Source organism: Numenius arquata, chromosome 8, assembly GCF_964106895.1.
Source record: "Numenius arquata chromosome 8, bNumArq3.hap1.1, whole genome shotgun sequence".
NCBI classification, from domain to species: Eukaryota; Metazoa; Chordata; class Aves; order Charadriiformes; family Scolopacidae; genus Numenius; species Numenius arquata.
Window position 1 is genome coordinate 42585988 of NC_133583.1, and position 72089 is coordinate 42658076.

Below are 72089 nucleotides of genomic sequence, written 5' to 3' on the forward strand. Positions count from 1 at the left end.
TCCACTCCCTGTAATTATGGCCCCAATCAACTGGGTGTTGCGTCGACAGCCACTAGTGATTATATATAAAACCGTGCGTTTAGACCCTTTTTCCCCTAACCTGAGTGGCAAACAAGAGTAGACAGACATTTGGAAAAAAAAAAAAAAAAAAAAGTCAATTTGGAACATCCATCTACGTCTTTTATACCATCATTTCCATGCCAGCCACTCTGCTCTCCCAGCTACTGCAACTGTAAGCGGTCCTAAAAGCACATACTCTAGAAGGCATTAAAGGACCGGTAGGAAGAGTCTGAGCATCACTGCAGTTGCCCATTTGGGGGTCACAAGACAAACACTAACGAGGACCCCATAACAACAGCTAAGTGTGGTGGCTAACCTACACAACACCAATCACCACCTTTCGGCACTGCTGTAGGACAGCTGCAGTGCCTGTATTTTCTGCCACAACAATGCTGAAAGCCCTAATGCAGCCAGAATGCTATTCCTACCAGCTACAACTGTTCTTAACCCAGTTAAATAGCTCTGATTTTTCAGACACCTAAGAAAGAAGCCATTATTTCTGTAGTAACAACTGTAAGCGTTATCACAATGGTAGAAGTTTTCCCAAAAGTGGTTTGTACAAAAATGGCAGAGAGAAAACAACATGAAAACCTGTAAAAATCACTCCAAATAAGCTGAAAAGCAAAAGTTTAAAGAAAACAGAAGGAGAAGCAACCCCTGTAATTGTGAAAAATTGTGATAGAGCATGGAGATGGTTTTCCTCAGTATACTCAAGTACAGCTAGTAAAAAAGTTTTCACCTTTTCTTTGGCCCAAAGCATGTGCTTTTTAAAGCTGGAATAAATTAACAATTTATGTCACAAATCAAAGCTGCCAAAATTTGCATGGTTGGTTCTAAGGTTACATTCAACATTTTCATGAGGTTTTGCTCTTTGGTTTTTGAAAATGAGCTAATGAATTCTCATTGATACATAAAACAAGCCTTTTCTAATTTGAAGAAAAAAACAATCAGACGAAAAATCTTTTCTATTGCTTTTAAGTATTTTAGAAGCAAGTTTTTCAAGGACTTACGGTCTAGCAGTGCTTTTTAAAGGCACTTGCATTTATCCTCCATGCATCAAACTGCTCTAAGTCAATTCCCTAAGACACTTAATCTTTTGGCAGATGGAAACTCATTTTGAAAGTCTACTAATGATCAATTAAAGCATTAGCTATCTCTATAGACAGGAGGTTTATGGGTTCACAGTCTTCAGAAGCTGGAGGCAAGAGCAGCAGCATGTTAGAAAAACAGCTAAAACTTTCTGTAGTTACCACAAAAGTGGCAAAACATCAGAAAACAGAAATCATGACTTCACAGGGGTTTTTTGCCATAATATGTTGAAAACAAATGTGATGGTTTCTATTTTATAAGAGAGGCCATTGTCCAAACTGAATGTCAGCAAAGGAAACTATTCTTTTAGAAATAAGTCCTAATAACCACCCCAATACTTCCAATAAATTTACATTATCTTTGAAAATTTGAATCACTCAGACTCCAGTCATAAAAACAGGTACCCATGCTGCAAATCTGCAGACATGTCTTGTGAGTAGCTGCCATTGGAACCAGTGGATCACTGGTAAATAATGCATCGTTTCACACACGCTGAAGGCCACACGTTTAAGTTGGGGTCAAGACTAGTACTCTGCCCACAATTTTCTATACAATTTGATGTACAAGTAGTAAGACCATTCATAAAAGGATTTAAGATACTTTCTCTAGGAGTTTGGCAAGCCATTTTTTCTTGAAGGAGATGCACATAAAAGTGATTAACCATCTAATGCAAGCTAAAAAGAATGCTTTTTACAAAATGACATATCTAGTATGACCACAGGTTCCTATTATTACTAACATTGCCAAGAGAACCAATACTTACTTGATTCACTGCATATAGACCTTTGCCTGGAATTTACGTTGTACAAAGGAAGACAGAATTATAAAAAAACCACGTTTTCTTTCAGTGACAGTAAAAACATATGAAGTTGCCTACTAAAAATTTGTAGAAAACTAGCAATGCTGTGTATTTTTAAAAAGAACATATGTAAGATACTTGTGGGTAGGGAAGGGTGTGATACTGAAGAGACGTAAGCACAGCTAGCACTATGAGTAGCATATTCTATCCTCAAAATAAGTTCAGTTTCCATATCAAGTACATCTGCTTGTGGAACACTACTACATGGATTTTCGTCCAGGCATAACCAAAGGGAAACCAAGGATTAAAGTGTCATTTAATTTAGTAAATGCTGGGGACAGACCTCTTTAAAAAGTAAAGGAGTGGTGTTTTTGAAAAGGGCATTTCTACTCTCTGTAAAACCACAACATTAGTCAGAGTCCAAAAATTAGGCAGTGCTCCTTAGTTTACCAGTTCCCTTCATTTTTAGCTGCTGAGCTATAGCAACCTTAGTATCTGTTGTTAGTATCTCCAGCTTTTGAGCTTTGGTACATTCACCATTATTCCCCCACACTTTGACACAAGAGTTGAACAAACAACATGGAAGTGCATAAGATGACAGGCTATTTACGATCATTGTCAGAGCACCGAGAGATCCTTTGCCACTCTCACACCTTTTGGAGGCAGAACAATGTTCATCATCCTATTTCAGACTTTAAATAATTATTTACACAGCACATTAAAGTCGTCATAGTAAATACATTATGTAAACATTAGACAGCATTGTTGTCCCATTTCACAGTAAACTAGCTTACCTCTTTCACATCATAATTCAAAAACAGTAATCCAGAACACTTTGCTTTGGCAGTAAAAAAATAGCAATAATCAACAATGGACACAAACACCTTCTTACCGGCAACACAGCCTCTTTCTTCTACAGCAAAGTAGGGAAGAAGTTCTAGGAATTTGCTGAAAAATTCTTAGAGATTGAAGCTAGGACCACTGGCATAATATGAAAAGGGGGAGCAACATTGTTTCTAGGGGAGAGGGGGATAAATAAATAAGTAAACAAAGGGTGGCAGAAGAGCTACAGCTCCCCCTTTCCAAACTGCCTGCTAGTACAATGCCAGGGCAAAATGCCATAGGATGTCTCAACACAGCCAGGAACTCCAGGCATCACAGAAGGACAAGCTTGTGAATTACTCCCTAATTACAGGGCTCTCATGTTGGCTGCAGATACTAACAGGATATGCCGCAGAAGAGCAGAGAGATGGGCCAGCGTTACTGAGAGGGAGGGTGCTGCAGGCACAGCAACCACACGCTCGGTGCCCCGCTAGACCGGCAGCATGGTGGCAAGCACCCTAACGGCAGGGCAGTCACTGGCTGCCTGAAGTGATGCAACAGCAAGAAGCCAAAACCACATCTCTGAATGTAGAACGGTTTCCTGTTCCAGGTAATAAGGATCAGTACCACTCTTGACTACGTATGTATGACCCAAGACCTGATTACAGTTGGAGTGCTTTGCCGGAGTCCTTTCCCATCAGTCAGTCACAGGGATTGCAGCTTCTGCGTGCTGCGACACCCTTGAAGAACGCATCTTCAGCTACCGACCAGGAGTGCTCTCCTAATTTAACTGCAAGAGTCAAACACAGTAGGTCAAGCAGGACTTCCCACACGGTAAAGCAGAACATAGGTGAACTTTAGATACCTAAATACACAGCTGATTTTAAAAATAGCCCTGCTTTACTGCCAGTGTCCACATTTTCCCTTTTCCATGTGCACAAGGTTAACCTGGTTTGACACGCTGGGTTCCAAAGTTCTGTTTCAGCCTCACTGGGAGCCTGATGCTGCTGCAGAATTCCCTGAAGGGCCTGACCAGGGTATTTCTTCACTTCTTGGAGCTTCATGAACCTTTCTATACTTACAAAGAAAGGGTATGAATGTATTTAGTTATGCATACACACACACACATTACCATTAATCTAGCCTAAATAAGTTCTACAGTTAAAACATCCTCCCAAAGGGTAAAAAACATCAATTTCAATCACTGTTTTTCAAGTTTGCATTAGAATTCTAATCACTCTGGCAGTTCACTATTTCTCAGAAGATGGGTGTCAACACCATGCATAAAGTAACCCAAACGTACAAGAGAAAATTCCATGTTTACTTCCTTAACTTTTACTCCTTGTGGAAGTTAATTATTTTCATTTACACTTCAAGGATTATTTTAAAACAAAACAAATTCCTTGCATTCCTCTCTTCAGAAGTCAGCCAGGCTCAGGATGAATATATTTGTTGTCAATTTGTTGTTATTCTGAGAGCTGCAGGTTTAGTTGGAAAACATTTGAATTTAATCCTTGGTTCTGTATTCACCTAAATAAATGAATAGTACATATTCAAAGATGTGATTAGTTGTAACACGCTATAATCTCATATGACACATGCAAGAACTCATCTTAATAATTCTTACAGCTAAAAACATGATCACCAAATACCAAAGTTAAGAAAAGTATATTTATTTGATTCTCCTTTTTGTTTGATGACAAAGTAGTACATTTCATTAACAGTAGCACAGAAAAGAACAATTTTGAATCTATGTGAGATGGAACATAACAGAAGACAGTAAACGCATGAAGTGGCAAGTGACACCTTTCATCAGATTTAGCAGCAATTACAACTTCCATAATGCGCTCAACATCACACTTCTGAAATCAACAAAGCAAACTCCTTCTTTTGAAGCTTCTGAAGCACTCCTTGCATTGGTTTACCTTTTCCATATTTAGTTGTGAGAAATACAGAACTGTGCATATACTAAGTTACCAAATGTATACATAAACCAATCAAAGAAAAAAAAAAACCACCCCAAAAAGCAGTAAGCCTGCTTTTACTGTTAGAACAGAAATAGCTCTTTGATTATCAATACAAGCCTACACATTTCTCATAGATCTCATACATATACAATGCCTACTCAGATGGAGATTTTTTTTTTTTTTTTGCCCCAAACTATTTTTCATTTATATATGAATCACCAAAAAAGTGAAAAAGGAATGAGGAGAGTGCAGAGGGGTAAGAGAGTGGTTTTCTCTTTAGGATTCTGGACTTTTGGGTACTATTTATTCTTACCATGCAGGACAGTTGCCTCTGAAGTGGGATCTGTTCATCTCTACTAGTACTTTAAAATATGAAAGCTTCCCTGAATATTTTTTTCCTAAGTGGAAAGTTACTTGACTGAAACATTGAGGGGCTTTCCCCTCAGACCAGAAAAAAAAGACAAAAAAAAAAAAAAAGCTTCCCATGTCAGTTAAAAATAACACTTTCAGAAAATGAACGTACAGCTGGTTCCTAGCTAACGTTGTGAAGTTTCATGAAAGAAGTTTCCCCTATTTGAGAAGCTACAGTCTGATACTCTCTTATTCCTTCCACTCCCAAGTGGTTTGCATGGAGGACTCATTCTCAAGAGTAATATATGCTGAAACGGAGGAATATTTAACTGAAACTTACCAAGCCATGCAGATTTAAAGCTATTACAGTGGAAGACTTAAAAAAAAAAAAGTTCGTTTCCCTTATTAAGCACAAACATTAATCAAATCTTTAAGCCACACAGCATTAACACGCATCACTCTTAGAAAAAACTCACATCAACCTTATTTCTTGGCACTTTTGATTCCCTTTTAGGCAAGTTATATGCACACCTGTAATATGCCTCACTATAATCACTATGCAGTAACGCCTATGACTGCACACTCATCCACCCTTGTGCGATTCTGTATTATAAGGAAAAAAAAACCCACCTGCTACAGTACAGCTGATGAACCCAAGATGCAAAATACAGATGCACTGCATGTTTCTTTGAATAAGGCTTATTTCTGTCCTGAAAGCATAACTGGAGACATGCCTTAGACACAAAAACACTAAAAGAATATAGTTTTCTTACATCAGAAACCTTTTAAATACTCAAATAAATAGCCATTAAATATCAATTTTATCTCCTTTTAGAAATGTTTTAAAACTGACTGACACTCATTCCCTGTTTCTAACATGTTCTTCTGTTCAAAGATAAATTGCAGATTAAGGCATGCATATATTCTCCTTATTTTCAACTTAACGTACCTTTAAAAATACTCATGCTACACTATACTTCCTTTGACAGAATAAACTTGACTGAAGTTTTCTGAGGAAGCATGTGTTTGAAAGGTAAAGTGTCCATGTGAAAACAAACACATGGTTTTATATACTTAATAAAACATGCCTTTTGAAACAGTCCAGATCTTTTACGCTTTATTCATCATCTGAAGTATCCAAAAGCTGTAACTATGTGGAATCATTTGAGAGATTTCCAGTTTTCACTATTTAAGTAATACTCAAAACTCCAGTCAGAATCAGAAACCTAATGTATTTGGTGCAGCTCTGGAGTCATGAAAAGGTGGCAAGCTTACGCAAAATCTGTGACAAAGCAAGAAAAGACTTCCCAGCTCTTAAGAAAGTTAAGATACGTTTTTGCTACTGTAACTTTATTATTTCATTTGAAACACCATAAAGCACCGGTGTACTTAATAACGGATTTCCCCATCCTCCCTTCCCATCCCCAAAGAACAAGTGGTGATGATGAAAATAATGATGTTTGCAGTGAACTTCTACTTCAAGTCCCAGTATTCACTTATCCTTAGTCTAGGAGAAAAGTGGTTTGCTTTCCGCCTACACACCAGAGGAGTAGTTATGAAGTCCACCGCCACCAAGCTACCTTCATTCTGTCCCACACAGCCGAGAGAGAGTCAAACGCAGGGCGAACATCCAGGATAGTGAACTGGTAGTTCTTATCTACTGCTCCACCGTCATAGTAATCAATGACATAGCGCACTTCTTTTCCACATCGGTCAACAATCCAATCATGTCTGTCAAAGGGAAGTTCGTATCTAGAAAGACAGATAATAGACCACATAGATATTTTAATGGATACGATGAACCTGGGAGAGGAAGTCCTATTTAAGATTTATTTATCCAGATACCAGCATAAGGTCCCCACTAGTCCTTCTATCTTCTGGTAATTTTAACTTGCAATTCCAGTTCTGAAAAATCTTAAAATTAATTCTACACCATGTTTTCAAACATGTCTGCCTACTCTCCCACCTCACTGTAAGACCTTCTTTCCTGTCCACATACCCCATCCATGAACGTATCCTGGCTCTTGGTGAATACTCCTTTGCTTTGCCTCCAAACCGCATCAATGATGGTCCACATGGACATTCCCTGTGCACAGCATCAAAAAAGAAAGTAATTTTTACCTTTTACAACAGTCTTATTTTAAGTGATTAAACCACCAATAATTTGCTTTAGTAATAGAAAAACCGAGTAAGAGCAACCATAAAAAAATTAATTACAAGTGATCTAAACCAGCTTTTTTTTTTTTTAAAAGGTTTGAAAAGTCCCCTAGTTTCTTACAGCAGTTACTGCTGGTATGATGAGGTACCTTTGATACGCTCCACAGCATTGTTTTAATTTATCAATAGAGCAGTTCTCAGCAAATCTAATCCACAGATCTAATGGATTAAAGAACAGAAAACTGTAATCCCAACTACTGTGCAACAAAGGTCGTGGAATTTCAGAGAACGATTTCTGCATACAGAATGCTTAACCAGTTTGTCTCTTCTAGGAACAGGGACTATATTGATCTAAAAAGCAAGAGTTTGTTTTACACCAGTCACTTTTAGTCTAAGTTTACATCTCATATCCTTTTCATAACATAAATATATCAATTAAATAATTCCCAAATAGATACAATAAGAAGTTAATTTCTCCAAATCCACACTATACACACACCACAAAAATACTCATCAGTTTTATCAACATAGTAATTATTCAGTTCCAGTTAAGCTCTTCTGGATAATCTTCCTCCATATTAATTAAAATGCAGGCTCCTACAAGATCTTAACTTTTGCGACATAGCAACACCAGAATATTTCTGCAAGAACTAAAGAGACTTTCTACATTCAAAGAATTATAAAAGCAAGGGCTAAACCAAAGGATTTGCTTTTCATTTCATATGTACGTACCCAGCATGAAGAGCTTCCCACTTCAAAATCTCCTTCCAAGCTTGCTCATTATTTTGGTTGTGAATCTTAATGATGTTAGTCATGTCTTCACCTGTTATGTCATCGTCTTTCCACCTCCACCTAAAAGAGTAATTTGGAAACAGTTCATAAGCATTACGGCATAACTATTTCACCTTCCTCAGTTTACCTGATGGGTTTTTGAATCAAGAGATTTAAGGTTTTATGCAAAGACATAAAGCAAGCATGGAAACTTCTGGCTCATCTGCTTAAGCATCTTGAGAACCACTTTGTTTTCTGTGTAGGAGTGTAATCAAAGTTATCATCCTAGAGATCCACAAATTCTAGTTAGCTAAATTAACAGCTTAACTGGATCAGAAAATTATCTGAGTATGCAAACATCAGCACATCCACGGTATTTGTAAAAATGCTTAGGAAAAATCCCACTTGCGTTCCTAATGCACAGAAGTCCTATATTGAATACATTTTGCATACATTTAGAAACGTCTTTCATCTCTCTGACCCTGCACTATGACTACACACATGCTCCCTTTTCAACAGGCACAACATGGAACACAGTCAGGTGTTTACAGGATCACAACTACTGTGTTCAATATGGACTGTTTATGACATATTGTCTTAAGAACAATATTGACATGTAGAAAAAGAACTACTGTTGTTTTAACAGTAATTGCCTTAAAAGTTTATTTGTTTGAGAATGACAAATACTTGCAAAAGAACAAGGAAACAGCAGCACAGGGGGGGGGGTTAGGCCACAGGAAACATTTATCATTCAGTTAGATCTTGCCTAAACTGAATTTTTGTAAAGACTGAAAACTCCTACTTGCCAAACAATTCTCACATTTTTAGCAATTTTGTAAAGTTGTTAGATGTTCCCACAATCATAGAGCTTTTACTATCAGTTTACAGGTTTAGCATGAAGCTGACTGAGTTTGAAAGCTGGCAATCATGCAGCATTTGTCTCTGCCCATACACTAACTTTTAAAAGAATTTTCTGAGCTAGTGGCAGTTGCCTGACATTCCCTACCATCTTGCTGATCACTAGAGGAGACATGGCTTTTGAGACCACCTCATCCTTTAAAACAAAGCTGTTTATAAAAATAATAATTTTTAAAAAGCTAGTTAATTATTTACTGCTTAGAGTCCACAAACTCTTAAATAATATCAATGAATAATAACTAATGATATCACTTCATGAATTTCAGACTCTCAGGCTCCATTTGATAATTCAGTGTATTTACCCTTTTCTTAGCATAGCATTCCAGAACATTTGTTCTGAAGGGTAGACCCATTTCTTGTCAGAATGTGCTCTAGGAATGGAAGATTCTTCTCTAACAGTTGACAATGGGAACGGTTGACCTGGGGATGGCTGCTGATTAGGAGGTGGCATCTAGAAAACAAGGAGAATCAACAACAAACAAGCAGGAATTATTATGTTACAGTGTTTGAGAAGAATCAAAGCATAATTAACCAGCTGCTACAAAGATCAAGTTCAGCCTTTATAGAAATCCATTAAAATTATCTTTCTCTTTTGCAGTAAAACTCTTCGCACAACTTTGTCATCTGAAAACTAACATCCCTTTTGCCTAAACTTCAACTTTCAAAATAGCAGCACTTTTTGTAAATCAGAGGAAATCTTGGAGATTTGAATCAGAATTTACCCATATCACTATTACACAGAACCTAGAAACCACTAATATAGCATAAAAACCATAGGCGTAGCTAACAAATAGAAATAGACAGCAAAAGATATTTACAAACTGAAAAAACATCTTTTACCAAAAAGATGTAAATCTGAAGAAAAGAATGTTAAATAACATGTAATGTGGCTTTATACAAATATTTGCATACAAAATGAGAAAAAGCAGTCTTAAAAAAACTAAAAAATAATGTTAATTGATGGACTTTCCACCTTACTATCACTATTTACATTTTGGGGATAGTATTTCAAGAGAAACAAGACTGAAAAAAACACCTGGACTAAGCGAAAATTACCATATTGCTAGGATCTATGTCATCTTTCATTTGAGATGTCACTGGACATGCTACAAATTCATACGCTCTATGCTGATGTGCAGGAACATCATCTGTGTTCTCAGTTCTATGATCAGGAGTCTTCATGTGCATTGGACAACCTAAATAACAGAAAAAAATAGCGTATGTTACGCTACAAAATGATAACATGGCAGGAAATGGGAAACAGTTCATTGAATGTTCATGTAAATGCAAACTGGTATTTTGCTTTTTTTTCTGAGCTTTGCAACAGTTTTAACTATTCTCTGCCCTGACTATTTCAGGACCGAGCACCATGGCAAGATCTAAAATACTTATGTAGTCCTTGAATGCTCATTCCCCACCCCTATACTGAGCTATCTGTAGCTAAGACTTCCACGGCAATATTAATCCAACATGTATTGATTATGTCAACAGAAGAGATAAAGTCCTCCTTCTCCAGACATTCATCTTTCCCATCCTTCTGCTGCCCTTTCCCAGATGTGTGTTCTCTAGCAAAAACCACCTGCTCCCAGTTACCACCTCTGCAGGGGCCCCTGCACCTCCCTGACCCTTTGTGCATGTACCACTTGATGGGAACAGATCTGCCGGACCCCTGTGAAACGTGACAACCCACGTGTCCTACAGCAAGCACCTACGCTCTCTACAAACAAAAGAGCTTGCATGCTCTTCTGGTGAACATCTGACTCCTTTTCATGAAAAGTTACTTGAGAGCTATTTTTGCTAAAAGAAAAACTCGAGTTTTTACTTGTAGAATAATATTTTTTTCCAGATATTTGTCAATCTGTTTTCCATGTAAAGAGTTTATTTCATTTAAGTTTCAAGAATAATTACCACTCGTTTTTTCCTGATGCATTGGGCATTCTGAAGGCGGGGACACTGTCGGATGTTGCTTGGGTGCATTCGGCGGCTGACCTGCAGCTGCCGGGGAGGACGCGGACAGACCCATGGCTCCCGGGTCTCTTTAGATCAAGCTTCTGAAGAAAAAATAAGCAAATAACCGTAAAACAAAACTACACTGGTACGGTACGTTGCTGCATCACAAATTGAGAAGTTAAATAAAATATGACTTTAAGTAATAAATACCCAGGATAAATAAGACTCTACAGCCCGAGCGCGTACCAGGGCTGACAAGAAACGAGCCGCCGTGGGACAGGAGCCGCAGGGACTCCCCACGGCGACACCACGCTCAGGCCGCCAGCCCCCGGCCCAGCTCGCCTCCTCACGCCTACCGCCGGCGCGGCAAGGCCGCGGGGGCTCTGCCCGCACCCCGAAACCCGCCGCGGCCCCGCACCGGGCCGCGACACCCCGCCGCGGGCAGCAAGCACCTCACATAACGCGAGGCCGCCGCACCGTTACACACGCCGTGACCGACGGCGGCCGTGGGCAAGGTCAGGCCCGCCCCCGGTGCGCAGTCGACCCGCCCCGGTCCGCCCCGGCGCCGCGCGCCCTCCCGCAGCACCCGCCTCCCGCCGCCACCGTGTCCCGTACCCCCAAGAGCCTCCTCCACCGCCTCACCTCAGCCTGGCCCGCGACACCGTCGTCGGCCCCGCGCCCAGCCCGACGCCCCGCGCCCCACCTCGCGAGAACGCGGTGCCGCCGCCACCACGCTCCGCGCCTGCGCAGCGCCCACCGCCGGCGGGAGGGACGGGGAGGGGCCTGAGGCGGTACCGCCCCGCTGGGCCGGGCCTCCCCGGGCGTCAGGGCAGCCGCCGGGGAGGGCGTCACCGGCGGTGTGGCGGTACGGGGACGGCTCCGTGTGGGCGCCGCGGGAAGCGGTCCCGGCCTGCAAGGGCAGGGCAGCTGCGGGCTGCGGCCTTCGGGGGGGATGCGTCTGCTTCCGCGCACGGTTAACGACTCCCCGAAACGGGAACGGACGGAGGGCGCCCGAGGGCGGCGGGGTTTTACTTACCAAGCTGGCCAACAGCAGCGAGTTTGATGTAGCGAGGCTGAGGTTTAATCCCCCTACAGCTGTGTTGGCCCGAGCTACGTGTGACCTTAAATCACGCTGTGGTGTTGTTTGTGAACTGCAAATATATATTACTATTTTTAAAGAATAGAAAATTTACTAGCAGCATGAATCAATGCTGTAAAGGTGTATCCTTCCTCAAATCTGGAAGAGGGATGGGGTGTCTTGCACCCTCTGTATATATTTTGGTCTAAAGAAAGGACTGATTCTCTTCTGTTTCTTCTGAAAAAAATCAGAAAGTTTAATAAAGACAAATTCTAAACTACACTGAAGCAGTTCTAAGAGCACTATTTCAAATTCTGTAACTACCTGAATTTAAAAACTAATTTTACACATTCCTCTCGAGTGCTTTTAAGAACATGTTCACATACCATCTTTCAAAATAAGATCTTTCTTATTAACGAGGATGTTGCAATTCGGTGCGAACACGAAATAAAAATACAAGTACAAAGCAGTATCAAACATCCACCCTTTCACTCTTTTTTGCCCTTTCATAGTCTTTATTACATTAGAGGAAATTGTTGCCTACCTTTTCTGCATGCGGCGATTATTAGCACAGCGTATTGAGAACCTGGAGTTAGGAAAGTGGCACCACGTCAGTAATTGAGTGTCTATTGTATGCCTTAGAAAACATCATGATTGCCTCCATCGTTGCCCAAGTTTTAGGCATATTTGGCTTTGCTGAAACGCCTAAGAGTGCGTTTACAGTAACAGCTTCGTAAGCGGCACTAAACGAGATACAGTCATTTCAGTCATAACTTGCTGCACTTGACAGCGCAGTTTAATCGTAAGAGCCTCCTGTGGACCCACTGACATCTCTGCTTCCAGATGTTTCAAGTCAGTGGCAGAATGACTCCAAGGTAAAACACATTTTCTCTCTCTGATGTTCTCAAACAGGGAACTAGTTGTGCGCCCTCCTCTCAAAATACTGGATGTTGTTGATGTCAGTGTGCTGTCTCCCTGCTTTCCACCACCACACTCCGCCTGAAGCAATAATTGCGCTACTTATTAGTCACTGTACAGATAATAATTTTCACCCTTTAAAAGATAAGCCAAGTAGCAAATACTTTCTCCTCAATGTAAAGCATTACAGAGAACAGCAAGGTCACAATCTCAACGAAGCACACAGTGTGTATCAATTACACTGTGAACTCCAGGAAAGCAGAGCAAAATAAGAAGATACAACAGCAGTCCACCATCTAAAAAATGACAGATATCCACTGTGAAGATTAAATAAACGAAACAAACAAACAAAAAAAAACTTAATGCAGAATTATCACACCAATACAAGTATAGAAAACAAAGTTTTCAGCAAAAACATGAAGAGAATTAAAAAAAAAAAAAATTGGGAGAAAGCGAAGAGCAACTGCACCAGAACATGACAAAAAAAGTGGATATACAGAATACTTTCTGTATTTTACATTTTAGGGAGAGGTATGTTTTTCACATTTTAAGCAAGATTTGTTGAATTCGTCAGGTTCAGAACAGCTCACTGAAAGGCGTCCCTTGTTCCCAGCCATGCTTAGTCCTTCCTTTCCACCATTCAGTGCTAAAAACTGCCCAGTGCCAGTACGGAAGCCTCCCACCAAGCCCCCATTGTCCTTCCACAAGCAGTTGGAAATCTGACCTATAAAGCATCTGACCCCAAATAACGTTTCCAGACATTCCCAGTCTGAGCCACTTCCAGACGGACTGACTAGTTAATGAGTAGCTTTCTACACTAACAGTGTAAAATTAGCACCCTAAGAGTATCAGTGACAAATGAAACTAAATACCCCTGAAAAGATGAGCTGAGAAAAGTAAAAAACACTGGAATGCTTCGTGTTTTCTTCTAGTAATTTAACCACTGCATAATACAAAAGAAAACTCAAAGAAACGAGCAGTTCCTGAGCTTGGAAGCCAATGGTTCGGATACAAAACAGCAGCAACTTCCTCTGAGGATGCTCATAAAAACCTCCGAGTTTTACCACTCAATTCATGCTTCCTAGACGTACCTTCACTGCACATATAGAATCTAGGAATCGCCATATTAAGGAACTTAATTGCCCATCTCAGTATTCAGCAAGGGACTGTGCAGTGCCTCACATTTACAATACGCTGCCAACAGCAGCTCTTTATTCCTAGAGCCTTGACAACTGTCCAGCCTAACCTGAAACATGGTATTACAATACAATGCAATATAATTATACTATCCGATAGAAATGTAAGTTCTTCCTCAATACATAACAAAATTTATAGTTTGTTACATTCCTGGCCCCAGTAATGTCATAAGTAGAATTTCAGCCTTTAAAAGTCCAGCCACTTGAACGCCACTGTGGCTCAGACTGAGAAAGTCCCCCCTTTTTTTTTAATAAAAAAAAGATAGAGCACGAAAGTTCAAGATACCATATAATCCAGTTGTTTCTGAACTGATCCCAAAGGAAATTGTTCTTCCACAATAAATTCATTACGGGTACACAACCTATTACCATATCAAGAAAGAAGAATTCACAAAACAAGAAACTGTGTTCCTTTCCTTTATTACGAAGTACCAATACCTTGCATACAACATGCAATTTATTGCTTATTGACATTATTGCATATATCAATGGGGAAAAAAAAAAAAAAAAAAAATCAGCCAATATCATTTTATGCAAGCTCCTAAACTGTTCAAATAAAATATAGAAATGCTTTAAATGCTTTACAATATCACTGAAATGCAAACAAATAATTCAGATTCTTTTTAATAGTGAAAAGTAAATTTAAACCCATAATACTTAATCACTTGCCTTACTATGACTGATTACTTTTATCATCGATCTGAAGAATTGTTATACTGCATTTTTAAGTTCTTGTGCCGTGACAAAGATTGTTACTACAATCAGGCCACATTACTATTTGAATTTCATAATGCGATCCTGACATTTTGTGACAGTATTAGTATTTACTGCAAACCAGATTGTCAAGATTTACCAGAAATCAGTCTAGCAGAATTTACAGTTTTTGTCCTTGCTCTGCACATAAGTTAGATATATTTATCAAGTTTCTTCTTAAACAGAAGATTATATAAACAATTTTGAATTTCAGGCTCCATTACACCTCACTCATAACTCATTTGTTCCCAATATTTTTGTAATTTGGTTTTATATCAGGTTAGCTGTGCTTACATGTTAAATTATTCTACATATACATAAGTATCTGTTGATATTAAAGAAAACACTGTTTGGTATATGCATGCTAGAAACGAATCCAGGATATTTGGATGTGTGCATATTAAGTGTGCAAATTATATAGCTGAGCTCATGATTAGCCCTTTTCCTCCTTTCCCCCAATCATATGATGAATTTCTCTTGTGAAACGGGAATAGGGTTACAATAAACAAAACCAATGTAACCCGCGTTGCATTCAAAATGTTATGTTCTGTATCACAGCTTAGTATTAATAATTAAATGTTGCTTTCAAACTTAGCAAATTTTTAAAAGTACCAAAATTTAAAAACAGAAGACAATTTACATGCAACATGTTCCACTTGGGTGCAGATTCTCATATACTTAAATATTTATAGGCTCATAAAAGCATGTCCTGTCCACAAGACAAGTACAATGTTTGACATCCCACACATAGGTTAAAAATAAAGATACACTACAGAATATTTTATTTGCTTTTATATTTTCAATTTCAGTAAGTAGGGAGTTATAAATAGCACACTGAATCATTATATGGTTGATACCAAGCCATGCTGAACTCTTCCTAATTCACTCTCTTAAAGACATTTCCTTTACATTACAACTAGGTTAAAAATTTATATAATTGTTATAATCAGATGCCCTCTTAGTGCAGGACATCACACAATGAAACTGATCTCAGAAGAAATTTTGCCAAAATATTTCCTATACCGAACAATACAATTTATTCTTCATAGCTACCTTCCATTCTTTACTGAGCTATAAAGTGCTTGGTTATTATAAATAGAGCAAGAATGTCAAAGGAGGTAGCTAGTAGAGATTTGTAATGGATAAGAAACCGTACCAAGTGTTACCACCTAAAAATATGATTTGATGCTTAATCCCAGATCTCTAAACATCCCAAGCAGCACATCTTTCATCCCCTCTACCATAGAAAGAACTTTCAAGTTGCTTTCAGAAAATCCTAAGACCTTCACTTGTCCAACAAAGAGATTTTACCCGGGTTTGGACGAATGTTAACGTTCATAAATATTGATCACTATTTCCATTTAACTGCTGTCAGGATCTCAGCAATGAAGCACTGTTCTTTTACCAGCTGTCAAATATATTCCATAGACAGAGAAACTCCACCAGGAACAAATCCTTCCTCGTGAAGTTCCTTGTAGCCAGATAATGATGCTGTACAGTAGGCTATGAAAAATATGAAAGAGGGCTGCCCATACTTTACAAAGTTTTCTACACTTGTAGTTTTTCATCTTAAGGTTCTAGTCCCTTTCCATTTGCTTTATTGATGGATTTCACCGGCAGCCAACACTGCAGCAGATCCTGAGCTGGAGTAATTGTCAAGCAGCCCTTTATTTTCCTCGGAATGGCTCAGCAGAAGCATCACAAAACAATTTTACAAACTTTTCTATTAAATGATCTTTTATGGAAAGCTTGTGTGTACGTATACTTACACACAAGTCCACGAGAAAAAGTCCTCTTCGTACAGCAATCAACAACTGATAACCCATTTTATACAGATAGAAAATTTTAAAGAATAAATTTTCATTTTGCACTGTGAACAGAGATACAGAAATACCTAAACCTTTCTGCTATGTATCAGTCTGTTGTTGTCCCAACCACAGCAATAGGAAGACATCTGCATCTCTATACTTGTGTTCTCAAATTCTCCTCCACCTCTCCCTCTTTAAACCTGCTTGAACGCATTTGCTCACTTGTTTAAGCTTTTACTCTTAGGTTAACGTTAGTTCTGCAGTATGAGTAATCTTCTCCCATAATTTTCCAAGTAAAGATGGAAGCAATTCTCTTCCAAACACTGTAATTAATTTATTTTTTAATAAATGCTAATATAAAATTTGGAATTGTTAAGAATTTTATATATAAAGTCAGCTCCCCTCTTTTTCCTGTGCATAGGATATATTTCATTATTCAATAGCTTCTATTTTTTAAGCAATTAAGTTATTAAATTATTGAGCTCACTCCAGATAGCATGTATTTATAGAGGTAGAGTAGGTTTCAGAGATGTAATTCTCACCAGTGAAGAATGCGCAGAGATAACCCATAAAGCATCTCTGTAGTGTAAGGCTCTCGACTTCATTGAAATCCACTGGAACACTCACTGAGAAAATGAGTATTTGAAGTACATTTCCTCTCTGCAAGAACTGTATCCACAAATCAATTACAAAAGCAAAACTTGACCTACCATTCTCTTGTAGCTGTTCTGAAAGTGGTATTTACTCATCTTTTGATGAAAAAGTAAAGCCATAAAAAAGAGAAATTTGCATTCCTACATACAGCCTTACCAGTACAAATAGACTCTTCCACACTCATTGTGCTAATTTTATGTCACCTGGTACTGAAGAATGTAAAAGAAAAGACAAACAAGATATCTGAGCATTTTTTACAAGGTTATCTCCTTCCACTTGTTATGTCCATGGCAGAGACACCTGGTGACATACCAAGAGTCTGCTTTGACACTAGACAATGCATCTGTTAAAAATAGAAGTTTTAAGCCACTAATAAGATATTATTACATTCTAAAGGTAGCATTTATTATGATGCTACTGATCATGCATTTACTTTTTTGCATAAAAAAGCAAAAGACACAAGCTTGCAACATTAAATGTCATCAATATTTCACCACAGTTTTTAAATTAATAAAGTGCAATTGAAAAATGGGTGCCACAGCTATCTAATTTGCTGTATTATAAGCTTTTAATGGCAGGTAAAAAGTGACCTATACTAACGTATTCAGTACATCACAACTTTGCAGCCTGTTTACTACAGTCCTTGCCAAATACACAAGTGTTAATAATTTTTTTCATTAGAAAGTTGTCTTCTGACACATAGTAGATGCATCAGGACATAACTGTAATACATTTTTAAAAAAAACAAATTAGAAAATTTAAACCTAATGCATTTCAAAATATTGTTTTAATTACACTAATTTTGTACAGAAATCCAAAATATTACATGTTTTAAAATAATTATCCCACTGCCCTTCCATTCTGGATTGGTGCCAAAAGTGTATTATGCAGGGGTTTGGGTTTGTTTTTGGTTTTTTTCCCCTTTCAATCTAGTTTTAACATGATTTATTACAGCTTGACTTTTTTTTCCCCCATCAGACAGAAGTCTATCTAGAAGTGAAGGAAATGGACCATTTTAATCAATGTTCTCCACTGAAAGCAAAAAATTTAAAATACTGAAATATTAAAGATGCATGTTAAGAAGGGATGAATTTCAAAAAGTTTTCATGAGTTATGACCTCAAGAGTTGCTCCAAGTAATCTTCCTTATCAATTTTTTTTCATCCTCCTTCCTAAATAACATAAGCAGACTTCTACTTACACACATACTCTCCAAAATGTTTGAATTTACTCTATTTAAAACTTATTTTGGAAAGGAACAAGGTATTATAAAATGATTCCCTGATCTAGTGACTTAAAAAGCAAAAGAAGAAAGTATTTCATGTACACCTTTAAATCATAAAGGTGATAGAAACATAGAGCCTTTGTACGTAGCCTAGATTTTGCATTAGACACAATGAAATCACTATTTTAAAAGATACAGGTTCTGCAAATTAGTATAAAGGGGAGTCTGTTTCTTTCAGCAAAGCAGGTCACAGGATCAACTCTCAAAGACTGTGGATTTACTGGTACCCAAGTAAGGTGCTGCGCTCACTCAAATCATCCAGCTAAATAGATTAATTGCTAACTTCCCCAAGGCATAGAGAGATCTTTTGTCTACAGGCTTCTGAAGTATTAATAAGCAAAAAACCAGAAGTATTAACAATCCTTGATATCTCACTTAACAAGGTGGGATTGGGAAACAGTTTTGGAAAAAAGCCTGCCCAGCTAAAGAGTGGAACTAGGTTTATAAAAGTGTGTGTTACGCTACCCCAAACAATACTGCCTGACATCATTTCAGCCGGGGAACTAAACTCATCGCAGCCACCTTGGTTATATGGCATTTCAGCCCGGGCAGCCCTCGTGGCGTCTTACAGATCCGATTCCTGGAAGACGGGAACGCTGCGTCCCTCAGCTGGGAGCATAGTACTGGGGCACTCACACCTCCAACCACCGAGGGGAGGGTTCGCGTCACCCAGCTTTGTTAGAGGGAACAGGACAAGAGGAAAACCAATTATCCTACACAGGGTAAATATTTTATCTTTTTGTTTAAAAATAAATTGCCCAAACAGTCTGCTTTGCACAATAATCGAGATGTGCACTAAAGTACTGAGTGAAAATGGATACTTGTAGCACACCTTACCAGAAGGTATAACAAATAACAAGCAATGTCAAAAACAAACACAAAAAAAACCAACCAAAAAACCCCACCCCCCACGGGAAAAAACAGAAGTTAATCAGTCTTAATTCAGATATGGTTTAAAGTAAGCAAAACAAAACCAAACTACACACAAATACAGCTCTGAAAACCATTTAAAGAAAAAACAAACAAACAAACAAACAAACAGGAATTTCCTGAACTGTATTATAAATTAGATTCTAGATTATTCCTAGATGCCCTTTCTGATGCCCTCCAAATCTTTATAGTTTGCAGAAGAAGGAACAGAGTACCTAATGACAAATATGTGGTTTAAAAAAAATAAAAAGTTGTGCCTACAGAAGTGAACTGTCATTCTAAAGAACTATCGTACAGCTTTACACAAGTTTGGCACAGTTAATTGAAGAATGTTTTTAGTCAACACCTCAGATTTCTGATGTGACTAACAAGGAAAATGAGTAAAAAAACCTCAACACTTCATATCAAATGGGTCATTTCTGTGATAAAAGGAAAAAAGTATTACTGTAAATTACACATATATACAGAAGAATTTTATCTCTTTACAATTAAAACTTCGCATTCAGATAGGCAATGGTTAAAAATACTCTGAGGAGAGTTGCAGCACTTCTCAAAGGTAGTAGCAGCAAAGGGAAAAGCACTCCAGTAAGAATTATGCTGTTTCCACACATCATTTACCATGCTAACTTACAAAAAAAATTCCACGGGCAATTTAGAAGATGTACTATTGCATGTTAACTACCACAGCAAAAGTTAATCCTTCCCATCAAAATCAGGTAATTTTAACAATTTTTAAGATATTCTGTAGTCTTATAATACAGCATTTTAGATAAAATTATTTCATAAATTTCCCAAAATGGTTTGCATTCATATAAGGCAGAACAAAAAGCAGTAAAAGACTCCATAGAATCAAAGCTAATTTTTCAGATTTTCTTTCAAAAATTAAAAAGTTGTCAAGAATGAAATCTTGATTGTTATTCCTAGAAGGAAACATAGAAACGTGCCAGGAAAATTGCACCATATGAGGAGTTTGGGGAGTTTTTTTGTCTTCTAAAAAAAGAGACATGTCAGTATTCACTGGATTTATAAAACACATTAATCTGAGAAACCTGAGTGAAACACTTCAAACACACTGGTGGACAACAAGCAAGTAACCAGTCTGCTCCTTTCTAATTTCAGTAGTTTATAACTGCTTAGAACAGAGACGTGGAACTCATTTGTGTGAGCTTTTGCTTTTATTCCTCACCAGACAGGATCCATAAAGCGTGGCCCTGGGTGTGCAGGCAGTGTGGCTAGGGAAAGAGTAAGGTCAGTACAGAGGTAATACCTTGTTTCCTTAAGAGGAGCATTCCATGGCAGAAATGTGCACTGTTTCAGTGAAACCAAATTATTTTCATAGCAGAAATTTCATTTTATGCATATGCTTTCTAGTCAGATTTTCCATTTCTATGAGTTTTGGCTTCCTCCTGTCCGATAAGACAAATGACTTTGTAGCATCCTTTTGCAATTTTGACCATCCACATCACATTCATAACATCCAAGACAACACTTGAGATAATCCAGGCGCTCTGGGCTGCAAATCCTAATCTCTGGAAAGCTTCTGTTCCAAATGAAGAAATTACATGGCTGTAGTATATAGGCATGACAGCAATCCTCACCACGAAGAACACAACTGTCATCAGCACGCCGTTGATAATGTTGGCCTTTGAAGATTTGGGATATCCCAGTACTTCAAAAAACCACCTGCAAAAGAAGGGTTCACAGATACCAGGGAGACTTGAAGCCATCTCATTAAAAATGGATTTAATGGGTTTTTTTAATTAATCATTTAATTTATTAACTGCTTCTACCCTTATCATTTCTAAATTATTGCACTGTGTCTTGGCTTAGTTGCAAATTTTCTGCTTGGCTGCATTTTCTTCCCCCATTTAAACACTGTGTGATATCCAGTACATTGCAAAATAACATGTAAAAAATCTTGATTTGAATTGTACACCATTTGACAACCAGTGTGTTCAGTGACTATTGTGTAATGCACTATAATTCAAATTATCTTTTTTAATGATAAATACAAATTTATTACTAGTTACTATAGCTTGCACCAATGGGCAACTAAAATTCTAAACTAAACTAAACTGTTTCTCTGAAAGCAATTCTAGCATTGTATTTGGATATCGTAACATAGATAAAGCTCTAATTTCCAATTTCTTGGATTTGGGGTTTTTTGACCGCTTCTGTTGAGCCCAAAACCAGAACTTCAAAACCAGACAATGTAAATGGCACCAGATCATGTCACAGGTACGTATGTTATGTAATGAAACAGATAAATCTAAAATCCCCTTTCCCACTACTACCACTGGGTCATAAGTGGTCTTTAAAAAAAAAAAAAACTTCTTGCATATTAATTCCTTAGTCAACGGGCCTAACTTATCTATTGCCTAGCACACAGAACCTGCAAGTCAAATTCCTACAAAAAGGGACAACAAACTCCACTAGTTCTTTATTTTTCACACTTAAACCAGAATAAACATAAGGAAAATTTGTGCAACAACGGCAGGTTAAAGATGGGACCAGAGGAAATCACTTCAATCACTGTATTGATGATGGGGCATGGGGAGTGGAAGTGGAAAAATCAGTTTATTTCTAAGAAGATATGAGGGTAAAACTATTTTTTAAAAATAACAGTTTAGAACTGTTTTTAAAGGTAATTTTTAATTTCATTACCTACAGATTACAACCTAGGTAATTATACTAAAAAGATTTTCCAGACATCCAGCTCTAACAGAAATACTCCAGGAATTCATTAAGAGTACAACTGAGGCAATTAAAATCCAGGCACTCAAGGTGGCAGTTCAGCCTGGAAGTAGGATACCTCACCACAGAAACACTCACCGGGACAATAAAGAGACAGACCTGATATATTTGGTCAGACTAACAATCAGAGCCTGTACTTACGTTGATATATACAACACAGATTCCAAAAGCAACAGAAAAAATGTTTTAAAATATACTGCAATGTGCCAATATAGATAACTGGACATCTGCTTCCCTCTCACAGCAAATTAAAAAAAAAAAAAAAAAGTCAGTAAATCACAGATATCATTACAATTTTACCTACCACAGTTCATAATTAATTACATAAACACTGATACTAACATTAAAAGATTTAAATGTTTGGCATGGAGACAATCTCCAATTAGACATTCCTAACACAGACAGGAAATACAAAGAAAATACTACAGTTCTGAGATTAGAATATAATAGCTCTTTTGGTAATACTAAGAATGCAAACAAGAAACATAATGTAGTCATTATCATTATCCACTACTTACTGTCTTAAGGTCTGGTTCTCCTCAAAATTTAACAAAAAAAAAAATAAAATTCATGCACTAATGAGATGACATCCCTTAGTGCAAGGGACTTCATTATCTCCTACAGTGATTTCCGTTTTTCTGAGAAAGCAGTAAATCATAGAATCATAGAATTGCCTAGGTTGGAAGGGACCTTTAAGATCATCTACTCCAACCATCAACCGAACCCAGATAAAAAACCATCACTAAGCCATGTCACTAAGCACTATGTCAACCTGTCTCACCTCCAGAGATGGTGCCTCAACCACTTCCCTGGGCAGCCTATTCCAATGCTTAATAACCCTTTCAGTGTAAAATTTTTTTCTAATATCCATCCTAAACCTCCCCTGGCGCAACTTGAGGCCATTTCCTCTTGTCCTGTCACTGGTTACTTGGGAGAAGAGACCAGCCCCCGCCTCTTCAGGTAGTTGTAGAGAGTGATAAGGTCTCCCCTCAGCCTCCTTTTCTCCAGGCTGAACAACCCCAGCTCCCTCAGCCTCTCCTCTTAAGACTTATTCTCCAGACCCCTCACCAGCTTCGTTGCCCTTCTCCAGACCTGCTCCAGCACCTCAATGTCTTTTCAAAGACACATGATCTCACTATAGGCATTTTAAAAGTATAACTTATATTACTTTTAGTAGCCAGATGTATCATGGTACTTCCTAATGCCACAGTCTGAAAGGTACAAGGTACAAGTACCACTTAAAGCCAGGACGAAATCATATCATGGTAGAAATCAATTGGGAGAATGGCCATTCACTAGGACATGAATTTTAATATAGAAACCTAGAATATAATATCACCTTTTTTTTTTTTTTAATTTTCTTACTCTCCTCTTCTTTGTATTACTAAAATAAGTTTAAAGAAGTGTTTATTTACTCCTCTGTTTCTCTGTGCACACAGAGCACAGACTGCATTAGGCTATAATCTCCTACTCAACTGTGCTTGGGCAAATGAAAGCAACCTCTGGAGAGCTCTACTATCTCACTCTGTCTTTCTGCAAGTTGAATTTGCCAAGCTAATGTTCAAGTGGGATCTCAGCACTGTTTTTTTTTTATTCCTAGAGATCTGAGGAATGCTACACTCTCATAAAATATTTCAGAGTTTACAGTCACAATGCAGTAATGGGTAATACTCAGATACCCTGTTTTCAGGAGGATTTCAGTTCCTATTTGCCTTAGAAACCTTACTCTTTGTCTACCAGACACCTGGAAAAGTAAACAGATGCCACACATGTAGGATCAAAGTCGAAATATACTACAAAAAGTATGGGTGAGGAATGGGCATGATACACTGCAAAATCTGATCCTACAATGCAAAAAAAATGGGAGGAAGAGGACTGCAGCACTGCCCTACACCAGAACTCCCCTCCTGAGGTGGTCTTCCTGGGGCAAATCCCTGTCCCCGGCTGGGTCATGGCGGCAAAGGAACAAGGAGAGAGGCCATCCTCCCCAGAGGGCCAGGAAACTCAATTAACCACTTTCCTCTCCCTGCAGTACGTGGCATCATCATGCTCCTTTTGTGATACTCACAGCAGCAATTCTGTTAGCAATACTACAACCAGAAGCCATGGCAGGCTTCTGCTTCCACTGAGCTCTGCAAAAGAGCCTCCTACCACTTTGTTCTCTGGTCACAAGTGTGAAGATTAACCATTCCAGACATATTTAGGTGCTTTACTATTTCCCTAATTTACATGCTCAAAATAATTTCCAGAACTATTATTGAAAGTAAATGAAGAATGCACATTTATATTATTCTAGGTATTAATTTGCATCTATTAATATTGATCTATATATGCGCAGTATCGCAAAATAAACTTCAGATTACCTAGGGCAGTGCAATTCCATTATAGGATTCTGTTATAAATGTTACATTGCTTCTTTGCCCAGTCCATGATACTAGAAAAAAATCCCTATTGAAAATGGCTTTATTATAATAATTAAACAAACATACAAAGGCTAACAAACAATATTATCTTTATGAACTTTTTTGTTCAATAGTTTCATAAAAGTTTGGTATTTCATACAAAGGCTGGTCTACTCTAAAAAGAAACCCGGGGGGTGAATACATTAGTTGTAACATTGTAGCTATAGCAGCAAAAAGTTTTCATAGCGAAAAAGGTTTCCACATAGTAATCCTTAGTTCAATATATAGAAATTCCCTTTTCAGCAGACAATCAGCAACAAAAAAAAAATTCTTAAGTGACAAATAATACAAATTTAAATTTAAAAGAACTACGCAAAAATTCCCTAACCACTTACCGCTGATTGACAAAAGGAGTGGAGAACTCTGCAAGCAGACGGAAGTTTCCGAAATAAGCCAGCAGACCTTTGCTCTGGTTAGCAAAACAAAATAGACATATAAAAATCAACAATATAGATGTGAAATCTTGATTAAAGCCTTCAAGTATACACAGAATGATAAGTCTCAACTCCTTTAATAAAATGGATAGTAAGCGAGTTTGCCAGCTGTGGCCAACTTCCTTACAATTTCAAAATGAGATTTATTACAAAACCTGCAATTGTCCTTCAGGTATCTCAAATCAGTAGTTTCTTACTTTAAATAAACCTTTAAAAGACTTACAGTTAAGTGGCCAAGGAAAGCTAGCTAGAGAAGACTGGCACAAGTAGTCATAGGTTATAATTATAATGATACTATTACTGTCTAAGAGAATTATAAATATTTTTGATTTCTCAATGTTTAGACAAGCAGAAACACTGTACAGAAACACTGTAAGCTAAAGAAAAATGTCCCTGCATTATTTTAGGAACATAATTCGCCAAAGTGAAGATGAATTCCCAGCTCTTATTTGGCCACAGAAGGGGCACAAAAAACCTAATCTTCTCTCATCCCTGCTGCCAATGAACCCTTCCGCCCAGCTCTGGGGCAGTCCAGTCTGCTGGAAGAAGAGCCACATCTTCTCCGTGCCGGTACCCCGATAACCGCATGGCACATTTACACCGACACACATTGTAACTGGGCACTTTCCTCCAAGTGCTGAAGTACAGCATATTCTCTGCTTTATCATTTGGTTGTGTTGACAATAGTATCCCATTAAACAATGGCTGGGTAAGCAACAGTTTGCAGACGTAGAGATAAAAAGATTTTTTTTAAAAAAATTTCAGTAGGTCTCCTGAACAACCTATGGAGTGCATGTCATGATTCTTCTTTCTCCCACCAGCCGTGCTAATTCCCACGACTTCTGGCATTTCATGTCAGTTCACACTACACTAAACAGAAAATCTGCGTTCTTAATCAAATTCTCTATCTTCAAGAGCAATTTTTGAAATAAGATACTTACGAGCAACTTCCTCTGAAGATAAGAGAATGAGAGTAACACACAGACATCCAAGGGCAGAGCTATATCCAAATAATAAGAACTGCTTTAAAAGAAGCTCCCGCTGACACTACGCTTTCGATTTACTCCAGAAACAACTAATGAATTTTCTGCATCAGGGATTAGCCTTGGTAGTGGTATTTTCATTTCTCTAATATTCAGCTCTAATTCACTTTCATCTGTGATAATATTAGTAGATCTAATTATTTTCAACCCAAAACAGAGCGTTTGCTTGTCGGTGTACTTCATCCCCTTTCAAACCATTACATGGTAAATCTGACAGTAATCTGGCATCCCATCACTTTTAATATTGTAAGCCTGGGATTCACACAGTAAGCAGGGAAAGATGTGGTAAATGTATTAAGTTGTATTTATAAGATTTCTTTATTTACCGAATGAGCTTTTCAGAAGAAATTCAGGAGCATTATTCTGGAGGTCAATGGGATTTCTACCAAGTCACATGGGCATCTTTGAGAAATTCCCACAGCAGCAAAGAGTAGCTAAGTTAGTCTTTACCTAGAACAGTATCCTTCTCTTCCCCTTTTCCCTTGAATGTATGTACACCACCGATATTTATAGATATATACAATTAATCATCCATTGTTTCCCCACCAAAGTGACCTTAAACAAGAAGTCTCAGAGGATCAGTTTGTGTCATAAAAGATTTAATTAAAAAAAAAAAGGAAAAATAAAAAACCCCATCCTGTAAAAATTGTAGTACATTCACCAGAGTTAGGGATCACTGAACTCTGGCCTTGCAAATACAATCACAAACAGAATATAACCACTTGAAACCATTTCCTTCCATTTTTCCAACTAAATATTTAGACTTGTGATCTTATTTGAAACCCTTTTCTATAACAATGTGAAAAGCCCCTCCGTCAAAGTCCCTCTAGAGCAAAAACTGGGAAGAGTTTTAATTTCAGCAGTTAAATAAGTTATACATTTTTGTTGAAGGACTGTAACATCAAAGAGGCATGCGTTTACCACAAACAACTGATAAAACCGTTTAGAAAGTAATGATGATTGAAAATATAAATATGCCTTTCACAAAGCTAATACACCAACCAGAATTGGTGTATTAAAAAAAGAATTTTTTTAAACACTAAGCAAATGAGATCTATAAAAGCATTGTGTTAAATCTCATCTGCTTGTTACATTACTGGAAAATACAGCACTCACCAGTACAAAATAGTAAGCGTACAGAGCTGCCAAGTGATGTATTACAAAAAATATGTCACCAATTGCCTTCCAGTAGTAAATAATAAGCAATAAGTCTACAAGAGAAAAGAAATAATGATAAAGAACAAATTATTATACTACCATTGCCTTCAGAATAGTGTTTCTCTAAGTTTTAGAGGTATAAATGCCTACATATGGCATCAGTAGAAATTTTCTGAATTAATTATCTCTGAAGAGAAATCTTTATCCTAAAGACTACTTTATTCAAAGCATTAAGCAACAGTATTCTTCCAACAGTTGCCATAAATTACTATTTTCCACATCAATGGAAGTACAGATGCAACAGCTTTAGCTGAAATATTTTGGAAAGGAAAAGGGGACCCTGAATCTCATAGCAAGACTTCACACTTACGAACCCAAAAATCTGGAACAAGTGACACCAGAAAAATCAAGGAGGGGGGGAAGATGGGCTACCAGGAGCATAGCCAATATACAAATACATGCAATAAATGCAGGGATCTATTATGGGGGACTTCTGAATCAAAAAGTAGTTATATTAGTAAACAGGGAACCATTTACCAAAAATATTTTTGCAAGGGGCACTTGGAATGAGAAGCATGTTTGCTTTATTTAATCAGAATTTTCCAATTACTGCAAAAGTGATACAGTGGACCTGAATTACTGTCATAAGGAAACCTTTGACAGAAAAGTACTTTCGTCTCCCATGATGGTCTGATATCTCAGAAGATATTTTTTTTTCTGTACTGGAACAAGCAATTTCTGCCCCTACTTTCTCCAAATGAGTACTTTGGACTAGAATATTAGTGACCAAGGTTCCAAATCAAAGGCTTTACCCCTGTGCCTTTTGTATGTCCACTGAGTACCTTGATCTCTTTTATATTAGCTATCCTCAGGCAGGACTCTATATCATCTGACATAGACACTCCACTTCCTATTAATAATTAAACATTAACTATATAAGGAAGTGAGGGAGAATGAGTGGCCAGGTTCAGGTCTCTGTTCAAAGGCATTCATTAATTCATAGTGAAAGTCTAACGCATAATTATTCAAAAATAGATTCCAATGAATTTAAACATATGAGCTGAAGTTCTTATGGAAAAAACAGAGACTTAAACTAACCCACAGTTTAACTGAGCATGCTGATCACCAGATTATCAGTTCCACTAGGCTTAGAAATCTAGCCTGAGAGATAATCAAGCTCACCGCCCAGTCTCTGACCAAAGACGCCATCCTAACATGAGAAGTTTTCCCATAAAATAGTCCAAGTCACAACATGTTTTTCCTTTGATAAGTCAGTGTTATCCCCACACAACAATGAAAGTGCCAAAGCATTTTGTAGTAAAATTCCCATGCCACTTTTAGTTGACAGTAAATAATTAAGAACGCAAAACATATGCAGGGGTAAATGCCATACCAAAACAATAATTTTAAGTTTCCATGTTTTATATATGACTAAATTTTGGCTTAAAGTGAGACTAAAAGGTGGGTGGGCAGGATTCTATGGTATCATTTGTCTTAGCTTGTACTGAGGGTTACTAAAATTCTTCTGCCAGCATTCTGAGGTGACAGGAAGAAACATATGATAAAAGAGCTATGAGTTGTAGACACCCTGAAAGGAGTGAAGGGCACTGCTTTAACACCTTCTCAATTGGCTGAAGGAAAAAACTGAGTTGCAGTTGGTGGTTGTGTATCAAACCATCATAAAGACACAGTGCCATTTCCTCAGTGCTTGGGGAGATACCTTTCCATCTTTCACGTCTGCTGGCAAGATCCTGTGATTTCACCACAACCCACAATTACATTAGCAATTTTAAAAGCCACAGTAGAAACTGTGTTGTAAACATATATCACATCTTCAGCATAGTGGCTCAGTAGAAATATATAGGCACAGTGACTCAATATAAACATACAGGTTGTATGTGCTATATACACATTGCATAGTTACCAGAAATGAGGTAGCCTGTGGTAATAGCAATATTCAGTTTCACAATTGAAGGGTCACCCCTGTAAACACACCAAAAATACACAGTTACAGCCTTTATAACACGGTAATTTGCAAAGGGCATACAGATATCAAACATAACGTCCATCAGGTCACCTTATTCTTTGCCCACCAGTAACATATTACAAGATTTGGTTAAGAAAGATCCTAGTCATGAAAATGGATCCCTTTTCCACCCAGATAAAAGATACCTACTAATTACCCTAATCAGGATTACCCCCTGCCTTGGAGTAGAGACTGCCCAAGATCTTTGCTAGAAACTAGAACTGAAACCCCGAGATGGCTTCTCTGGAAACAGATAGTAAAAGAGAACAGCCCAGGCAGTGTCTCTTAGAACTTCAACACTCTGTGTCTCCATTTTTGTTCTTCTGACAGTGTTAAAACTTTGTTAAGGATGACAAAAATATCTTGCTCAGATGGTGCTTTCCATATTCATAAGAGGATGGATGCTGATAGGGATAAACAGTAGAAGTAGACATGAAAGGAAAAAAAAAGCATCTAATCTAGGTAGTATGTTTTATGTAAGCATGAACTGAGCTTCAAGTGACAGGTCTAAAGATTTATAAAATGTAGACTGTTCAAGACAAGCTCTGAAAGCAGTTTTTGTTGTAAACCTTTCTAGAAAGAAGGAACATAACTGTGCTTACAGCCACCTCCAATACAAAGTCCACCTCACCTAGAAAGCAGTAAAATACTATTATTTAGCTATTATTTTTTAATCCTATTGAAGCAGTGGAAGAGATTTCCTGTATTATCACAATCTGTTTGCTGAATTTTAACCTTTCATAGATCTAAAACTAACTGCTTCCCTGAGCAAGAGGGTAGCTTACAGGAAAACAAAAGGACTCACAAAACCAGAATTCTGCAATTAGGTGAGGAAAAACATTACAAGGAGACCCTGGAGCTCACTCCATCTCTTAAGATTGGCCATAGAGGCTCTCTACAACTTGAGACAGAACATTTTCCCATGGCTTTCCCATAGCTTCAAAAACACAGTTTCATGAGCTACGTAGGCTGTGGGCTGAGTGCTTCTTTAAGTATAGCTCTTGACTCTGAAAGTCATAGCTGACACAGAGAATAGACAGATGTGCTCTCACAACAGAAACTCTTTAAATAGTTACAGTCACCCCGCTAGAGCTCCCAGCTGCAGCAGCAGCAACTTCATAACCAAACTTATAAGTGCTTCTAAGACACTTCAGCAAATCACCACCAAGATTGAGGCTGAGCTCAAGAACCTTCATATTCTTCTCCACACAAGATGCAAAGGACTGAGTATATGAAATTGCTTCCTTGACATTGGTAAACATGACTTAAGTGGATGAGAGAGGGAATGATTTACTTCCCTTCGTTCTTTCCATGAAAATGGTCACCTCGCAACAAACCTTCTCTAGACTTTCTAAACCAACACTTCAACAACATATATGGCCATCTGTCACCTCCATTCAAGAGCCCATGTTAGAATCCCAAATTAATCTCAATTAATGGAAAATTTAGAATTTAGTCTAAAATCTCCTAGGTTTCCTGACCTGTCTCCTTGAACGAGAAGTGCAATGGAGCTTATAAGCCCTGATGTTTGCAGCCTAGTTTTGATGGAAGCAAGAGCCAAAAGTGACAAACAGGGAGTGACTTGAATAAGCAAAAGGGAAGAGCTATCTCTTTTGTGATTGCTAAGGAGGTATGTGTGGCAAATTAATTACACATGAACATGCACAGGCAGATATAACAAACAAAAGTCCACCTGACAAACTTCCTTCAAACTTCTTTGCAGATACAGAGTCATATAAAATGCTAATCAAACATCAGACTTCAAAAAGTGTAATGACTGCAAAGTGGACAGTCATGTGAAAAAGCCTGCTCTTCTGTGAAGCTATAACTTAATTCACTTATTTACATCTTCTCCCTCTCCTTATCTGATCTCTACCACCTCCACATTTTCTACCATGTTATTCTCACCACCTCAAAAACAATTTCTACATCGTCTATGTTAGCCAGTCGGTATTACATATAGAAAAAAAGGCAAAGTGTTATGAGATGTCAGAGACCATCAAAAAAGTTGTAAGTACACTACACTGATGCTTCTCTGTAACTTACCAGTGCTCCAGTCTTTATTATCCTTTGTTAGGATCTATTGTATCTAGTTTCAGGCACTACCCAACAGTAATGCCACATCCTCTCTCCACTGAACCCAAACCCTTAGCAGGAGTCCTGATCCCTTTCAATACACATGGGTATCACCATTACCACGCTTTGTGTGAACCCAGAAGTTAGGCTGACATACATCGAGGCTCAGAAGCTGCATGAAGGATTCCTGGACATTCACTTACAGATGTTTCTTGTATTGTTAATAAGAGACTCCTACAGGAAGGCTTATGCATCCTTCATATCTATAAATGATCAAGTCCCACAGCTTACACCAGCATTTCAAAAGGGCATTAGATTTCCAGACTGAGCAGCCTTGCAACAGTCCATCTGGCATTTCCTGTATAATTTGATTTTTTTCCCTTCAGTCTTATTCAATTAAAATCAAGACTACGCATTCAGCTACGAATCAATGTAAAAATGATAAACTACTTAAGATTTAATGTACTGATAAATCATAAAACAGACTGAAAAAAAAAAAAGGTTACATCTCTACACGGTCAGCCAAGGCTTTAATTACTGTGTACCAGGAACTACTACGACATATAGAATGGGGGAATGCATAGACTAATGCTAGCCATCTCATTTTTAAGAGTAATGTAAAAGTCAGCCTTAGAAGAAAATGTACATCTGCAAATTCTGAGGAAACTGTGCTACAGTTCTGGCTTGACTGGCAGAATAAAGTCTAATATAAAGTTGGATTTTACTCACAGGCTGCATATAAGTACTTGTAAAGCCATGGGCAATACTACGTTCAGTCTTCTTTTGCACTTAATCACTTGCATGAACATGAATTCAAATCATTGTATTTGCTTTATATACACTAAATGATACTTTGCACATTTTAAAATGATTAGTTTAATAACTATAAATACTAATTTCCACATTTAGAGTGTGTTCTATACACTTTAATTGACAAACTCCTGAAATCACTAAGATAATTTTGACCAAGAAACAATTTACAGAAACACTGCCATGAAATGAACCCATAGCTTTGATTTAAAACACACAGGTTAGATATATTCCCACTAGATTTTTAAATACATGAAGTTTTCCTTAATCTACCAAATATAAATAAAACCACTGATAGCAATCATTGTAAAAGTATCCAAACAGAAGAAACTGTTCAGAAGCAATAGCAGAAATACAGAAAAAAATTGCCCCAAAGGTAGATGGATTTTGTCTTTTAAGATTTAATGTTTTTACATAATCTAGAATGCTAAGACTCTGTAAGTAAAATTACACAAAAGTATCTAACATAACTTCTCTCAAACTTACCAAGAAGAAAAAAGTGGTTCGATTTCTGCTTAATTTGAATTTTTCCTGGAATTGTACCAGGAAAATTTAGTAAATGCAAAGACTCAATTTATTTATCATCACCAAGAGGCTTTTATTTCTGCCATTCATGACTTCTTTTGTACTGTTTAGAACAAGGTCTACTCAAAAAAAAAACAGGATTAAACCTTCTGTCTGATAAAGTTTAGCACAACAAACATTGAGTAAGTTATAATAACCTGCTGCTTTTCAATGTGGTTAACAGATCTCATAAGATATTCAGACTCTATTTGGTCTCTCTAAATACACCAGAATGCAATGAAAAAAATTCAAAACAGCCAACAATTTAATCATATATAACTATATACAGAAGAGGACAATGTTGACTAAATTTGTGTTATGAATTAGTGTTACATTTATTAAAGCCACATAACAAGCCAGGGGCAGAGTGCTTCAGGCACGCAATCCTGTCTAGTCCATGCTGCATTTTTATTAATTTACAATATCAAAAGAGGAGAACAAGCACCAGATGTTAAATTTATGTGAGTTTAAATTGACTCACAGTGTGATCCTTTGACAAGGTTAAAAACAACAGTCTATCACACAAATATTAATTGAAAGTTAAAGTAGTTAGTCTTCAGGGAAAAATACAGCCTCTTACTTCTATAGGGAAAGAGTTCCAGAGGATAACGTATGAAATGTCAAAACACCAATAGCAATCTATAATTAACTTGATTAAAATGAAGCCAACTTGTTCCTCCTCCCTCAAAAAAGTGTAAAACAAAACAATATAAATAGAAATCAAGAAAAGATAAGCTCAATATAGAATATTTTGTTAACTAGAGAAAATAATAGAAGACAATTTAATAAATATTCCTATTGCTTGTGAAGACTGCACTTGAAACTTCCATACTTTTCTTAAAACAAAGACTGGTAGAAGCTTTATGGGAGGCAGAAAAATAAACATCTTAATTTATCAATTTAGACATATATTTCATACATGTAAGAGGCCCTTTCAATTTTTCCACACACATATGCACTCCAGACCTGCAAGAGCATTTCAATTTCACTTTAAAATTATTATAGTAAATAGCATAGTTTCAGGCATGCCAACTTACAGTTACACTCTTGGTTCTATGCTTTAGTAATTTAATATGCTATTTCAAATCAGTTGCTTGTATTTTATCCATTCCACTTCACAGAAACACAATGCACTAAGACATTAGTACTGACAAAATAATTTGGAATTATCGAATAGTACAGACATAAAAATGGACACATCCCAACTGCATATTTTAATGGGAAAAGAAACAATTATTTCAATAATTAATACCCTGCTAGATTCTTTTTTTCCTTCTTAATTATGCTATTTTATTGCGTAAACACTACATATATGTAACACGCCTTACCAGATACGGTCAGCATTAACAGCGTCATCGTACAACAAAATATATAGGCAAAACCCACCAACCACCAAGGCGTGGAATGTGGACACTGTCCTGAAAAAGAGATCACAGTCATAAGGAGGTTCTATCATTCACAACTTTCTGTACTGTGCTCGAGGTAGGATGTTTCCAAAGACATTCTCAACTGCATCCAGATACATCTGGGGAAAGCAATCATCTCTTCTTTACGCTACATCCAACCACTTATACAATGACAGGTGGGAAAAACAGTCAAAAAGAAGGACCAGGTTTTGGAAAGAGGGTCACTAAATGAAAAATCCTATCACAGAAAGTTCCAAAAAGAATTTCTAGTGCATTTGAAGTATATGCTGATTTTCAAAGAGAAAACCGGTCTAACAAAAGGTTGTAGATGATTATCTGAGGTATAACAGCTACAGATTCATATGAAGTAGCAGCTTCACTTTATTTTATACTCTTCTTGTCCTATACAAAGTCACAGTAATCACAGTTGCCTCGTCCATACTTGGGTACTAAACAATATTATTTTTTTTCCCCAGACACACCAGTCTCAAGTATAGAGGCTGCATGCACATTGTAGATAAACCCTCAATGTTAACAAACACTTGAAGAGAATTACCTATTTACAGAGGCCCCAGCAGGGTTTCTGCCAGCCCACAAGCCAGGGCCATTCCTGCCCTTTTGAGTCCACATGTATTCTTGGAAGGTAGAACAATGCAATGGGCATGGATCCAAAATGTGTAACCTTGTTCCTCAAGCCATGGGTTTAACACTACTATAAACTGCATCTAATAGTGTGTAGCTACAGTCTGCTTTCCCACTTTTCAAGTGTGACTAGAAAGAGAAAAAAAAGATGTGCCAAAATAGCTCTACTGAACCATGGATACTATTTAAGACTCTAAGTTCAATGCTGTGTGATCAGAAACACCTTTGCACCATATTCACAGCATTAACACTATGCACACAAATGTATATGTGCTGTTAGTTATTAGACTTGTCTTTGTACATCTTGAATACATGTATTTGGAATGTATTAATATTTTAAATGTGCACAAGACACTCTCAGAAGTCTAAACTATTAGTGTTTAGAATACAAGCTATATGCAAGCTTAGCACTTTAAGGGAGAAGGAAAAAAAAAAAAGAAAAAAAAAAGCAGATTTCTATTTTAACTCTGGACTTTGAAGTTTCTCCATAGAAGAGGGGACTGAAGAAAGGAAATAGTGCAACACTCCATTTTAATATGGAATCTAGGTCAAACTATCAAGCTCAGTACATTTCCTTTAAATTACTGTCAAAGCTTGCATCCTTTAACTCCTCATTAAACTGCAAATAAAGTTGCACTGGTAAGCTGCATACTTGTTCCTTTATTATTCAATATATATTCTTTTCGCAACTGCTTCATAGCAGTACAAACATATTATAGAAGAGGTGACAGGAAATTACACATAACAAATTAAAGAGTTATACCACATTTGTGTCAAAGTATAGTTTTTAACTCAATTTGAGCACCTGCATACTTATGATTTCAAAAGCAATTACTTTATTGCTTCTTAATTTTTGGTCAGAATGAACAAGCTGACAGTGTGGGAAACACAGTCCAGAGCCGCAGTTCAAATGCTTGATTACAAAACCCTCCAAACTGTAGCAATATATTTTCAATGCTACAGCTCATTTCAGGCAGATGCCCTCTTCCAGACCCAGCTGAGCTGATAAAAATGCATAACCATCCTCTGTGCCAGTTTCCTTCAGGACTGCCAACAGAACCATTTGTGTGAGCACTCCCTACACCAGTTCAATATAGGACAAAATAACATCTACTTTTAAATCATTTAAGTTGACCCAACTCATTTCACTGGGAGACAATAGCTTTCTCTACCTGCAAAGCTGTCTGAAGAGTACATATGTGTCTATATACATTCTCTGAACATATAAGATACTCCTTGGGGTGCCTCTTCATTTTGGTGAAACACTGGTGTGACGAGGTGGTTTGACAAAACACTGTGTTTGGTCAGCAGAGTTAACAGTCAATTTTGTAGGAACACAAGCACAGTTTGCCTTTCTTTCACTTCATGCCCTCCTCAGGTATAACATCAACAAGCTGTTGATGAACATGCTTTGTGCTTCATGCCTTCTAGCTCCAGAATTGAATATAGCACTGGACCACGACTCACCCACCTGTGTAATAACATCTACATCCTGCTACCAACCCCAAGGAAAAATGTGGAAAGTAGTAACAAAAAGGACACAGCCTGAGGTGCTGTATCGTATCAACTTGCGTAGTTAAACACCTTACTACAAAGTAGCCCAGAGATTAATGAGCAGCTTATTTCCAGCACACTTGTGATGTGTGAAACAATTCATATGTTATTATGCAAAGCACTACAACTTAGCATAGTGCTACCAGGCATGGGATATGTTCTCAGAAAGCCTATTATGCAATTCAAGGGTCACTTGATGTGGCTTAGAGACAAAAGTTCAGCTCCAACACGCTAACAGTTTAGTTTAGTTTCCCTATCTGCCTCCATTGTCAATTGTGGCAGAGATAAACCTAAACTGCACTGCTATCACAAACATACTACAAAGTTATTCTGGCAGATAGGTAATTAATCAAAGATCAAATTGAAATTAAGATGGTGCCTTTAAGAACACTGCAGGTGGACATCTGCCAAATGGAAGGGCAAGACTATTTGAGTTGCTAATGCTGTCTAGAACAATGGAAACAACTTTAAAAGTATCCACCTGATACTGCCTTTAAAGTGCACTGAGGAGGAACAGTAATACGACTAATGCATTTTAAGTGCAGCGACAGCCATATAGTACACTTTCTTGAGCTTCAAATTTGAGAAACACCAGAAAAATACTTTAAAGTTGTAATAGGCTACTCAAGCATAGTTACATGTTACTATATACATAGTATATACTGTAATATACATAGTTATACTGTATCAATTCATTTTAACCGAAGAAGCTTGTGCACTATATAATATACACTTTCAGAGCACTATATCACAAATAAAACCTCAGTGATCATCCCATTTGTGACTTTATGTCCCATTTGTGACTTTTTATCCCATTTCTTTATGGCTTAAAAAAGAGGAAGGCACCCAGGAGAGATTCACGGGGTTGAACAAGTTTCTAACAGTGCTCTGTCTGAGGAGACAAGTGTAATGCAGGTGGATCCATCCCACTGACAGAACGACAGAAACACAAAGGGAGTGAGGAAGGTTTTTAAGATTCAGTTTCCACAGCTCCTTCCTGAATGTGTACCCTGTCTCTGACATAGCTTCCCACTCTTCTTCTTGCAGTCTACTTCCCCACCAACACACAGATGTACCTGTCTAACCCTGCCTTATACCAAATCTACACCAAAGATTCATCAAATTTCTTGGAAAACCATACCTTATCTAAATTTCTTGGAAAATCATAACTTATTGAAAACAGGGTGTAGGGTAGTAGCACTGAGAGAACAGAAAACAACTTGCTTTGCACCCAAAAGCATGACGAGAGACACACTAGCATTTATATCACAGAATAAATTGCAATACTTTTGATTTTCACATATGTTTGGGGGAAGGGAATTTTGTACCTCTTCTCTTTACTAGAAGCATCACAGAGAAACCATTTAAAACTAATCCCCCTCACCTTATTACCTCTCAGCAGTCACTGTTTTCTTTTTCTGCTGACTTTCACTTGGGCAACACTGTCTAATGAAATGTTTAATATCCAAGTGTTTATAATGCTGTGTGTTCAAGAAGGGCCGTCAACATTTTACATTCAGAATTTGTCAAGTGCCTAGAACTGTCTCCCTAATCATTACAGATATTTAACTAATAATGTTTTCTGCAGTTTTATATATATATACACACTCAGGTGGTTCAGATGTTGACAATTTCAGGTAGTTCATCAGCTGTAGTTTGTTTGGAACACTATACCTTGAATTCCATTCGATCTTCCTTTTTTGGCTGAGATTGCTAAAACCAGGTGTTATTCGTGTTGACACCCAAGAACTTAAAACATGGAACAGGAGTTGAAATACAGTAAAACTGGTGACAGCAATGACAATAGTCAGGTTGCTGAAGGAAGCCATTGTTCTTCAGCCTGTGAAGAGAAGCAGAAGGTAATTTCAGTCCGTTCTCCATTTAACTATTTTAAGCAGACACAGAAAGTGTTTTTGACAGCTAACTTATCAACAGAAATATTATTCACTAGAAGTTCATGCTGTTCAACAATTCTACTTAAGCCTTAATAGTATAAAAGTATCCCCAAACTTTTGTAAGTAAAAGTTGCATTTTGGGCTTGGGGTTTTTAACATTTGCATACTACACGTTTTTGATGCCTGAAGTCGCATGTATTTTATCTGCACAGAAAGGGCAGGGAGGACCACTGACGAGGGCAATTGCTGGCTCCCAAGCCTCCACTCCTGCCCCAAGAAGCTCCAAAGTTAAAACTCATCTCATTCTTACCAGATTGACTGCTGCCCATGGGATTTTAAAAAGCAACAACGAAATCAGATAAGCATAGTAGAGAGATTTTCAGGTCACCCTTGTACACTTCACAGAGACAGTACTTCTCAATTTGCACTTTGTTCACAATTGAGGGCTTCTCTTTGTGATAACGTGTGGGCTATTGCAACTGAGCTTTTTTCTTCTTCATATTAAAGTCTAAACTTTGCACAACTTCAGAAAAACTTCCTATCAGCAGACCTAAGGCATTTTTCAGATGCTGGATGTTTACCTATTTCATGAGGCCTAAATAAATAGCTAAACAATTCCAAACATAAATATCAATCTCTAAATGTTTCAGTCATTTCTCCTGAGTTGCCAGTATTTTGCAAAACAGAATGATATTTTCCCAGAAGTCACAAACTTCTGACATACATCTCCGGTTTGATGGTTTTGTGAAGTGTTTTATATTCCAAGACTGGCAAAGGTTACAAACTCATAAAAAGTCCATTTGTATTAAGTTGAATGGAAAAGGGGAAAAAAAAGCCAAATGGCTTCATTTAAAATATTTAAATGATGATTTTAATAGCCATTTAAATAACTGCTATCACTTATTTTAGTTTTACTGAAGAAAACATCTAAAAATAAAATGAAGACTTAGAGGCTAGCATAATTTGATGTTACTACAACAATCAAATGGTCAGCAAAAACTGATACAATTATATAATACACTTATGTCCATCTTTAGTTCATATGCATTATAGAATGAGGGAATGTGCCTTAGATTTTAGAAACTGTATCTGCATTGCAGATGGAAAGAAAGTTGAACTTCAGGGGGAAAAAACAGTAGGAAAAGTCCATCAGTTAAAATAATAACTTTTTAAAAAGTTAAGCCCAGCATTCTCACCTGGTGGTGTAAATGGGAAGTATACTGAAACATCGTTTGCATTTAAAATTAGAACTTTAAGAAAAGGTGTATTACAATTAGATCAGGAAAAAAATATCGTTGTCTTCAAAGGTGTAGAAGCAGAAGGTTCAACTATCTCTAACTTTTTTCCCCTCCTCCTCTTTTTCTTTTTTTTTTTTTTTCCCCAGAATTGAGTAAAAAAAAGAAAGTGAATTATCTGAAAACTTTCTCTGACTAGCACCCACGGTAAAAGCTACAGCTATATAAGCAGAATGCAGGGTAAATAAGAGCAGATTTGCTGAGTGAAACCTGCATCCATATCATACAGATTTCAAGCGTTTACTTCAGACCAGCTTTAATTCTGTCCTGGGGGCTCCACAGTTGTTAGGTCATATTTGATGTGCTCTTCAGGCCTATCTTCCTGCTCGGTTTAACCCAAAAGGAATCTAGCTTGCATGCTCTGGGACAACTATGAAACACAAATCAGAGGCAGTAAGTGGGGGTTGATCAGAAGATTCAGTTCACAAATGCACTTTTACTCCAAGCTAAAATTTTAATGTACACACATTGCAATGCATTGCAAGAAACTCTGGTTCATTCCATTTGTTTATCTGACGACCTGTTCTAGTTCAGCAGCGTACTAGTCATGCATACTTTTTAATGTTAGTCTATTAAAACTTCCAGTTTCAAATACCATCCTGCATATTCAGTATTCTCTCAAGTACTTTTTACACTATTGTCTACATACTTCTCCATTTGCCTCCACTGACCAAGAAGATACAAAACACAAATCAAATTTTATGCACTTTTTCAACAAAGTTCTAGAAACAATGGATGTTAAGCCTGATTTTCTAAAACTTTTCAGTTTGAAGGAATTCAATTTCATATCTACCAGTTTAAACCCACTGATAAGCACTGTGTAGTGCCTCTTCCAGACTCTCCCAGGGCCCACACTTCGTTATTACGTCATCTCCTTTGTAGTAAGCAAGTCCTCTCTTGGACCATGTAAGGAAAAAAATAATCAGTTGGTTTAATTCCTAAAGGGTGTGAAGGAAGCCAAAATGCACATTGAAGACAATTCTCTTCAGAAAAATAGCAAAACCACTGAACATCAATCACACCTACTTCATCCTTCTGACTAAAATATAGCAATTCTCATGATGCTACCGATTTTATTCATCTGCAACGACTATAACTAGTACCTCTGAGTTTCAGAGACACTGACATAATCTCTTGGACAAAAGAAATCCATGTTTTGTTTTGTTTCCTTAGCACCAGAAGATTTTATTAGGTAAGTAATGTTTCAGTGCATGACAGGTGTTCATTTTAGTACAGGAGATTATGGAATTAAGCAAAAAATCTCCCAACCATCCCTTGCAAGAAATGCATTAGAAGAGCTAATCTTTCTTCCAAGGACCCTGTAGAGGGAATTCATATTAAGAAAAAGCAGTTGCGTGGAAAGTGCAAGATCTGACTTTCAGAAGCATTATGTACCTATACCTCCCAGCAGTTCTAGCAGCAAGTACAGAACCATGATGCCAGCGACAGAGAAAGGTATGATGGTAGCAGAGAAGAAACTACTCAGCCAGCCTCTGTGGCAGGTCTCACAGATACACACAAGGGTTTTGCAAGACTCATTTCAGAAGGTGATTTCATATATGCTTATCAAGATGCTGTTTAAGCACATTAAGTACGAAGTCCAGGAATAATTTCATGTTTTACTTAGGCAACTTAAGAGTGCTATATTATAATTCAATTCAAGAATCAGGTGTAAACACAGTCTTTCATGTGAGATGGAAGAACATGTCTCATACCTCTAAGTTGTTTTCAACTGTATCCTGTTTAACATGAAAACTAACTGTTGTTTACCAGATTTTCTTTTTATTTAAAAGAAGAATCATTCACGTTGTTAAACCAAAGCTTATCACTTAAAAGAAACGTAATAAGCATCCGATTAGGTATGATTTTTCTGCCCTGAGGACAATGGCCAAAGTTAGTAAGTCAAAGGTGGCTTCAACTACACTGTGTTTTTCTGCCCCAGTATCTTCTTATGGCTATCCAGCAAAGTCTGACCAAGATACAAAACTTCATGGATTATATACGAGCAGACACTTTATCCCCCAAACTGCATAGTCATTGATTACCATTCAGTCAGCTGATACGGTTTTTGAGCTAGTGGAAGGCTGGGTGGGGAAGGAGGTTTAGCCTAACTACTTTGTAATTCAGCAAAAAAGTACTACATCCAGGCTGGTTCTTCACTGTTAGTTCTTTAGCAGTGGTCTTTTCCCGGTTTTCCCAAAATCACTGTTTTAACCATTCAGTTAGACAGTGATTACAAATGATCAGAACTTCACTCTTGCAGCTTTCCAATGTAGTCTTTAGGTAAATAAATATCAGCAAACACTTGAAACTAACAATTATCAGCAAGGTGTTGGTTATATGTCTATTGCAGTATCACATTGCTCTACTGACACCAGTAATTTTGAAAAAAACTAATAACGCAGCTTTCCAATCATACTCAGCAAGAGCTGAAAAGGCACTATTTTCATCTGCTATTAACATGCTGTGTTTTTCCAACAGTGTTAAGACTCAACATTAATTCACCCCCAATACAAAACCACTATGAATTTCTAATAGAATAAAGTCAGCACTTAACTGGAAGAGGATAAAGGAGCAGAAGAGTTACCAACCATTGTACCATCAATACATTTAGCATTTATGTTCTCCTCATTTCACTGTTTCCACACCAATTTTTCCCATCATAAAAATAAGAAATGCAACCATATAGCCACAAGACATAGCAAGGAGGTGCAGAGAAAGGCATAAGGTCTGTAGCCCTTACTTTCTTCAAGGCTGGATTTCAAGATGAGCTGGATCAATTTCCAAACAAGATTACAGCGTAAAGCTGCTAGTGATACCAGGACATCCCTTTCAGCCCTGTGCTCTCCTGATCTGTTTGAAAGCCAAATGACATGGTTGTAAAACTTGCCACGCTGATTTGTGGACAGCAACATGGGACTACTGCCTGTTTGCACATTTTACAATAAGCCTAGTAATAAAACATCTGCAGTGTCTGAGTTTTGCTGTGCTGTTGGTTCTGAATGGTACTTTCTATTGATCCAATTAGATGACATATACCCCGTTTGACATCTTAGCTCAGTAAGCAGCATTAAGGAGACACACGACAAAATTCAAGCCACTTAAGCCATTCCCTTTTCTAGGTAAGGCTGTTCACACCCCAAGCTCCACTGTGCTCTCTGCTGTTAAAACGCCAGAGCAGCTCGCAGACGAGGCACGCTTTTTTATGGAGACCGGGTAAACAGGGTGAGCTGTTTACACCAGGGATGTCCTCCGACCTGCAAGAAGTTGGCAGTCGGAAAGCAACAGGGAGGGGAACCCGCAGTCTCCCCCCAGCCCCAACCCCGGCGGAGGTGCGGGGGCGCGGAGGGACCCGATCACTCCAACTCCCGACCAGCGCAGCCCTGACGAGAAGCCGCCGGCCGCTCCTCCCGAGCCGGGCATTACCTCGCTTTCCCTGTCAGCCGAGGCGCCCGCCGTTCCCACCGCGGCGGCGGCAGCCCCGGACGGCTGGCGGGCAGGCGGACGGGCGGGCAGCCGCCGCGCTGGCTGCGGCTGCCGGTGCGGCGGGAGGCGGGGGACGGAGCCGCTGTACTTTGCGCTGTCAGAGCGGCTAGCGCCGCCGGCTGCGGCCCGCGGCCCCCGGGGGCGGCGCCGAGCGGGGGCCGGCCCGTCGCTGAGGGAGGGAGGGAGGGAAGGGTCCGCTCCGCGCAGCCCCGCAGGGGCGGGGGGAAGGATCTGCACCGCCCCCGCCCCGCCACCTCAGCGCCCCACCGGGCCCGCCGCCCCCTCCCCTCCCTTCCCTTCCTCCCTGCCCGCCCGCCGCACCTGGGAGCGGGGCTACCGCGGCCGTGCCGCCGCCATGCCTCCCTGCGGCGGCGGGGACGGGACAGCCCTTCCCGGGCGCAGGATGCTCGGCCGGTGGCGGCGGGGGCTCCGGCGGCGGCGATCGGGTTACGGCGGGCGTAGCCTTAAAGGGGCCGAGCCGCCACCTGCCGCCGGGCCCGGCTCGCCGGCTCTGAGGGGAAGGCGGCCAATTGCACATGGCTGAGCACGGCTTGGGGAGGGGAGGAGGAAAAATTCCGGTTGGGTACAGCACCTCACCTTCCAACAACACTTCAGTCACTATGGGTTTCGTTTATATACACCCCCACCCCCCGCCTCTAAAATATATCGGGGAAAAAATGTTGATGTGACTGTTTGTGCCCTGGGAATTCCTGCATGTGCTCCCTGATAGCACTGTACGGCACAGGATCATAGGGAACGCACCCGGCATAGGGAGGACAGGTGTTGCTGACACTTGCTATTTTTGAAATTAAATGCTGTGATTTTCAAAGTATCTTTCATTTTACATTTTTTGAACTACCGTATTGGAAAATCAAAAAGAAAATTATGTTGACAGAATTAAATATTATTATGATGAATGGACTTAGTTTTTTACCAACTAGAATGCGTAACGGTCAGGACTCTGCTCCCCTTGGCATGCTTCTACTATCACACACATCCTAAACCACCTCAACCTTCCATTTCCATTAAGGATTCCTGATCCTTCACATCAATGATTTAAAAATTCTCCTCTCTCAAACAACATAATGCTGAAGGTATTCATATGTATCTCGCACCAGATCGAGCAGCAGCTGACAAAGAAATGGCCTGTCCCAACTGTCTACGCTCATCTCCCTTGCAAGATGTCTCCCACGGCAGGCGTGCTACAGCTTAAGCCTGAACAGAAACTAATGTTGGCTTCCTTTAAAGTGCCGATATGCGAAATGCAGAAACTGGGGTACTGATTAATGAGGCATTGAGCCACCCCTGCTGCAGGAATGGTAACCTGTGGGAGGCGGGCAGGGCACGCCGCCAGCATCTCTAACTGTTTCAAACCATCCCAGCATTGCTGAACATAAATCAACTGCCAGATAACCGTTTGTGTAAACATCTGAACTACTGAAGTTTGACTTCTTGTGGACTTGCATCTTTTGGTCGACCACCTTTGAAACTGATTTTTATACATAAAATTCCATGGGACATTCTCAGCTGAGTGAAGGAGGAGATCCCATTCCTGCTTCCAATCTTCTTCCATTCCAGAACAAATGGATTGGCAAATAAAGACAGCATTATCATATCAATACAATTTCTTAGTGAAATTGGGATAAAAACCTCATCTTTTACTCTCATGCCATATAATTTTATTCCTCATATAAAGGAAGATTTCAACCTATTTTCTATTATGCCTGTAGTTTTTAGTGAAACAGAACAGCCACTAAAACTGAAGAATTGCATGGTAGGATCACAAGCCACTTTCAAGATGACATAAACTAGACAAGTTCTAAGAAATTCTTCTGCAATAATTCACCTTCCAAAAAACAGTAGTCAATTTTTGCATATGCCATTATCACCATTTTTGAAGTTTCTTTATATATACTCCTCGCCTTCTTAAGTTGTAACAACTATGACAACAGTCTTCTGGATGGACAAGCAGTGGACCTCTGGGGTGACAGAGGATCTGCAGTGGCAGTGAAGGCAGGAATGGCTGTCCTCAGCCCAGCGGGCACAGGCAAGGTCTCCTTCCACTCATGGTTAAGAACCAAAGGCTCTGACCAACAAGCTCTGGCAGATTTAGCTGCTGTGTTTTAAGATGTTATTTCTCCCAGCTGTCTGAAGTCATGATCGTTCCAGCAAAGCACAACAAAGTAGGTAGCTTTTTTAATACGCCAGCCTATGGCCTGGAGTCTCCACCATAAAAGTGTGGTAAGCAGGCTAAAGCAGACAGACAAGAGTGGTAATGTCTTAAACAGAACAGATAACCCTGCCAGAGACCACATATCAGAGCTCTAAGCCTCAAAATAACCCATCACCATTATGCACTTACATGTTAGGAATCACCTAGGAGAAGACAAACCAACTCTCCCCAAACCTCTGTATCAGGCCTGTGTAGCACACATCCTACCAAACAATTCCTTTGGCCTGGTGTGCTGCGTGGGTGAAAGAAACTAGTTTGACCTGCCTCACTGCTCTCTCCTTGGCCCACGATCAGCACATTGTCAAGCACGCAGCAGATCATGACCAGAGGCAATGCCATCTTTCAACAGGCCAACAACACGTGCTGGGTTGAGCGCTGCTGAGAATGGTGATGCACTGAGGATTCCTGGCTGGCAGCTGATCTTCATGTGATCATACAGCTGGGTATCTCTCAGCTTTTTGATAAAGAGAACTTGCAGATAAATGAGAACTGGCTATGGGGGTATGAAGGCATTGCAGTAGAAGGGAGGCCTGTAGACATGGTTAGATACGGCTACTCTAAGTCCAGGTTGCCTTAGATTGGTTGTCTGTCCTCTTTTCCAACCAGAAATGTTCTCCAAGAAGATACTGAGAACTGCCTGCATATCTGGGGTTGTTGGTATCTAACAATCTCATCAGGTTGGATGTTACTGCATATATGCAGCAGCCTCACCTTGGATGTCCCATGTCCAGCAATCCCAAAGGGAACCTCACAGCCTGTATTGCATGTGCAAAGCAATTCCAACACAACCAAGAGAGTACTCTACCACTCCTACAAAGTGTTGCATGAACTTACAACACAATTACTTTGAGCATTTCCAGTAAGACCTAAAAGTATGAGGCTTACTGTACTTGCATGATGTAACTGGTGCACCTATTTCTGCATCAGAAATAACAGTAGCCAAAGGGTGGGATAAGCAGTCATCATAGTAGTATCACAACCAACCAGTTGCTATACAGTGACCACAGTTTGGCTTTCACAACTAATACATCTCTTCCTCACTCCCTTGTGATGTGCAGCCACCGTTTTCCAGCAGCTGCAAACCAAAGTTGCCACCACTAAATGGCAATTGCCAAGAAGTTCCCCAGCAACAAATGCAACTTCTGAAGCCAGCCTTCAGTAGGCAAGGGAAGTACGGGTGATGGGCTTGTTAAGATGAGGTGCAGAACAGAGATTCAGGAACACAGAGCAAAAAATAAAATTATATTCCATGTCAACAGAGGGCACACGTGCTGAAAGACCATAGGAAAGGTCGGGGGGACGTGGAGCTATCACAGTAGCACGTGCACATAACATAATTCTGTTGGCTTCAGCTGAATCATCTTATTTACACTATGTATGAGAAAAAATGGGCTTTACCTTTCATCTGTACTTTAATTACAATTAAACTTCTTGGTTATAATGATGATTTTCAGCTTCGTGCCAATTAGGCTCAGAGATTCCATAAATGAGGAACAAATCATGCTGAAATGGAGGCGGTCTGCTAAGACAGGGTGGTAAAGACAAGGTAGCCCAACATAAGTAAGCTGAAGTCTGCAGTAACCCATCCTCAGCCAAGTTGTACACACCTGTTGCCTACTCTTGTCATTCTGTAACTGACTTTCAGGGTGGCACTTCAGGTATGGTAAACATTTGTTGTCAGATGACTACTTGTAACTCTCACTAAAATGTGAGAGAGGGATGTGACCGTGAATAGAAAATGCCACGGTACTATTTCCTAAGTATGCCTGTAATTTCAGAACCATGCTTTCTCAGAGCTGAGCCTGCCTCTGCCAAGAATGAAGCCTTTATCACGTTGCTGTACTGAAAAGTGAGGCATATGTAAGAAAGGAAAATACTTCTAGAGCATTTGAAAATTATTTCAGTTGTCATTTTGAACTTACAGAGGACGTAACTAACCTTTCTGTCTGAATTTACCAATTGTAGTAAGAATAGAGTCTTAATGAATGTTTAAAGCCTGATCAGTTTATGAAAGAAATTACATAACATGGTGTTGTAGCAGCAGTGCATTGAACTCAGTGACCTAAAAAATGCTTAAATTTATTTCCATCTTAGGAAGTTCCTAGGTCTACCTGTCAGCAGGAGATATTCCCAGAAAATCAATTATACATGTAAGCAAAAATATCACGGAGATGAAAGAACATATGAAAAAGCAAGCACAATTCTCCTTTCACAACACTGTGAATGGAGTAACTCCACTGAAGCCAACGAGTTACACTGGTGCAAGTGAGAAAAGAACCAGCTCCATTGTCTGAAAATTGCTCAGGCCACCCATGGAGTCCAATCACAGTAACTGTAGGCAGCGAATATTGCAGCATTTAATTCAGAAAGCCCAAGTCTGAAAGAGGAGACTGAAAAGAAAGGATCTGAATTTGGTTTTAGCCAAAAAAGCTGAAAAAAATCATGAATGGAAAAGATAAAAAAAAAAAATTCCATTTATAAAAAATCCTCCGTCCTTCCAAAACAATTTGCATAGAAAAAAACCAGTGAATCCGCTTTGTTTTTTTTTTAAAAAAAAAAACACCCTGCATGTACACAGTTAACAGTTGCTGAGCTCTATGCTTCCCTGAAGGAAAAGTCTAATCTTCATTTTCAAAACAGCAGATGTTTTGTGTGTTGATGCATACGGTGTCATACCTACTCAGGTATACCTCTGTCATTGAGAGCTACAGAATGTGCATCTTACCTTTCCAGCATAGGTCACTGTAACGTATCCTGTCACATTTTTAGATAGCAGTGTACTAAACAATACCTTCATTTTCCCCTGCTTTGGTTTACTTCCTCTAAACGTCTCCCCCCTTCTTCACCCTAGATCGGTTAGTTTAGCTTTCCTAGTTCCTGTCACCTGCCCATCTGAAATAGCATTTCTGCCAGTGGCACTTACTGTCAGTAAGGGAACAGAGGCTTGTTTCTGGAAAGCTGTCTGATCACTAACTTCTTCCTCTATCTCAGCCTCCCTTCTTCACTTTTCTTCCAGTTTTCCTGTCTTCTCTGCTTATGTCTGATCACACGCTGTCTCTTTCCTCTAGTTACACCTCACCTGCAGTATGACCCTCTCTATTGGTATTATTGTCCCGATTATAAGCATCGAGAAGCTATTGGGGACCTGTAAAACAGCACATTGTGAGTTTATTACGCTGCATTACAAACTGCTACACTGATGCACCACGTCAGCATTATCACAAAACATCAAACTGCATTAATCACATATTCAGATGTGCTGAATATGATCCACCGAACTCACAGGAATGCCATCTCCTTTTGTCTTTTCCAGGTCATTCTGTCTCCTCTTTTTCCCCTCTCCCAATTTACCCTCTATTTTCTTACCACCTTCTCCTTTTCTGTCACTTTTTTTTCTTCCTCCCCACAGTCATCCTCCCCTGACTTTCTTCACTGTCCACCTCACATCCCTCCATGCATTTTCATAGCCCGCACAAAGGACTATAACAGAGTCAGTGCCGCAGCTTTGTTAAATGTGGTTTGCTCTTTAGTAAACAAAGCTGCACCTGGGTGCATCTCTGGGATCAGCAAACTGAGGCTCTAGAAAGCATTTCATTCCCAAAGGCTTAAACCAGAGAGCTCCAAGATTAATGTGGCTTCTCGGTTCCCTAGTCTCTGAGCTGGAGCACACCAGAAACAGCAGGAGGAAGCTTGAAATAATACCAAACTCTTTTCTTCACATGAACATACTTCCGTCTGCCTTGTGCGAGTGGAGGCTCTTAGCAACAAGAGAACTGTAGAATGGAGCAGTGACTAGAATTTGATGATGTCAGAATAGCAGAAAATGAAAGATGTACTTTGTAATGGCATACAAGTGAAAAGCACAAAATTGGTGCCAAGCAGTGCTAAAACCAAACAAATTATTTCCCAACAATTCAACATGCAAAGGGTCAGAAAGCAACGCGTTTTTTTAATATCCAGACTATTAATTAAAATCAGCATAATTCAAGTAGTGAACAAAACACTGCTTGTTGATAGGAGGTATTGCGTTTTACATGATAGCATCAGATTTTCAGGAGCAGCACATCAGGTGAAAAGAGCACACGCTTGGGAGAGTATCACTCATCTGTATGCTAAAGATAGCTTCCAAGCCTCGTTTAGATCAGTCGAAACTTTGGCACATGCCATAGCAGCTGCACAGCATTTAACTATGCCTCTTTCAGCATGCACCACAGCACGGAAAGAATGATTTATTAAGGGTTTTTGTAATGGCAGATATATTCACCTGAAAAGGCTAAGTAGTTTCTTCAGACAATATAGTTTCCTCTGGGTGTCTGTCAATTTTTAAGATTTTGCAAAACTTGTCTATCGTTTTTAATGATGTTTCCATCCACTGTTGGTCTGTGAAAGCCTTGAGGAAACAAGGAAGGAAAATTACTTAGCAGCACAAGGAAACAATGAAACCTGGTGCACACTCACATTATATATTTCTAAATGCTTTTGAAATTAATAAAAAAAAACCTGAATAAGAAAACGAAGAATTGTTTTTCACATAGTTCTCAAATAGAGTACTCAATAATACTTGTGATAATTATAGATTTTTCAGAGAGCAACACGATTTTTAAATTGGTATCTCTTAAATATTACAGCTTTTTAATTTAATATTTTGGGATAGATATTGAAGTGGTGTAATACATTGTTTCAAAAGGAAATATACTTTATGTCCTAATTTTGTCAGTTTAGGACCCCCAGAATGTACTATTCATTTTTATTTTATTGTTAATTTCTTTTAGCAAAGACCATGCTTCTAGCAGTACTACTTGTTAATATTGTAATTATTTTCAAATTTTATATTAGCACTATTCTAGCTTCTTTAGACCTAGAGTTTAATTCTTAGTTTCCACTGATATCAGCAGGCCTAGTGATTTCTCCCCTTTCTAAAGCCTTGATCTACATGTTATTTCATATGGGCAGATTTCTGTGCCTCTGTGCAATTCTAGATATCTGAAGATCATGCTCTGTACTGTAACTTCCAAACCTAACATCTAAGACAGCAGTCCTGGTAAGAAAGATATAAAAAGAGAAGAAACAATACATTTAAATGTACCAGTGCTAAAACACAGAACTAAAGCTTGCCTTTCCAATCAAGAGAAGAAATTTTTTAGGTTTCCACTTCCAATAACACTATTCAACACCATATACATTTTTGCTGATGAGCAGCACTCACTCTGATGTACTCCAGTATCTACAAATATTAGAGGAAATTAATGTAAAACCCAAGGATAATCAAAAATAAAGAAAAATATAAAAGTAATCCTCATTGTATACGTGACATGAAAAAACGCTAAGGTGAAAGTTTCACCATAAAAATGTATCATGTAAGCATTATGAACAGCTTTGTGAATTGCACCAAACACATTGTGTAATTGAATAAATTGCAGGAAAATTGCATTGTAATACACACTAATTACATCATCTTGGTTTGTTGGGGTTTTTTCCAGCAATACATATTTACTCTTATTTTGTTGTAAACATGCACATTTTGCTGTACTAATTCTCCTGGGGCTGCTTAAAGAGCCAACATTTCAGCCCCTGTTCATTTGATTTGCTGAGTAACAGGTATACACCTCTGGAGTTCCTCCGGCCATGTCTCTTTTTCTATGTGGAAATTATGCCCCAGTGGAAACAGGAATCTCCCTACTGAAAGTGGCAACAGTACCTTCACATACAGAGACCATGATGTTCTAGTCCAATGCCATGTTCTACAGTGCACAAGTCAGATGTGTTCTGGACATCCTGTACTCCTCCACGCACATGCACCGAGAGTTAGACTGAAGACCTCTGACTCACTGCACATGCCAGACATACCACACAGCAAGTCCGTGAAGTTCAGAATTCAGCAAATTTGATGCTCGTGTATACAGGCCATCTGGGCACTGAACAAATTCTTATACGTCAAGCTATCCTAGGGAAAAACATACGAAGCCAGGTGCTGGAGCAGGTAGTGCTCTGCACCTTGTGTAATTAATCTTTCTTTAAAAAAATACATATTTCAGTAGATCTTCTTAAAGCAAGGAACAGTCTTTTCAACTGACTTTTGTATAGTGCCTGTCCCAACGCACTCCTGCATGTTGTAACAATAAAAAAAAGAAAATCTGGACGAGAACACAGTACTTATCTCAAGCCCCCATCACCACTGTGGCAGTTACAGGAATCGAGGCTTCTTGTGATCTGATTCTCGACTACAAAAACAAACAACAAAGTGAGAAGGTAACAAGTCCAGGGCAGTAACTCAAGTTTCACTTCAAACAATTTCTTTTTTCTTTGTGTGTACAGTACTCCTTAAAGGTGATTGAAGTTTACCTTACAAACAGTTTATCAATTAGATTTAAAAATAATAATAATAATAGTAGAGACTTATACAAGCTCTTGACTATTATCTTCTTAAAAATTGTTTGCATTTACAATTCTACCAGTCCTCAAACACAAAGATACAATCAAAAGCAACATAGTTTGTCTTCAAAGTATTCTAAAAAGAATATAAAATCACTTGTAAGATCCCTATTTGGAAATTATTTCTATTATTAATTTGTCTTTGGTCAGCTTTTGTAAATCAGAAGCTGCCATGAAAACTCATGTTTCCACATACATAACTTTTTTTTTCTTTTCAGTAATATATTAATCATCAATCAGCAAAATAATTAATGCCATAACTTAACTCTAAGCAATTGTCTCATTATCACTGTTTAATTCACAACATCAAGAATCAACCAACTCTCTTGACACCTTAACAATGCATTAAATTCACAATAACTAATGCAAATGGTGTATAATTTCCTAACATTAATTTCATCTGTAACATAGGCAAGGACATTCCCTTCTTGTACTGTCAAGCACAGAGAGAACAGTGGTTGATGAAAAAAATGTGAGGCTTATCTGGCTTTAAATTTTATGTTATCACAAATTAAAAAACTATTAAAATGTAGTGCAGAAGGCGAGTTATATTGGGTATATCTGGACTTTTAACTGTGACAGCTTTTTGTTAACATAGTTTGCTGTGCTTGACATTTTACATATTTTTAACTAAACGTGTAGAAGCAATAGAAGGAATTTCAGATTTCAGAATTTTAATATTTTGTCTTACAAGAATTATACACAAATGTACAGAAATTAAAATGCTGAGATAACTTGGCCAGCCCTTGCAAACTCTACAAAGAATTCAATTTATCTCCATTGAGAGCTAGTGAAGTCATTACATTCAATTGACTTTAATAGCATTTGGACAAATCCCCAAACCTACAGCCATACCTGGCAGCCTCCCCAAAACAAGTCAATAAATGACATATTTTTAAATACAACTGCATAAAGAAAAAACACAAGGAAAACAGGAAGAAAAGAAAATGAAAGAAAAGGTAGAGCAAAATCAGAACACATAATCTTTCCTCTTTTCATATGATCAGTTCTTTCCAACTCCAGCATGTCATTTATTCAATGTTAGACCTTTAGAAACCTAAACAGCTCAGAAAACCATCCTCACTTTCACCTCAAGAACCCATTTTACAGCAGAGGGTATCAGTTCTGATGCATTTTGTATGCTCATAAGGAGAGGATGGATGGAGCGTAGAAGGGCAAGAAGCCTTCTCAAGCCTAAGAATGCTGAGGGATGGGGACTGAAATCTAGAAGAAGACTTGTGATGGCAGCAGCAACCCCCAAACTACCTGATTTTCAGTCTGAGAGAGGAAGAGGTATACACTGATACAAGCTAGTCAATGAGACTAGCCTGTCTCCCTGCACAAGCAATGACCAGTTTTCTGACAGCAGGAATACAGGAAAGGCTAAACAAATGTGCTTTTCTTCTCCTTACAGATCCATGGAAAGCTCAGGAAAACCCCAGTCAAAAAGCAGCAGTGAATATATAGAGAACCCTATATCCTAACCCCTGAGCTCCCTGAAAATTTCATTTTACGTTATAAAGAGATTTGAAAATATATTTCCAGGAAGGTAATACAAGACTCCAAATCTATTTTTAGGAGTATTCAAAAAAAATGACTTATTTTTTATAGGCTGAGTGGCCAGAGGCACCCAGTGACCTTCAGGACTCTCAGTGCTTTTAAGATGTAAAACAGTAGTCTCTTTCTCCTGCCTTTTGAATAGATAGAACATTAGTTTATATTATGTTACAGTGACTGCTTCCTCAATGTGCTACCCAGTAATTAGAGCAAGTGGCGATGTGTAATTTTGGTGCTGTCTACTACAAATGTCCTTGCTTCATAAAATCAGGCTCAGAATGTGCCCAAACGGTTACCAAACCTTCTGTCATCAAAGCTACACGCACTGGCTTTCTAGCCACGCTGTCAGATGTAGTAGGTTAAAGAAACATCTGCTAGCAGCCTGGCTCCTGCCTGTTAAGAGAAAAACATTTTCCCTACAAATTGCTACTTTGATTCTAAATTTGTACATGCTATTTATATCCGGACCAATTTCTAAAAACGACCTCCTCCCCTGATTCCAAAGATTACACACTGAGAACTTACCATGGCCAGAAAGAGGGAAATCTTTACATAGTGGGAGGGAAGGATACCTTATTTACTGAGTTGGTGTGAACTCAACAAGCACTTTGTTGTCTGTCACTGATGGCAGAGTTAGACACCACAGCACGCCACTGGGAACCGAGGTGTAAAAAATGGCAAACGTGAATAGGAGAAATAATTGAATTTTAATAGAGAATTAATCTCATTATTTGGGGGATTTGGTTCCAGCCTTTGGACTATTTAGGACAAGCAGCGTTTAAGTATTTGCAAATGCTGTATCTTTGTACCTAAACAAATGAGAGTCACCTTAAATATATATGAAAAGCGCCCTTATACCAGGAAGCACAGCACTAACTGTAATGTTAGCATAAATATTACAGATGTTATTGATTACAGATACAAATCAGGACTTCTAAGATTACATTCCTGTAATTGTAATGACTCACAAGAAAGTAAAACTGCACTTAGCCCAAAGTAACTGAAAGTACCTGCTGCTAAAAGGGACAAATTTTGCCACAGACTGACTCTGATAACATTCTACCTCTGCCACCAAGTGAGATCAGCCAGTAGCTTATATAGTTATCAGCTGTCTGCTTCATCTTGTCCCCAGTTGATCCCAAATGGTCTAGTCCAGTGATTTAATTAAAAAATCCCTTTCCTTCCCAACTGCAGAACTTTTTAGAACACTTACGGTGTTCTAGAGTCTTCCAGATGCAGCTTGCATTTCTACTATTGATGAAGAACCATTAGAAACCCAGTCAGAATTCTTCATGTTTTCTCTAATCAAAGAACATAGTATCACTGCTCTTTATATTTCTAAAAACACTGGAAGAACATAAAAAAAAATATTTGCTTTCTGCAGAAAATCAAACTTACTTGTACAGCATGTCTCATTTTTCAAATCAGTTTTCTTATGAAATTATCATGCAGAAGCTCAGAATATTTAGATACATTCAATACATGACTGAGTTTTAACATGATAAATGGTTCCACATTACAATTTTTCAAGTAGCAAAGCCTAAGAAGTTCCTGCCCTTTTTCTCACCCAACTCCTACCATTTTGCTAGTTTACCTCTCAGTTGTGCTGATGCAACTGTTTGTGGAGCTGCACTCTAAGCCAAAACAAGGTAAATGACCTCATTTAAGAAAACAACAGGCCTACTTTTAGAATTAATAATTAGAAGAAAAAAAAAATTGTTCAAAATGCCAGTTGTCACAAATATAAGGTGTATTGCAGCTCCATGGAAAGACTTTCCAATAGTTCAAGTTAGATCACTTAAAATTGGAATGGCAGGAAGTGAATGACCATCAGACAGGCAAAGCTGCCGACATTTCATTTCAGAGAAAAAAAATACTTTTGTTTATATTCCAACTGCAGCCCTTCCTGTTGGAGACAAAAGAAACTGAAACTACAAAGAGAGAGAGAATTTTCCTCCATTTAGTACTCACCAGTGTGACTTTCAAAGGAGACATGCACCAGATGAACTAGTAAGCTTTCACAGAGAATATTCACATATAAAAAGGATAGCAGCAGTTTCTTCTTTGGAACGTTGCATCACAAGCAGTAAACGGAAAAAACATTATACTATTTTACAAAAACCTAATTTTTCTATTCAAGAATTTCACAGTTTTCTTTCGAACAAGAGTGATCAATTATTTAGAACGAGCGCAGTTTATTTCTCCTTCAGTAAAGAATTTCAAAGCTAACTTCCTGCATCATAAGTACCAGAGACAGCCCTTGTAATTACTGCACTTGCATCACTTTCTGTCAAATGACTTTTCACAGCAAGTGCACTGCTTCCTCCCCAACAAACAGGTTACACGTTCACTTGCAGTATTATTAATTTTACCAACTGTAGAACAGTATCCAACACTCGCCATTGCGTTCCTCACAGAAGTCCTATACTTCACCTGCTTCATATCATTTGGCTCGTGAACACGATGTGCTAAACTTTGGAAGAGTTACCGACTTTTCATATTAACTTTCACATGCATGCCTGATGCTCAGAACAAGCATCCTCAAGGCACTTGATAGGTGGGACTCTATCAATCCAGCATGCAGCGCAGCTGAATGACTAGAGAGCAACCGCCTGCTCCATGACTCTTACAGTTCTCGGACTGAAGTCTCCCTGGTCCATAACACTGCCTGCATCAAGTGAGCAAGGAGTTGCCATGATGAGCAAACACAAGTGTCCTACTGAGAAAAGACATAATTAGCATATACTGCAAATGATATCTTTGTGGCCTCTACTCAATTTTCACAAAGGAAAAAAAAATCTGGAGAATTTGATGGCAGCTATGTTGCAGGCTGTTGCTTCAATCTTTAAATAGTTATTTTAACAGTCTCACCAAACTCCCAACTTTTTTCTCAAGACTTGCAATCTGCTGTGGATACTACCTGAAAGCCAGATTCAAGTCAAATGCCCAGGGAGTAAGACTTCCAGCACTTCTTCTAGGAACTTACGTGGCAAACTCACTGGTTAGCTTTTTAGACTCCTTGAAAGTCAGGATCTTTGCTTTGCTTGCAAGGAACTGTCAGATCCTCAGTTTTCTAGTTGAAAGAAGAAGTATTTCCCTGTATGCATCACCCTCATTCTTTCCTCTTGATTTTAAATGACCTGCCTAGCAAAAAAACCACCCAACTTTACTGGTTTTAGGTCAGTTTCTCATGAATTTCACCAAATAGCCTTACAGAAGAATTCTATTTAAGAAGGGGAAGTATGTACATACAAAAGAAATTACATGAAAAGGAGAAAATAAGTTGAAGTTTTTATTTCAGTCACTGCTGTTGAGATTCCAGGACTGTTTCTCTGAATAAAATGCTTAATCAAAAGCAGTTCTTTAACACTTCTTACGGTAGGACAAATAAGAGCAAAGGGAAGATATAGAAAAGCCTTGGAAAAAAAAAATCCTCAAATAAAACAATTGCTAGCTACACTCCCCATGGCAACCTGGGATACGTTCTACATCAATGACATTATTTTCACTGAAGAAGGTACAAGAGGGGAAAGATCATCACAGACAAAATTAGTATTTAAATTGCCTATAAAACTTACTCTCTTAACATAGTAGTTTATTTTCTGAAAAAGGACTGTGGTGCTTTCTTCCTCTTTCTTCTGCAATTTAGAGACTTGCATCTCTATTGCCCTTAATTATTAGTCTTATGTAGCCAATTAGTTGGAAAGCAAAATGAATTTTTGAAATCCATGCATCATCAACAGAACTATTAATTAAAACCTTATAGTTTCCAAATGTCAACAATGATTAAGCAGTGAGATTTTTTTGGTGAGGTTACTCATCTGGGTGGAAGACCTTACCATGGTAACACTGGTTTTAATAGTCTCTCCTTAAAACAACTGCAATATTGTATGTTGAACTGATATAAAGAAAAACGTAATCTGTAGAATTGTGAGAGGCAAATCAGAAAGATTCACTTTAGTACAGATCCTAAGATGGCAAGGGCAGCTAGAAAGTGTATCTTTTACTTGTAAATTATTTAATAACAATTGGCAGCCATGACTGGCACAAGTTTTTGTTAAAATGAGAAAGAAACTTTCAGCTTCCAAGGCTGGAAGGGATACAAAAAGTCCAACTTGTTCAGAATGAACAAGAGGAAAAAAAACAGCTAGAGAAATCACCACAGACAGATGCAGAATTGCAATGTGCTTGCTCTACTGTGTTTGTGCACTTGAGGTATAAGTGCACAGCTGTCGTGTTTCATGTTTGACAAGTCACCCCACAAAGCAATGGTGTCAAACCACTCCAAAAAGTTCTGGAGTTCATTGATCCTGATTCGTAGCCAAGAGGAGGGCCTTTCTCCCTGGCAGATAATTTAAGGACAATGATGAACAAACACTTTCCTAATCATAAAATGTAGTATCTTACTCTTTCTAGCAAAAGCACATCTCATCTGAGATTAGTCCAGTGGCTGAATCATCACAATCTCCCCAACAAAGACTGGATGCTGACGGAGATGAAAAGAGTGCTGATCTGTTGCTCCACACTTCTTACTGAAATGAAAAGCTAAAGTGTTAAAATGAATGAAAACAAGAATCACGAGAGGCAGTGAAATATTAATATTTATGCATTATGGTAGGCTATGTAAAATTATACCTGCCTGTAAGCACACATACCTGGATAAAGATTATGCCTGCGCATGCTTGCAAATTCCAGCAGGAACCCGTACGTGTCAGTGAAGCCACATGACTACTTCTTCAGCACGTATTTCTCAATTTACCAATTAATTAGAGCAGTCAGACCTCCTTTGACCGACAGAAAGGGCAGACGAGGGGCAGGGAGGCCTGGCTCAGCATGCCAGACCATGGAGGCCTGTGGAGGCATCTGTGCTTAGTTACCCTCGCTCCCACAGGGAGTATTTCCGAGCTCTGGGGACTGATGAGTCGTTGAAGCGGCGACAGCCGGTTCCTGCCGTTCTCATGGACAAGGGAGAGCTCTCGTCAGACAGGAGCACAAGACACAGCCGCCGCCTTGTCACGTTTCAGAAGCGTCTCACACTTTATTACCGCGAACGCGCATGACGCACCCCAGGGCAACCCTGCGCCCACCCGCGCCAGGGACAACCCACAGCCTGTTCCCCCGGCCCGGCCCGGCCCACCCGCCGCCGGCCCCTCAGCGCCCGCCGGCTCGGGCTCGTACCGCCGGCCTGGCCCGCCCTCCCGCCGCCACCACAGCCCCTGAGCGGCGGCCAGAGACGCGGGGAGGTTTGAGCCACACCGGCCGCCGTACGCCGGGACGTGCTACCGGCCGCTTCTGCGCGGGGCGGCGGGGCGGTGCTGGCTGAGCTATGGAGGCTGTCGCCCTTCTCCTCCTCCTCCCCCCCTTACTGCTTGTCCCCTTGGCGATCCTGGCGAGGAGGCGCCGCGGCCGGCGGACACCTCCCCTCAGGCTCCTGGTGGTGGCCGGCTCCGGTGAGTAGGGGTTGCCGCCTGTGGGAGAGGGTAGCTCCGCAGTGCGCCGGAGGCGGCCTCCAGGAACTACAACTCCCGGCATGCAGTGCGGAGCGAGGGCCGTAGAATACTTTGCCGGCGTGCCCTGGTGCATGCCGGGAGTTGTAGTCGCGGGAGTAACGGGCTGAGGGGAGGCCCGCCGACGGGGTGCTCGCCCACGGCTCTTCCCGGCCCCGGCACGGTCCGGGTCTTTGCCTGTTTTTGGTTTTTCCGTTCTTGATTTGAGTAATCATTAAGCTTCATTTTTCCTTGAGGCACTTGATCCATATTTATGTCTGACGCTTTGGTTTCTAAACCTTTCCTTTAGATGGCACATGCGCGTCACCGAAGTTGTTAACGAATATATTTGCTAAAGCTGATGCAGGACACATCTGTGCGGCCGCTTGGTCTTCTGACAGAAAATTATTGATGGTGATTCAGGGCAAGGCTTTCCAAAGATCAGTACACTCTTTCATACATGACATATTATAATAATTTTACCCAAACCCTGTATCTGCGGTTTACTTAAAAAGAGCCTTTCATGGGTCTGTCAGAGGCAGTACTGTTGTCCTCATATGCCACCCCACACCAAGGGGACACACACACATCTGCTACTCCTTGTTACCTCCACAAAGTTGCAGGGCAATTAATTTACCCCCCAAAATTAAACTACCTTGAAAATTTGTAGTTGACAAATCCAGACAGACTTTGATTTCATCACCTCAGTATCCCTGTGTTTTTTGCGCACTGACTAATTGAGTAATAATCCCAGGATTTCTCTGCAATCTGGCAATTTCATAATTTTTCAGTTCATCTTTACTTCCTCTAGGGCTGGAAATGTGCTTGTTTTCTTTCAGTCCTTTGGAATCTGGTCTGTACATATTAAAAAAAATACATTCACTGTACATAAGCAGGTTAAATAATTCATAAGTCATTTACGACTGATATAATGTTCAAACCTGTCCTCCGAGACTTTTTTGAAGTAGGAGTCTCCTGCTCTTCTGTGAATGTTCAGATGTTTGCATTAAAATTTGTGAAAGCTTCAACAAACCATTGCTCATGAGATGATCCCTCCAAAAATGTTTGAAAAATGCTGCATGAAATTCTCTGGAAAGGTGTCAAACTCTCATGTCTAATGCAGCAGCGTAGCTCTAGCTGCTTGTCAGTTGTTTGCCTGCTAAGAGTGCTTGGCTTGCATAGCAAAGGTCTCTTGGGAGGCTAATGACACTGGGCTACTACTGGAGGTAATAGGAATACGTTTAGCTTACTGTTTTGGTCTGCAACTTCCAGCAGAGTGAAAAGTAACACATCCAGTAAATGCTTATGCACATACTTATGGGTGCAGTTTGATGTTAAGCCATTCCAGTCCAACACATAAAAGGTGAGCTAGCTCCATTTTACTTATGCACACAATCTTCCCTCTCTCCTTTTCCACTCTTACAGGTGTTCCTGTAACTTCAGTTCAGGAAACTCCACTGACAAAAAGAATTTACCCTGCTCCCAAAAAACACAATAAGTACACCCTCCCCTTCTCTCCAGTTTAGTGCCAATTTAGCTACCTGGACAAAGTGACCCTGCAGTTGGAAGGTTGTCAACACCTGTTCAAGGGCACTGGTTAAAGTACTTGGCTGGTGCTGGACTATTTCTTCTGTCAGCACCCAGCTTTTAGGCTGGTGTAGCTGCAGAGTGAAATAGCTGCCTGCTTGATTTCAGTATTATGAGCTGGGATAGCGCAGTCCATGCTCTTGGAGGTCATAGGACTGAACACATGGTAGAGTCAGTGGGAGAGCTGCTTCCATGGTGCAGCTCTGAGCCAGATCCTGTCCAGCTTAATTTTGACCGTTGCACCATGGTATGGCTTTTGAGCATGGACTACAGTATAACTACATCAGTAGACAAGGGAACAGCGACAGATGTCATCTGTCTGGACTTCTGTAAGGCCTTTAACATGCCCCCCCACAACATCCTTCTCTGTGAATTGGAGGGGTATGGATTTGATGGGTGGACTGTTCGGTGGATGAGGAATTGGTTGGATGGTTGCATCCAGAGTGGCTCAAAGTCCAGATGGAGATAGTGACAAGTGGTGTCCCTCGGGTTTGTACTGGGACCAGTACTGTTCAATACCTTCATCAATGACATAGACAGTGGGATAAAGTGCACTCTTGGCAAGCTTGCAGACAACATCAAGCTGAGAGGTGAGGCTGGCCCTCCTGAGGGAAGGGATGCCATCCAGAGGGACCTGGAAAGTCTTGAGAAGTGGGCCTGTGTGAACCTAATGAAGTTGAACAAGGCCAAGAGCAAGGTTCTGGAGCTCTGGAGCCCTCAGCACAGGAAAAACCTCGACCTGTTGGAGTGGGTCCAGAGGAGGGTCACAAAGATTATCAGAGGGATGAACACCTCTCCTATGAAGGCAGGCTGAGAGAGTTGGGGTTGTTCAGCCTGGAGAAGAGAAGGCTCCAGGGATACCTTATTGTGGCCTTTCAGTACTTAAAGGGGGCTTATAAGAAAGATGGGGACAAACTTTTTAGCAGGGCCTGTTGCAATAGGACTAGGGGTAATGGCTTTAATGGGAAGGTTTAGACTAGATGTAAGGAAGAAATTTTTTACAATGAGGGTGGTGAAGCACTGGAGCAGGTTGCCCAGAGAGGTGGTAGATGCCCCATCCCTGGAAACATTCCAGGTCAGCTTGGACAGAGCTCTGAGCAACCTGATCTAGTTGAAGATGTCCCTGGTCATTGCAGGGGGGATTGGACTAGATGACCTTTAAAGGTCCCTTCTAACCAAAACTATTCTATGATTCTTTGCCCAATTGTTTCTGCATTGTGTACAGGACATTAAGCACAAATGTTGTACTTCTGTGTGATCCTGGTTCAATCCCACTTAACTGAAAAACTTCAGTGGGAGCTGAATTGTCTTCATGGTACTTAAACATTCACAACCATCCTTTAATTGAGTCCTCTGCTATTAGACGAGTGTTACTGATAATAGTAGTACCAATAAATTTTAAAAGGGAAAGTGACTGATTCAGCTGAAAAAATTGGAAGTTACAAAATTTTTCATACACTAACTTTAGTTTATTTTGTTTGTACAGGTGGGCACACAACCGAAATCCTGAGGTTACTTAGCTGTTTGTCGGAGTCATACTCTCCTAGACATTATATTTTTGCAGACTCAGATAAGATGAGTGAAGCTAAAATACGTTCTTTTGAACAAAAAAGGGCTGAAACATTCCCCAGTTCCCAGGTAACTTGCTAAATGTGCTCTTGTAAGATAAAATTATTTTAACGTGACATCCTAGTTCAAGGCAATTTGGAAGTGATTCTTTAAAAGGATATTTTTAAGATCAGCAGGTGCTTTTGGTTTTCTAGATATTGATAATCACTTGCACTAAAGGTGCCATTCTGTACATTTTATGTTTCTAAAAGTGAACTGAATAAACGCTGTTGATTAATGCTGTACTATAGAGACACTGAAAATGCAAAGTAAATACACCTAAGTATACCAAAGTAAAAATAGCAAATGCCATTCTTGCTACCGGTTTTACTACCACATTCCTTACTTTCTCTTAAAATGGTCTTTACCTCCTGTTGGCATGTTAGTCTATTTAAAGCAATGAGGGAACATAATCGTACTCAAAGTTACTGTACAAAGAAGGCTATCTCTTGCTCAAGAAAAGCATGCTGAAAATAAATCTTTTCTAATTTTATAAACCAGCTAGCCATTGAAGTGTTATTTGTAGCTATAAAAATACTGGGGCAGAAAAATGGGGGGTGTTTTTCTCTTTTATTTTTTACTTTGGCATTTTGCTCAGTGACATAATGTATTTTTTTGAAAGAAATAATATCTTAGATGTTTTCTCTAAGAAAATGTTAGTTGCAATTGTGTTATTTTTGTGTGTTTCTAGACTGTGTTGGTTGGATTTTAAAATTAAGCATTAGTTACATGTTTTAAAAGTATGCAATACCTATTAATGTCAGGTAGTTTTCTGGTTGATGACGAGCACATGCTGAACTAAAAATCATGAAAAAATAATGAAAATATCTTGTTTGTCTTTTTATCAGATGTTTGCTTGCTTTGAGGTAGCGTGCTATATGATTAACAGACAACAGTATGAGTCTGGTAACTTAAAGTGTTATCTGATGTCCAGTGAAATTAGTAGAAAGATTATATTTTTATTTAGAAATTGGAAAAAGTACAATGGAAATGAATGTTCTGGCTACAAAAATCTTACTCCTTTTAAGCAAGTAGTACAATGCAGTAAATTAATTATTTAGGTGGTATTGATTTCATATGGTGCACTTCTGATATTTCCATTGTCTTCAGCAGCGCTACTGGGACAACAGAGTGTAGGACTCGGTACCAATGATTAGCAGAATAAACCCTTTTCATGTAAAGCAACTGCTGCTAAGGTGAGCAACAGGCTCACTTAGCAATGACATTTTTAAGTTTGCTTACACCACTTTCACCTTGGAAGAAAAAGGTTCCTTGCCTACCACAAGCTGCTGAATCAAGTAGGGATGACTTAGTTTAAAATTGAGCATGGCAGTCTCTTCTCTCATTGTGCACCAAGAATGAAAGTTTAGTAAAGTGACCAGTGGTATTTCCTGTTCAGAGAAATCTTGTCCGGCAATTAGTCATTCACACGGTCATACTCAGTTATCTGAAAATTGTCCTACCCTAAATTATTAAGTTTCTTAAAAATACATATTTTAAGTATTAAAGGATTATGCAGTTTTCCACTTATTTCTTATATATAAGTTCACTTATTTTTGCTAAGCAGCTTCCCTTTTGTACCATCTCCAGGTGATCCAACAGATCATGTAGTTATATTTTCCTTCAACATTGAAAGCCAGAGGAACATTTTTGGCTGCATCTGAGTTTGCTGTCTGGATAACAGATGCTCATTTTCCTTTGGCCATTCTTTTTCCACTGAGCAAAAATATTTAGAGTAAAAATGGAAGATAAATTTTGGAACATAAAGGTCATATGCCTATAACATATATTTGCTAACTTCCAGAGTGTGCTTTCACATAGTATCTTTTTTGGCAGTGGGGATGCTGGAGATCATCAAGCATTTAAAAATCATGTGTTAGCAGCTTCTTGCAGCTTTGAATAAACGAAAGTGAAAAGTCTGAATGTTTCAACCCATGGTCATTCCCTTCCTCATCTTTTCAAGGAAGTAAATTTTTCCAGAACTAAGGACTGGACAGAAGACAGTTTACAATAAAGACCTAAGAGAAAAATCAATGTACACATTTAGCAAATTCTGATGTAAAAAACCACAAATATAATCAATTTCTCTTTTTGATCTGTGGTCTAGCCTGGTTCTAGAAGCTACAGTATTCAGGGAGAAGGAGAGGAAGCCAGAATGAGCATCTTGCTTACAAGAAGCAAAATGTTGCACCTTTACCCACTAAGTCTCTTGGGAAAAAAAAAAAATCCAAAATGCCTCCTATGGCCAGTCTCTGGTCCTGCTATCACTTGCTTTTTTCTTCTCTGTTACCCCCAGCCTGTAACCACAATTATTCTACGTGGATGCCCCCAGAGGTGTTACTCAGGGAACCTTCTGCTGTCAGTATAGAGAACCTGCTTCAGCTCCTGCCTACCTACTCTAGCAGCAGAAAGACATCTTAGATTTGTTGGCAGAAGAACATGAATTCTTCACTGGATCTTATACCCCCCACTTGTCATGTCTGAGATGAGCAACCAGATTAACTAACCTTTACATAATGCTCATCTGACCACATATTCTTTTCCATTTTATGTTTCATGAGAGGTGATACGCTAAGAAATCTTGTTCCTCAGCAGGAAAAAGAACTACTTAAACGTAGTTTCTTTACAAGCATTACAGTATATTCAGTTGAGCATATTATAATAATTCACAGCTGTGGCAATTTTCCATTTACTTTTCATTGCATGGTTGCAAAACAACAATATTGACTAGGTAAAGGACTACATCACTGGTTTTGAAATTGCAATAGCCAGTCAACCATTACAGAATTGCCAGTTTGGAACATTTGTCTACAAATAACAAAAGGTTTCTGACTTCTCTAAAGATGTAAGAAAGAATAAATACAACAATATGACACGATAGAAGATAGGGGAGCAATTTTTCTGTTTCTAATATCAGATATACTAGGCAGTTTTCCAGCAAAAGATGCAAGGGATACCTTTGGCTGGAATACTAATGGTACTCCATCAGATGAAAGGCTGGGATTGCAGAAGCATCTGGCGGTGGCTTTTAAACAAACAAACAAAAATCTGGTTTTGTTTCTCAGCTTAATATTTAAGTGTTGGTTGATATGTGGGATGAAGTCCTGACATATGACATAGGCATCGATGTGCAAAGTTTCAAGCATTTTTTTTGAAGAGCGTAGATAAAATCAGTTTGATCTTTACTTGAATTCTGCGAGTAAATTTCTACTTTGGAGTTTAGAGTCCTTACCAAGTTTTGCTGAAATCAGGTTTTTATGATGAAGAAAATCACATACCTTTTTTTGGCAAATATTGTTTAACACCATTCTTATGGTGATGGGAACATCCTAAATAGTTCCACTAAAACCCAATCTGCCTAAAACTACTTTACACATATTTCTTGCAGGACTGAGTGCTATGCAAGGGTCTAAACTCCACTTACGGAATTTCTTTTTATCACCTGATCTCTTCCAAAGCTTTAAGAAATAGAGAGATAGTGATAACCAGAATCCTGCTGAATGGGGAGCAGAGGGCATATTTATTTTTCCATATTCTGTTGTCAGACTAATGCAATCAGAGTTTCAACACCTGCAAATAAAACATAAAACAACTAGTTTGTAACATCAGTTAGTGCCTGCCAGCTTCACTGCAATTAAAGAATCTTATCACAATGAAACAGGATAATTTCAGTCAAGAAAATTAACTTTATATGCTACATTTGTTAGTGGGCTGGGTTTTTTATTCTTTCCATCTTATATATTAAAAAAAGACCCAGTTATTGCTATTCAAGATTGATTTGTAGTTTGTATTTGCTGTACAGCTATTTGCAACATAATCTTTCCTGGTCACAGGGAATCACCAGGGCTAGGCTATGACAATTAGCAATGGTATATTTGAAGTAACTGGGTGATTTTCAGTATTTATAATGATACTTAGAGTCTCTCACTCCCAGTATGAGTTCTGCCAGAGTAGCAATGATCTGGTGTCCCATATGAAGCAAGATAGTGACCATTATCCAGATCTAAACAGTATCAACACCAATGAACAGTCCACTGCAGCCATTATATTTGTCTTTCATTTAAACAGTCAAAAATTTCATTGGCATCAGGACTGCCTTCTGATGTAGCGATAGTTCTTGGGTTTAGTTGCTTCACGTTAAGATAAAAGCTATCTGTGAAGAGTGCAGGAAGCCTAACTACTGTTAACTGCTTACAGTTCTGAGACAAGCAGAAAAAAATCTGAGTTTTATTAATTTGATACCTTTAGCAAACAGTGAATAATCTCTACTTTTTCCTAGAGAAAGAACAAAGAAAATTATTTCTTAAACTTTTATTTAATGATAAAATATTCTTTCCTGTTTCTTTATACAAATATTTTGCATTTTGAGTATGCATCTTGCATATCTTTTGAATACTCATTGAGTACTAACTTAAAGGATAGTGGTATTTGCTGTTACATTTTTAATAGTACACACTGGACACTGACTGAGAAAAGTTGTTACATTTTCTACAGTGTAAATCCACGAAGTATTTAAACAGGCAAGAGACAGAAGAGTCACTGTGTTTGGGTTGTATCTGATCAGACCTAGACTTTTGTCTTGGCGACCACGAGGTGGGGCACTACGTTAACATACTGCCGGTGAAGCTGCTCCAGCTGAGTTGTTTATTAACTTAGAAATATTTTAAAGTAACATTAGAAGAGATTAAAAAATAGATATATAGTTCTAGTATTTCATTTTACTTTATTGCCAAGTGCTGTAAGCCTGACACTGAATAAGGGATCTAAGAAAATGTTTCATACCCAAACATTTCAAAACTAGATTTAAAAAAAAAAATTAAAAAAGTTGGCACAGACAGATCTAATAACTCTATAGAAAGAGCACCAACGTTCTTAGAAATATAACAGTTCAGCTTATCATCCTCTCTTGCAGTTCACCCTTGATCGCATTCCCAGAAGCCGTGAGGTTAGACAATCTTGGACCTCCTCTGTGGTAACTACCCTGTACTCCATGCTTTACTCCCTTCCTTTGACCTACAAACTGAAACCAGATTTGGTAGGTAAAATAAATTTTAATTTATTGAGAACTCGCTAATTTGCATTATAAAAGCATTTGGAATATCAAGACATGACAGACTACCTCATATATATGTTTAGATTTACAGTTCACAGGGAAAGTATTTTGAATGTAAAATTGAAGCTAAAAGAGATGTAGCATCAATACAGCAACAACGAGAGAATGGGTTGCACTGCTTGTGAATTAGAGTAACAAATACCAGCTTTCCCTCTCAAAGTTTGCAGGTAACATCAGAGAGCGTGTCACTCCCTTGTTAATGCTGGTAGAGCTAGCACAAACAAGGTTGCAGGTTCTTGATAATATCTCTTCGGGATTGCAACAACACAAACTGTGCCTGAAAGCCTGGTTATCCTGTTGGCTGGTCTTGCTCCTGAAACAGTATGACCAGTCTGGAACAGGCAGGTTCAGACCAGCAGAAATATATACAGATTCAGTTCTTCTGCTTACATGGACTTTTCAGCTACATGCATATTTATTTAGTCTTTGGCTGACTGACATTAATTATCTCATTGAATGACAAAAAACATCACTGCTGAAGCGGCAACTCCTCGGCACTTTAGTAACTTTTCCAAGCCATTCACAAAACTGCGCTCTCACGCTTATTACAACATTTATTTTAAACCAGTCCACACAATCAAATCAGAAGCATTCAGGGTTGCCAGGTTATAGAACTAAAATAGGGATATTCAAAAGTTTTATATTAATGCAGGACTCGAGAGGTAGGGCACTGGACTGCCAGATTTAAGCCCTGGAATCCTTTAAGAGAAATTTTGGTTAAAGCTGGCTTTTTGCTAGAGCAGTTGTCAACTTAAGGAGTCACTTATCCAAACTTGAGGTTGTTTTTTTTTTAAAAAAGCATTATTTTAGCAGAATTTCAAATTAGTAATTTATGGTGGTTTAAATATTTTAATGAAACCGGTAAAAACTTGTGCAGTTACAAGACATTTTTCATAATTTAGTAGCAGAATATATACACCCACAGAGGATGTTTCTAAGCAGACTTATTTTAGCTCTCACTGTTAACTGGATGGCTAATTCTGAAGAGGCTTGTATATATTTGTGGTAGTTTGAATGTTTAGAGAAGCTGCTGTGAATAATGTGATCTCATTGGCTTTAATAGTACTGGTCAGTTCCTATCAGATCAAAAGCTACTTGTTCGCTGGAGTTTTCAGAGCAGTTCAGCGTGCAGAACAGCAGAAGTAGCTTTTTGCAGTTCTTGTTTTTCAAACCCATTCTGAAAACTGTTGGGAGGGAAGAGGAGATGGCATGCTATTCTTTTTACAGTGATTTTAATTTGGTGGGGAAAACAGTAAAGGGATGTTTACATGAGACAGACACCTTACAGCAAAGGTGAGTAACAAGTATTTAGGAATCACTTTGCTACACCACTGGTTTCATTTAATGTATATACTTTTTTTACTTCTTATTGCAAAAGAAATTAACTGGAAAATCTCAGTGTGTAGCTTAATATATTACCAAAAGCATCAACAGGACACATCATAGAGCAGGAAGTTACTAATCTAATTCCAAGGGTTCTCTGTTTACAAGAGAAATTTAAAGCGACAGTGGCATTTACACGTAGAATTATTACAAATTATGTACTGTGATAAACTTTCAAAAGCCTAATGCATTTGAAAAACACTTGTCCTTGTAAAATTAAGAATACATTTTAGCAAGGCCTTTAATCCTTTGTAGCATTTAAGGGAACCACCATCTCAAAACACCATCTGAAGATTCCTTACCCATGATTAGAGAAGGGCTGGAGGGGAGGGTGTGGCCAAATATTTGTTTGCCAGGTACCATCATCAACCACAAAAGCAGCTGGTACTGCCACTGGCAGAAGCATCTCTGTGTTATGCCAAGTCTGACACCACTTGAAAGCTGCTTGCATACTACTACTTGTATGTATCTTAGTTTAAGAATTCTGTAAAATGTAATAAATCAGAGAGCTGTAAAGATTTTAAAACACTTGTCAAAGCAGAGCGATTCCAGGATTAAAATGCCTCACTGCCAGTGAAAAGATTCTGTGTGGTATGTGAAGCAACCGATAATATTTAATTGTCTTTAGAAGAAAATGCTGGTGGTAAATTGCAACTACCGCTACTCTTGGGAAAATGCAATGCTTAGTAGTTTAAAGAGCTAGAAAGGGTGGGACAAATGCTAGCATTTACAGGACTCATCTATAACTTTTGGCATGGAAATCAACACCCAAGTTAGAAACAAACACAGTATTACATCATGCTGAGAGCTTCATATTTTTAAACAGTGGAGCTTACGGGTACTGTCCGTTTTCAATCTAGGCAACTGTTCTTGTTTAACTGCAGGAGGGAGAGACAACTTTGAATTGCTTTCAAGTCATTTGTATGTTTGAGTGATCCCCAAACCCTTACACTGGCTTTTAGGCTTGTCACGAGTGTGTGCATGTTGGAAGGGATGACTGAAGTCTTCTCCAGACACCCAAAAGCTAGAGAAAAGCAGAAATGTTGCAGCTGCAGTTTTCAAGGAATGCAGGATGAGAGAAGTACTGCAACAGGAGCCTGATACCATTAGGTGCACAAAAGCAACATTTGGAGCAGATAGGCTTAGGCTGGCATAACTAGCATATCTGTGGAGCTAAAGTAGCTGTAAAGGGGAAACAACAAACCTGCACAGGAGTTACTCTATATGTGCTTATTTACATGAGCACTGTGTCCTCTTTGTATCTCACACTGATCTTCTGGCAAAGCTTCTTAGTTTACTTTGCATGAGAAAGCAGTTCCATCTAACCCTTCTTCAAGATAACAAGTTCAGAAAGAACTGAACAGCTTCCAGGAGACCTTTGCTGTCTTGTAGGACTTGACCCAGACTTGAAATGGGCCCCCAGAGAGTTTAAGAAATTTAAAGTTAGCTTAGTTGCTCAGTTTGAGATCATCTTCAAGAGGCCCATTTCTGAGTTATGAACATCTGTGCTCTGCAAAGTTAAGTCCCTTTAGAGATACTAAACCAAATAACAAAATTAAGATGTCAGAAGTGATGATCGGCTTTGTGTTCCTGTAGCCAAGAATTATAGAAATATAGGTGTCGGAGTGTTTTGCAGATGCATCTATGCTGGGCTGTTTTTAGAACATGTCAACCTTAGATAGGCTTCCTATGCAGAGGCATAAAATTCCAGGAAAGCAAGGCTTGTGTTAGCACATGGCCTACACCTTCCTGCCCCCAGAAAAGCTTTTAAAATCATTCATCAGTTGCAGCCAGATTTAATGTGCAGTCATGGCCTCAAAGACTGCAAATTCCTACCATGAAAACAGGCAGCTAGTCAGAGAAGAGGGACTTTTATTGCCTTCACTGGAAGAAAGGCTGAGAAGAAACGTAAAACCAGAATAATATGTTAGAAGATCAACCGACTAGGGAAAGATGCAAATCCTTCTTAGACAGTTATAGAAAATTAGACAAGCTGCACAGAGATTTTTCCCAAAGATAGAGAAACTTACCGAATCCTACATAGATTATTTGGTGTCCAAGAGGGAATAAATAAACTAATGTTACAGCCTTCCTATAATACGCTCGAGTCAGTCAGTAGGTACGAGTTCAGAGGAAATCAGTCTTCAGTTCTCTTGTTACTTACAGAACTATTGTCCTTGTCTCTGGGCCGATTTGCCAACCCTGAAACCAGGTCTTCAGGTGATCTGGCCCTTTGGCTGGGTCATGATTGTTCCAGTCATTCTGGCATAACTGAAAACAAAGGATATGTGTGCACCACACAGCAGAAAGCTATACAGTGATTGCATCCGGTCTTTGTTTTCAGTCATAGATGGGCTATGTAATTGGGTCAGCAATTTGCTCATCTTTAATGTAATTAAATTTCACCTAGAAATATGCAGAAATGCTGTGTAAAGCTCCATTCAGTAGTTGCATCCTGGACCACGAGGACCAGACTTTTTTTGCTATTCTGGGGACACTTCTCAGCAGTTCCTACTGCCTCAGTGCCCTGCAGAGCCTGAAATAAACGGGTATTTTCAGATCACTGCTATTTGGAAAAGCCTGGGTTAAATCAGGCAAAGAAGGCAGTCCTTCCACATTAGGGCCTCCTTCCCGTGGGAAGTCTGTAGTAAGAAGTTTACATTTGCACAGCAAGTACAACAAGCTCTGCCATCTCCCTCCCCACCAGCTGTCAGCTGAGTGGCTCTCTCCTTTTTTTTTTTTAAACTTCTTTCTAGAAGCACGAAACCCCCGCGGCTGATTATGCTTCTAGGAGTCCACCAATTCTTTTATGACTGCATATCTCATCACACACGGCTGGTCCCCAAACTGGTTAAATTCACTACAACAAGTTTCTAGAGTTGTTACAGAAGTGTTCACGCAGTAAGCTACATGAAAGGAGATCATTATTTCATTTAGCTAAGATTTTCCATTCTTCGTCCCCTGCCCAAAATGTCTTAAGTTCATAGCATTTTAACAAATGACTATGACAAATAATAAGTTATTGTCCCTTATATCACGGTTCTTGTTAGAACTTTGTGGAAAGCTACAAAATCTGGCTGGTGGCATTTTTTCCTCTATTCACTTCATAACAAGCGAACTTTGTATAATGCAGTATTAAGACTATCTGGTGCATTCTTTTGTGCACTTAATCTTTCCCCACTATTTATAATTCTTTTGGACCAGATTTATTTTACAGTATGTCTGATCTACTATTGTTCTTCTAGGATCAAAACAGTCAAAACAGGCAAGAGAAAGAACATCGGATTAATACCACCAGTGATATAAGCAGTATAGTGTAAAAAGAAAACAAAGTTAAACCATCCAAATTTGTGTTTAACTACTCAGTGTTAATGAAAATATGAGTATTATTCAGCCCTTGTCTACCTTGTGTGCTGTGTACAGGTACCCTGCAGCCACAATGTAGAGTTACCCTCTGCTGAGCACAGATCGACATCCAAAGCTGTTCAAATCAGTGAGTTTAAAGCCAGGTTGTAGCTCTGCTCTTTCTGTGACTGCCAGTTAGACATGCCTGTGGACACTACATTTCAGAGGGAGGTCA

General features: G+C 38.9%; 3 protein-coding genes across 3 annotated transcripts in view; 1 reads left to right on the forward strand and 2 right to left on the reverse strand.

Moving 5' to 3' along the window:
• Positions 1-4084: 4084 nt before the first annotated feature.
• HCCS (holocytochrome c synthase) lies at positions 4085-11638 on the reverse strand. Its single transcript, XM_074151479.1, has 7 exons — positions 11527-11638; positions 10843-10985; positions 9991-10130; positions 9237-9385; positions 7978-8097; positions 7088-7174; positions 4085-6840 (listed from the first exon to the last, which is right to left on the reverse strand). Exons 2-7 carry the CDS (start codon positions 10955-10957, stop codon positions 6642-6644), a joined length of 810 nt encoding a protein of 269 aa, XP_074007580.1. The 5' UTR covers positions 10958-10985; positions 11527-11638; the 3' UTR covers positions 4085-6641.
• Positions 11639-19566: 7928 nt separating this feature from the next.
• Positions 19567-43256, reverse strand: TLCD4 (TLC domain containing 4). The gene is made up of 7 exons (XM_074152470.1): positions 43051-43256; positions 38109-38274; positions 34161-34250; positions 29281-29339; positions 27315-27409; positions 25057-25130; positions 19567-21188 (listed from the first exon to the last, which is right to left on the reverse strand). Exons 2-7 carry the CDS (start codon positions 38261-38263, stop codon positions 20873-20875), a joined length of 789 nt encoding a protein of 262 aa, XP_074008571.1. The 5' UTR covers positions 38264-38274; positions 43051-43256; the 3' UTR covers positions 19567-20872.
• A 15382-nt stretch (positions 43257-58638) lies between these two features.
• The window catches only part of ALG14 (ALG14 UDP-N-acetylglucosaminyltransferase subunit), a 24326-nt gene continuing 10875 nt past the window's right edge, over positions 58639-72089 (forward strand). Inside the window, exons 1-3 of the mRNA XM_074152488.1 lie at positions 58639-58782; positions 61892-62043; positions 66926-67048. Of these exons, the coding sequence (XP_074008589.1) occupies positions 58659-58782; positions 61892-62043; positions 66926-67048 (399 nt within the window). The 5' untranslated portion in view covers positions 58639-58658. The remainder of the gene's footprint in view (positions 58783-61891; positions 62044-66925; positions 67049-72089) is intronic.

Coding starts and splice junctions, on each gene's coding strand:
- HCCS (XM_074151479.1), bottom strand. CDS start 10,957: ATGGGTCTGTCCGCGTCCTCCCCGGCAGCTGCAGGTCAGCCGCCGAAT. Junction 8,098..9,236: donor AATGCTATGCTAAGAAAAGG/GTAAATACACTG, acceptor TTACTCTTTTAG/GTGGAGGTGGAAAGACGATG. Junction 6,841..7,087: donor AGGATACGTTCATGGATGGG/GTATGTGGACAG, acceptor CTGTCTTTCTAG/ATACGAACTTCCCTTTGACA.
- TLCD4 (XM_074152470.1), bottom strand. CDS start 38,263: ATGGCTTCCTTCAGCAACCTGACTATTGTCATTGCTGTCACCAGTTTT. Junction 29,340..34,160: donor GTTAATGCTGACCGTATCTG/GTAAGGCGTGTT, acceptor GTGTGTTTACAG/GGGTGACCCTTCAATTGTGA. Junction 25,131..27,314: donor ACGCTTACTATTTTGTACTG/GTGAGTGCTGTA, acceptor TTTGCTAACCAG/AGCAAAGGTCTGCTGGCTTA.